The following is a 60,948-nucleotide window of genomic DNA, read 5'->3' on the forward strand; positions in this document are numbered from 1 at the left end:
TTTGGGTGAAATGTGCAGCAAAGAGCTGCACTGCTGTGACATGAGCCACTGGGCACAACACACCAGTTCAGATGCAAGGTACAAGAACATCTTTGTGGCCAGAAGTCACGCTGACTGCTCAGCAGAAAGAGGAGCCCCACTGCAGAAGGACAGGAATGTCCAGGAGGGTGCTTATCAGTTGCCACTGCCATGTAGTTGCCACTTGCAGAGCTTGGTGTCTTCAGCAGCCTTGAGCCTTGCAGATTTGTGATGAACATTTTAATTAGCTCTGGTTTAGAAAACACAAAATTTGTAAATTTGCTTTTATCCAACTTGTTAATCACTAGGTGTTTTTATGTGAAGGCAAGAAAAATCAGAGGTTCAGCCTCAACTAAGGTTTCAGTGAGTTCAGCTCTTCAAAGTTCAAGATGCAACTCAAAATCTGCAACTCAATCTAGCTGTGTTCATCACCTTGCTCAATTACCTGCAAACGTGTAAGTGGAAGAAACAGCACCTGCCTATACAGACTTGGTGACTAAGTGCAGATATTACTTATTCGTGCTTTTCTTTTCTTGGTCTTGCAAGTCTTTGCCCAAAGCATCAAATACCAGAGCCATGATGTGTTAACACCACCTTTCCTGTTGAGCTCTGCTCTACTGTTCCACACTAGGCTTCCAAGAAGTTGTGTGCCTCCGGTAATTTAGCCTGCTAGAGGCACTTGTAAGGCAAAATTGAATGGAAAGTGCTGTATTCCTTTCAAATGAATCCATGCAATTTTTAAATTGATTTTCAGAAATACACCAAATATACCCAGGGAAATAAACAAACAATGTGGAATGCTGCCTGAAATCATTAAACAGACAGCTCAGGGCATTTAGTGTTGTGATGAAAGAAAAGAACATGAAAAAGAGATTAGCAGGCTTCACAGAAATTACATGGTTTAGTAAATCCAGCACTTCCCCTTCCACTACAGAAAGTTTGACATCACCTGGATTTGTAAATATATGTTGGCTTTCCTGATTTGGAAGGCCCTACTGATAAGTTCAATATTATACAGGAAATGTGCCTATAGTAGGGGGCTATTACTACTTTCGCTTAAATACACCTGTGGATCTGTGACATTGTTATTTCACTGCACAGCTTTGTAAACAGTGATCTCACTGCAAATAAGACTACCTTCCATGAAAGTGCAGTACAGAAAGATGATTAAAGTTTTGTTTTGCCAGTGTGTCCGGCTACATCAACTCTTGCTAAGGAACAACACGAAGAGAGGTAATTGACTTCATCATGTCTCAAAGCCATCAAGTTAGGAACTGAACTGTCTAAATACATAGCAAGCCTCAAACACATGACAAGCTTTCTCTTATTTAACTTCAACAGACTTTAAAGGGAACTCAGGCACTAGTTTGATGAAGTCCTAGTTTGTTTTTTTTTCAATATTTCTTTTAAATTAAATATTCATATGATAGTAGTTACACTTAAACAATGTAGTGGAAAGTTTTAGCGTGTGCTCTGAAATAGACTTTCCCTACCTCCAAATAACCTGCAGGATTAGATATCAGAGACATTAGTTCTGACTGTATTGCTCTTCCAACTGAAACTACACCTACAGTATCACAGCATTCCAACAATTTGCACTTCACAGAATCACAGAATCACAGAATCACAAGGTTGGAAAGGACCCATTGGATCATCGAGTCCAACCATTCCTAACACTCCCTAAACCATATCCCTAAGTACTTCATCCACCCGTTCCTTAAACACCTCCAGGGAAGGCGACTCGACCACCTCCCTGGGCAGCCTGTTCCAGTACCCAATGACTCTTACTGTGAAGAATTTTTTTCTGATATCCAACCTGAACCTCCCCTGACGGAGCTTCAGGCCATTCCCTCTAGTCCTGTCCCCTGTCACTCGGGAGAAGAGGCCAGCTCCCTCCTCTCCACAACCTCCTTTCAGGTAGTTGTAGAGAGTAATAAGGTCTCCCCTCAGCCTCCTCTTCTCCAGGCTAAACAACCCCAGCTCTCTCAGCCGCTCCTCATAAGACTTGTTCTCCAGTCCCCTCACCAGCTTTGTTGCTCTTCTCTGGACACGCTCCAGAGCCTCAACATCCTTCTTGTGGTGAGGGGCCCAGAACTGAACACAGTACTCGAGATGCGGTCTCACCAGTGCTGAGTACAGAGGGAGAATAACCTCTCTGGACCTGCTGGTGACCCCATTTCTGATACAAGCCAAGATGCCGTTGGCCTTCTTGGCCACCTGGGCACACTGCTGGCTCATGTTCAGTCGTCTGTCAACCAGCACCCCCAGGTCCTTCTCTTCTATGCAGCTCTCCAGCCATTCTTCCCCCAGTCTGTAGCGCTGCATAGGGTTGTTGTGCCCCAAGTGCAGGACCCGGCATTTGGCCTTGTTAAACCTCATCCCATTGGTCTCGGCCCAGCAGTCCAGCCTGTCAAGATCCCTTTGCAGAGCCTCCCTACCCTCCAGCAGGTCGACACTTCCTCCCAGCTTAGTGTCATCTGCAAACTTGCTAAGGGTGCACTCGATGCCTTCATCCAGGTCATTGATAAAGACATTGAACAGAGCTGGACCTAGTACTGAGCCCTGAGGAACTCCACTTGTGACTGGCCTCCAGCTGGAGTTAACTCCATTGACCACCACTCTCTGGGCCCGGCCATCCAACCAGTTTTCAACCCAGGAGAGTGTGCGCCTGTCCAGGCCAGAGGCTGACAGTTTCTGAAGCAGAATGCTGTGAGAAACTGTGTCAAAGGCTTTACTGAAGTCCAAGAAGACTACATCCACAGCCTTTCCCCCATCCAGTAGATGAGTGATTTTGTCATAGAAGGTGATCAGGTTAGTTTGGCAAGATCTGCCTTTTGTAAACCCATGTTGACTGGGCCTGATCACCCGGTTCTCTTGCGTGTGCTTCATGATAGCACTCAAGATTACCTGTTCCATGACTTTCCCTGGCACTGAGGTCAGACTGACAGGCCTGTAGTTCCCCGGATCCTCTCTGCAACCCTTCTTGTAGATGGGCACAACATCAGCCAGCCTCCAGTCTAGTGGAACTTCCCCAGTCAGCCAGGACCTCTGGAAGATGATGGATAGGGGTTTGGAAAGGACATCCGCCAGTTCCTTCAATACTCTTGGGTGGATCCCATCCGGCCCCATAGACTTGTGGACGTCTAGCTGGACAAGCAAGTCTCTAACCGCCTCCTCTTGGATCACGGGAGCCTCAATCTGCCCCTCTAACTCTTGGATTTGTAAACAGAAGGAACAACTTCCTTTGCTATTAAAGACTGAGGCGAAGAAGGCATTAAGTACCTCAGCCTTGTCCTTATCCCCTGTCACTGTTATTCCTTCTGCATCCACTAGAGACTGGATATTCTCCCTCGTCCTCCTTTTCCTGTTAATGTACTTGTAGAAAGACTTTTTGTTGTCTTTCACAGACTTAGCGAGTTTTAATTCTAGTTGGGCCTTGGCCCTCCTGATTTTTTCCCTGCACGATCTCACTTCGTCCCTGTAGTCCACCCAAGATGCCTGTCCTTTCCTCCAGAGCACATAGAGCTTCTTCTTCTTATTGACGCATCTCGAGATCTCCTTGCATCATCTTTTCCATTATTAAAAACAAACAACACAATTTGACTAGTATTTCTACAAGCAAGTCTTGCTCAACTAAAATTACATATGCAAACATATTTATGCTATGCACTGTCTTGTCATGAAAGTAGTTAATTCCAGGTGATGAGCGTACAGGGGTGTCTGCTCAGGACTCCAAAATCCTGTTTTCAATATATGTCCCAAAGATACTTTCCATAGAGTCAAAGTCAATGGGAAGGAAGCAGGAAAAACTGAACTGTTAAAATTTCACAGAAGGATAAAGAAGTTGTGTACAAGGAAAGATTTTATTTCAATTCTAATCTTGGCAGGATTCAAATTCTTATTTGCTGTATGTTTTATTGTTTTTAAGGCTTGAAATTTCAGAATCCATGAGGGGGACAGAATCACAGAGCAGAAACTACACTGTGAACACTAAACCAATAATAGCTAATCTGGCAAGTCTTCCCCTAGTTAATAAGATGACTGTAAAAGTTTCCTAACAGTCACTTGGTGTGATCTCATCAGTATTTCCTTGGTTTACTACATATCACATCCCAACACGTGAATTTCAACAGAAATATTGGCTGTTTGCGATCCATGTGTCATGGGACCCTCATGCCTAGTTGCACAGCCCCACAAAAAAAGAGCAAAAGAGAAACAAACAATAAAATTAAGAAGGAAAGAGCAAAAGTTGACAGAACAAAACAATGACCTAAGGTGATCTTTACAGTGACCCACATTGTACTCAAATATACTTAATTATGGATATCATTATGATTTTAGTAACACCATCTACTTGCAAAAAGTTTTATAAGGCAGTTCTAATTATACTACAAGACCCATTAACATAAATAATGGCTGCACCATCCCAATAACATTCTGGTGCAGAAACAGCAAGAGCCTTATGAGCAGGACAACAGACATGACAGAGCTATTTGTATATTACAGAAGGGGAAACAGAAGCACTGAAAGTCAAACGTTACCCTGAGCAGCTTTGCCTCAAAACTGAGGCAGCTGAGCAACATGACTACTGCTTTGAATGCTGGTCATTACTCTGCTGTCACCTTTTATTCCCCTTCTTTAAATAATAAGCACTTTGGGTAAGAGATGCATACGATGTTTAACAAAATTGAGTCAAGGCATCTAGGCAGCATCACTACACACACAATAAGAGCGGTAACAGTTCTAAACCTAGCTACAGGATGGGTGGGAAGGGATGTTTGAAAGAGGGATTTTTTATTGTAATAAAACTCATTGCATAGTGATTTGATACTTCTACTTTGCATAAATTAATCACAGCTTCACTGCTCTGAAGCATCTGTGTGATCATCATCATTTTTTTTTCTCCAGGTCAAACAAGGGTATCTATTAGAGATTAAGATATAAACACTAAAAAAGAAGGAATAAAAAAGGAACTATAATCAGAAAAACTCTTTGAAGACAAATACCAAAATAGTAAAGCAGATACTAGAACCAAAGAAACATTTTACTACAGTGAAGAAACACTTCATGATTCTATGCCTCTATATGGAGTGGGTCCACAAAATTGATCAGAGGGCTGGAGCACTTCTGTGAAGACAGTCTGAGAGAGTTTGGGTTGTTTAGCCTAGAGAAGGGAAGGCTCTTGGGAGACCTTATAACAGCCTTCTAGTACAGAAAGGGGCTCCAGGAAATCTAGGGAAGAATTCTTTACCAGAGAATGCAGTGAGAGGAGAGGCAATGGTTTTAAGCAGAAAATGTGTAGATTAGATATTAGGAAGAAGATTTTTACTGTGAAGGTGAGGCACTGGAACAGGCTGTCCAAAGAAGTCATGTATGCTCCATCCCTGGAGGTGTTCGAGGACAGGTTGGATGAGTCTTTGAGCAACCTGATCTAGCGGAAAGCATCCCTGCCTATGGCAGGGAGAACTGGATGATCTGTGAAGTCCTTTCCAACACAAACCATTCTATTCTATATCCTACCAGTATTATCTTTCTGTAACATGAGGCAGAGCCTGATTTTTTACTGTGTTGCTCAACAGAAATGTTTTGAATGGAAGTGTCGTCCTTTTACTCTTAGTTTTTGTAATCTCATCAGGATATCTCTTTACAGGCTTTTTGCTAATTACTTGCTACCAAGCATAACATTAGCTTTTGGTAAAGAAAGCCACATGGAAAATACCATTTTAACCTTGGTGAACTCAAGCAATATAATCACATTGCTTAAAAACAAATGCAGTCATATAACTCAAAAGTGGCTGCCTCCGAGTCACAACACAACTGCCACACTAGTACACAACCTCCTGTCATTTGAGAACCTCATTCAACCTATCAACACTTCTATCTCTTCAGACTGATGAAAGGAGTTTCCAGACAGCGGTAGGCTTTGCTGACCCCTAGCTATAATCTGCTGAATTTGAGAATACCCATCATAGTTGTTTCCCCTCTTCATGCTAATGGGCATGGCACAAAAACCATAGATTCCAACATTTATTTAGAATTAAGATCATCTGTTTGAGAAAAAACATGCAGTTCACAAAGCAATGTAGAGATATTTGTTCTCAGCAGAACTGCAAAACAATAAAACTTCAAATAAGAAAAAAAGTCTGATTTTTTTTTAAAAAAAACACTTTAATTACTGTGTAGTTTGCTCAGTTTTCTTTTGAAGATGCCAAACATATGGTATGATTTACACAACACTGGTAGTGATCTTAAGACAGAAGATTTTAATCAAGCTGCAGGAATATGCAAAATTTAACACCATGCATTGAGATTGTTCTCATCAACTGAGTATGGCCATTTCAGTTTGCATACATAGCTGCTTCCTATTTCTAAATATTCTTTTAATACTAAGAAATGTATTTTTATACTTTCTGATGTATGGCTTGTAGTCGTAGCTGATGACACGAGAGAACCAAAGGAAGGAGAACACTCACTTCCTCAGACAGGTTACTCGTCTCCTTACACTTACACTCCTGGCCCAAATAACCTCAAGGGAAAAAAGGAATTTTATGAATGAGGGAATGACACTTTACAAGATGCTGTCTTCAAACTACACAGCACATAGATTCCAGCTGTACCTCCCTTCCTCCCTGAAGTGCTTGTGCAAGTCCCTTCCAAGGTGCTCCCGGGGCATAGCCCCTCACGGCTGTGCCAGCCAGCACCCATCGCCTCTCCCAAGCAGGATGGGCAAAACCCCTCAACTGTCTGTTTTCTTTCTAGGGCTTCAAGGAAAGAAGTGACAAACCAGGCCATGTACTATTATACAAAATACTACAACCTTCAATAATACCACATCTTTTGGCACCACTCAGTGTGTGACTGCTCTGTGCATTCAAATACAGTGTTATGTTATTTCCTCCCCAGTAAAAGCACTTTAAAAAACAACATATGGCTTGTAAAACAAAGTTAAAAAAAATACCACAAGAGATATTAGCATCAGTTTAACTAAGAATCTCTTGCTCAGTTCTCATGAGTTCAGAGAACTCAGTGGTTTCTGTTCTGACAAAAGATAATGTTAGCGATGTAGGTTATCTGTACCACTGCACCTATTGGAGCAGTACTTCTCACTCTCTGTGTCACAAGTAGGTCAGAAACCTTCATATGGTAGTTTGCAAAACAACTATATACAAAATGAGATTTTTTTTTTGAAAGATAAGCATACATTCCTAAGTACGTAAAAAACCTAAACAAAATCAACGCTGGAAAAATGATAATTATTCAAAAGCTTTGCCTCACTTTCTTTGATTGCAAAAGATAATTAGCAGCACTTCGCAATACCTTTGTGATTTATTATTTCCCCCAAAGAAGTCACAGATGTTTTTTCCAATGAGTTTATGAGGCCATACAAATACAAACCTTGAAAAACTCTGGTCTTGATGGCCTCACCATCAGGGTTCCCTGTATGAAAACCTAAGAGCTGTGGATTCTCACCAGGCTGATGCTGGGAATACTGAACTAAAGGAAAGAAAAGGAAAATTAGGATCAGAGATTTTCACTCATGTTGGTTTTAGCATTGATGATACAAACTGTAGAAAGGGAAACTCTACTCTGTGTTCAGAGTATTGAGAAATGTGAGAAATATGTAACATTAAATATTAGAAATGATAAGTGAGTCAAAGAGCTTCAGAACATAAATTATTAATTGTTTGTATATTAAAAGAGCATCTTCATAGTTTGGCAAAATTTACATTATTAGACACCTAGGACAGAAGAGAAAAAGCACCTGGTTAATTCCTTCTAACCACTGTGACTCTTAACACAGAACTACTCACTGGGATGCTCCCCCAGCACATGAAGGCCTGGCAATGACAGCTGCAGAAATACCTAAGTAGTTCTTCCCCGTGCCTCATCCACCCAGCTTGGCCATGTGCACATCAGAAACACAGCAGTTCATCAATACAAGGTGACATAATAAAGCAAACCTTAACCTCATTTTTAATTAAACACAACATCCTAAATGCACTTAAAATGAAATCAGAGTGGCATTTAGGAGCTGAGCTGAGGAATGCAAGCCTCAGAATTGCTGTCCAGTGTTTTACACGTTTAGAATTTGTGCACCATCAAAGTTGTGCTGCTCACACCTAGGTCTGTTTAACAGCTTGCTGCCTGCTTCAGCCCTAACCCAATTCTGACTCAGGACTCCCGATTTGGCAGGAGCCTTAGCGCCCTCTAACCTCTAGCACAAGCTCAAACAATGCACGACACGCACCATTCTCAGGGAGGAATTCCTGCTGCCAACATGGCTCTTGCGTTCAAATCCATGTACTGTTTTGCAAATAAATCTGTAAGTCAATATTTAAGGCATTCACCAGGACTCAAAGACCTGTTTTAATTCCTTTATCAGACTGAGGGAATCCAGACATCTTTTCCTCTCCAAGCAGACTCGTGCAATCTTGAAACTGCAGGCTGTTTCAGAGTATTACAGAAGGAGGGTGAGGAGTACTTTCTCCCACAGCTGAAGCTGTGCCACTTCCTCTAGACTGAATGAAAGCATTATTAAAATCAACCACAAAAACCTTCAGCTCCTAACTGGGAAGAAGGTTGGGCTTCATTTCCTGCTGCATGTACACCAGATGTCATAACCATTTCATGCGAAGTGCAAAGTCCTTGGACCTAGATACTGGAACACCCGAACAACCAGGCTGCAGTGAATCAGTGCAACCTGTTTCTCCAGGAGCAATAGGAAAACAACCATTCCCACCCAACAGGAGCCTCATGACCAGAGCAGCTTTGGGGACAGCACAAGATGTGAGCTCAAATGACCACAGATTGACAAAACAATTAAGCTTTGGTTTTACCTATGTTCTTTTTTTTCACCACATTCTTTCTCTACTGGCATTTTACTTAATGTTAGCCAGATCTCGAAATCACTTTTTTCTCTTTGTGAAGACAAGAGAGCCACGCAAATTTTGTTTACACCATTAGAACAACTTCCAATGCTAAATTTTCACACACAGTCTTAGTTCTTCATGTTGTCAACCTACACCCACAGACACTCCAATTGCCTCCCAGTGAAAACAAGGTCTTTTTCATTTATGGTATGAACCAATCATACTAAAAATTAATACTGAAAATTTTTGAAACGAACTACAAAAAGCCACTTAAAAAATCAGAAAAAGTAATAATATTCAAATAAATACAGGATCACTGTTGTCACCCATACTGCTCCTTCTGACCCGCTGCCGTGGGAATTGCATGCCAGTTTGCAGCTAATCTTTCTCTCACGAAGGGTTCTTACTTACAGCATGCTAAGGGGCTGAGATCTAGGAAAAAGCAGGTTGGAATACAAAAAATAAAACCCTATCTGACTAAGATTTGTTATAGGAGGCTGGAGAGGAATAGAAGGATCCAAGCAAACACCACTTTTGCACATTCTAGAAGGAAGACAATGAGTCTATAATGGTCAGGGGATTGCCATCCTACTTGTGATATCCAACAATACAATTACGGTCATCTGTACAACTGCTTCAGATTTGTTGCCAACTAATTAGCTAGCCAAGGAAAAATGTGACACTATTTCTGAAGATGTGTGCATTGTTATACAAATAATACAAAAGGATAAGGAATTTCAGAGAGTAATATAAATCAAGTGGTACTTTTGGTACCATCAGAGTTAAAACCCATAACTTTAATATAAAATACTTCAAGTATTATTAAGCAGAGATAATCGGGGTTTGGTTTAATTGCTCCCTTTGTGAAAAGACTTTATTAAATTAATTATCCAAGTTATCTTCTTGGAGCACGATCCATTACTAATTCTAAAATTATTGATCTTTTAATTTGGAAGTCATTGTTTAGCATCAAATTTGGTTTTGCAATTAGCATACACTAGCAAGCTTAATAAAACTCAAGGACTTTTCTAAGGACCTAAGAGACTGCAAAATGAAAATATTCCTAAATATGCTCAGAAATTACCATTATGCATAGTCATCTTGATCCCAGGTAAGGAAGACAGTAAGAACTTAAGTAGTAACTATTGGCAGCACAAATCCCAAGTGAGTTTACTATGAAAAAATTCTCTTTTCTCTTGTCCAGCCAACATTGACTTACATGCTAATCAGGTTGAATCACCGAGTCTCCATTTTGCCCTCCAGGCAGTATCTCACAGGAACATATATACAAAACCAACAGCATTCCCCAGATTAGACTAACTTTGCATTCCTTTCTCACAGTCTGCTTTGGAAATAACTAATCACAAAGTCTTCAGCTTCTGTGCAAATAAAAAATGATCATTAGCAATTGACAGGGAAGCCATTGTATAAAATGAGGAAAAAAGCTTCCTGAGCAGCCACAGACTGCACTGAGTGGAAAAGCTTATTAAAACAGCACTATTAGCATTCCTAACCATCTACATAACTACAAACAAAAAAGGAAATCTGACCCTGAAGTAATTCAGGAAAAGCAAAACTTAAATTTGCATGCTATCATTTAGGAAGTGGAAGGGTTAAGGCAATTATATATATATATCAAGTGATGAAAACTGTTGAAGAAGTAGATACCAGCAGAAGGATACAGAAGGCAAAGCAGATTTGCAGTGATATGCCACATATGTGGTGTTTCATTATCAAAAGGGCATTTTATTTACACTACAAGATAATTAATACAAGGCCCTCAGAGTTCCTCTCCTTCTCCTTGCTCTTCTAAACTACTTTCTTTGCTCTTGCTTCTTTCCATACTTCTACCATTTCTCCACACATGCCCTTTCCATAAACAATAAGAGATTGGCATCCAGGTGAAACTGAGGCCTTTCAGATAGTTTCTCCCTACTTTAATTTTGTCAGTGTGCAAGTTTGCATGGTGACTGTAGGACCCCAAGAGATATTTGCCTTAACTCCTGTGAGAGAGACATACAGATTTCTTTCTCCTTAGAGGAGTATATCCTTAACAGAGAAAACTCACTCAAATATCCAAATATTTCTTCTTGAGAGCCAATAGCTCTGAGTTTTCCCAGGATACACATTAAACCACACAGTGCAAAATCGCAAACATGACATCAAAAGGTAAAACAATAAATAATGTATGCATCGAAGTAACATACCTGTTGTTCACAGATAACAATAAAAGAAGAGAATGCTTGATGTCCCATCTTGACAGAAGAACTTTTTGCTTTGATCATTCTATGAACCAGTGTGGAAGATCCTCTCCCTAGCAGCGGGAATGGGCATGGGCCCTTTACTAGGGCTAAAGAAGTCTGGGTACAGGTACAAGCTGCAGCAAAAAGCCTCAGGAGGGTAATCCTGTACCTACAGGGCACTTATTCTGACCTGTGTTGCTGAGTGGGCCCTTTAGTAGGGCTGAAGAAGTCTGGGTACAGGTACAAGCTGCAGCAAAAAGCCTCAGGAGGGTAATCCTGTACCTACAGGGCACTTATTCTGACCTGTGTTGCTGAGTGGTCCCTCTACCTGCACCTGCCAAAGAAGCAAAACTAGAGACTGCGATATCAAGATACCATACTGCCACAAAAGCAGAGACCTGAACCCAACCCAGTGGCAGACAACTTCATTTTCTGTAATTCCTGATTCTCATTATTGTCTACACAGCTGGTTAATTCTTTTTTTCTAACTGATATAATCTTGAATTTGGGTGAGATATGTATCTTTTATTTCATATGGGACTATACATTTTGCACATAAGGTTCATTCATTACTGGAAGGGTAAAACAGTTTTTCAGCAATTGAAAACAATCAAACAGCCAATCCTCCCTCATCTTCTCTAAGCATAACAATCATTCTTTTAGCTACACAGAAACACAGAGCTAAGAGTTCTTTCCAGTATTCATAAACAGCTTGTTACAACATGTAACGTCAGATAAGATTGCTCTTCCTGTCTTCTCCCCCAAAGAGAGGACAGTAAGGGCTGCTGATATATCCTGTACTGACTAGGCGGAACTACACTTCCAGCAAGACAATTTCTCATGATTACAGTGTTTACTAGTCTCACTGAGACCAGAAGTCCATGTTTTGAATGTAAGAAGAAAAGCTCTGAACAGTTCAGATACAGGACATAATGCATGTATAGCATGTCCAAGTTAAATATCTCCTTTACTCAAAAGATAGATGACAAATATCCTAATTAAAGGTTAGTCAAGGAGTGCAATGACTAGAGGCCAAACATAAGAGATGATAATCATGATTACAGGATAGTCAGAGAGATCAAAGTAATAAATTGGCTCAGTGTTCCTAGAAATAACTCTGTGAACTTTTGATGAGAAGATTACCATCTCCTTAATTCCTTCTACATTACTTGAGACTTTTTCTTCCTTTTAAATAGCCTGCACAATTTAGACACTTGCTTTTAGTCTCCTGCCTTGACCAGTGCTGAAACACTGGTGAAGTGGAATGAAAAGTTACGTAGTGAAGATTAACCTTTACTTGTGGAACTCAACAGTGACTCGAACCTTTCCTGGCTTGTGCCTGTCTGTACTCCCCATGGCTGCAGCCTTTACCCTCACCATACTACCATGACTCAGTGCAGCTGAAGAAACTCCTTCCACTCCAAGGGCTGCCCTAGGCTCTTTAGTTGCTTGCCTCTGATCACCTTAGGTTTTGGGAATGACACCTAACTTAACTTTTTTGCATGATATCTTGAAGCAAGCCTAATAGATTTTTGCATCAGATAACAGGAAGCATAGTGTCACCTTAATAGCATCAACTCCACCATATAGCTTCTTTTCTAAGTTAAGCTGAGAAACAGCAAGCAAAAATGGGATTGGAAACCTGTTACCTGTCTTATTTTATTGGGATGGTATTTCAACCTGTCTTCTTATCATTACAGATAGCAGTTACATAAGGATGCACAGAGAATGAGTACTTCATCTAAAAAGAAAAATACTTACCAATATTTATTTAAAAGCTAAATAAAAAAGTACAGTGCAATAGTTCCCCCTACTGACAGCATAAAATCAAATTACTGTTCAATATTATTTCCTATGTGGTCCTCAAATTACTAATTCAAGGTCCCAACGTGGTACCTACACAAACTGCACAGTAAACCATGTGAAAATCAGCTACCTTAGAAAACTATGAAGATTACCTGAATGGTAGAGAACAAAGCTTGACAAAACTCTGATTAATCCCTAAGATTATTTATCGTGTATAAAAAATGACAGTATGCAGTTCTATGGAAAAATTATATATAGAGTGTGTGTATATATTCTGAACGAAATGCCAGGACATTCATCAGCAAAACCAGAAACACAGGTAAAATGCAGCTGTGCAGCTTCCTATGCTTGCTGAAATCTAAGGGACAGATAGGAGGTCTGAGCAGAGACTTCCCAAACTCTGGCTGTATTTGGGGTCTGACCTCTTTGGACAAAGAGCAAATCTGGCCTCCAGTTCCCAGCAAAAGGCAGTGAAAATATTGTCATTCTCCTATAGTGTCAGCTCTTTTGAGCTAGTGGCAGCTGAGTTAAATCAGAACCAAGAACAGCTGCTTACAGAAGTCAAAATGCAGTCTGAGACTACATGTGTGTCTGGTCATAAAGAGTAACAGAACAATTCTTCTGGCCTTATGCACCTAGCTTTCATTCCTGGGTTGTGAAACTAACATATTTTTTACTCTGGTCATTTAGCAAAATGATAAAAGGTTTGAAGACAATCCTCTAGCACATTACAATCTCATCTCTCTTGAAAAAGGTAATGAACAAATATGAAATGATACAACATAAAAGAATAACAGAAATGGGTAGTCTACTGAAATATGCATTGGACAACTCAATTCTACAAATCAGTATTTTGCAGACTTCTGTTATGATTCTGGCTCTTTATGTACAAATGCACTTGAAAGATTGCTAAACACTACTAAAGATAATGCCAAATCTCATTGCAAGCATTTGTACAGTGAATATGTCATCTAGTCAGCCGATATTCAGATGTGGGTCAGCTGCTGACATGTCTATACAATCTTCTAAAAGTCACCTGTGTATCAAAACTTCTCATCAGCTTCCTCTGCTCTGTCTGGAAAGTATAATTACACATCAGTAGGGACATGCACTTCCCTTTTAACTGTGTCTCCAGCACCTGGCTTTTTCACTTGAACAAGGTTTCGTGTTTCTCTTCACTCAGTCAGCTCTCTGGCAGGTTTCATAAGTATGCCTCTTACTTTACGTTTGCACAGGCTGGGGAGAAAAGCCTTGCTCTTGATTGGGATTTCTGGAAAGACGAAATATGACCAATAAACAACAGTCACTCAGAAGGATCTTCTTTAGGGCAGATTGCAGTTGCTTTGCACCACACCAGAGCTACACACAATCTTGCCACTCAGGCTCTGTGATGAGGTAAGATGGATTTGAAACAGTCATAACTTAGCATTTTTTACTCGCTTTGGTATCAGCAGCATTGCATCTGCTATTACAGACATCCTCTTTCCAATAATGTACTACTTTATGGCAAAAATAGCTTGTCTCTGTTGCTACAACCCTTGCCGTAAGAATACTATTTACAGGTACAATATTGGATCTGTAACTCCTGAGGGCAGGGACCAAGTCTGTTATCTTGGAGAGAAGCTCCTGCATCCCAGGTACACCCAAAACGAGGAACACCAGCAGCTGCTTTACAACACAACACCACATGGTGTTTCCATTTTCTACCACTGAACTCCTCTAAGGAGAACCCTTTGCCTTTTGGTTCATGTTTGTTACAGCAGAAGCTGGATTATGAGTTTGTGCATGGGGAAGCAGGGGGCTCCATGCCTCTCAGCAGAGTACCAATAGCCACTCCATGTCCCACTTTTCACGTGGCCGAGCACTCGTGGACATGCGTCTGGAACCTGCGACCCCTCTCTGGTGGCAGCATCCGTGCTATGTGTTGGGTGGATGACCACACGTCGCTCCCCATGGGCACAATGGTCCTCAGCATGGTGACCCCCACACCTCTGCCCAGGCTTGGGCGCCACCCTATGAACTGGAAACATTTTGATGTTTTTTAAGTCTCCTGAAAGATCTCTCATTCCTCCTCTGAACCAATCCTGGAGAACTGGAGAAAGCTGGAGAGGGACTATTCATAAAGGCTTGTGGTGATAGGATGAAAGGTAGTGGCTATAAAGTGAAGAGGGGCAGTTTTAGACTAGACATTTGGAAGAATTTCTTCATGATGACAGCAGTGAGACACTGGCACAGGTTTGCCCAGGGAAGCTGTGGCTGCCCCATCCCTGGAGGTGTTTAAAGGCCAGGCTGGATGGGGCCCTTGGGCAGTCTAATCTGGAGGGACTTGTCCCTCCTGTCACAACCTGTGACAGGGGGTTGGAATTAGATGCTCTTTGAGGACCCTTCCAACCCAAACCATTTCTATGATTCTGTCACCCCTTCTGCTTCTCCGCCATCACGCAGCACTTGGAACCCGGAACCCATCCGCCCGGAGCCCCCCGTCTGTTAGGGCCCGCTATTGATGCGTGTGAGGTGTTTTCAGCCCCGCGGCAGCACGTAGCCCTCCCCCGGGCCTGACGCACAGGAAAGCGGCTGCGGCGGGGCCGGCGGCACGCGGGCGCATAAAGCGCGGCGCTGGGCGGGTGCCGCGGGGGCAGCGCCGGGAGCGCGGGCAGGTGAGTGAGGAGGGGGCGAGGGAGCGGACGGGGCGGGAGGGGATCCCGGACAGATCCCGGACACCTGCGGACACAGAGTGGGGCACGGAGCGGCCTGCGCTGGCCATAGCGCCCTATCGAGTTGGTTACGAGTGATTGATAGTGCCCTATCGAGTTGATAATTTCTACAACAAAGCTGGAGAGGGGCTATTCTTAAAGGCTTGTGGTGATAGGACAAGGAGGAACTGCTATAAACTGGAGAGGGGCAGATTTAGACTAGACATAAGGAGGAATTTCTTCACACTGAAGATGGTGAGGCACTGGCACAGGTTGCCCAGGGAAGTTGTGGCTGCCCCATCCATGGAGGTGTCAAGGCCAGCTGGATGGGGCCTTGGGCATCCGACACAGTGGGATGTTCCCTTGCCCAAGGCAGGGGATTGGAACTGAATTATCTTTAAGGTCCTCTTCCAACCCAAATTATTCTATGATTCTATGGTATACAAGTGAGCAATATTGCTCTGCTGAGGTTGATACCGAGTGATCAATATCACTCTATTGAGTTGTATCGAATGATCAATATCGCTTTAATTAAATTGGTATTCGTGATGGATATCACTCTATATCGATTTGGTATTGAGTGATTTATATATACTCTATCGAGTTGGTATCGAGTGTCAGTATCACTCTATTGAGTTGAATATCAAGTGATCGATATCTCTCTATCACGATTGGTATTGAGTAATCAATATCGCTCTAATCAAGTTCAGATCGGGTGATTGATATCACTCGATCGAGTTGGTATGGAGTGATATATGCTCTATCGAGTTGGTATCGATTGATTGATACTGCTCTGATTGAGTTATTAATCGAGTAATTGATATTGCTCTAATCAAGTTGTATTGAGTGATCAAGAATTCCTCCTTATGTCTAGTCTAAATCTGCCCCTCCCCAGTTTATAGCATTTCCTCCTTGTCCTATCACCATAAGCCTTTAAGAATAGCCTCCTCTCCAGCTTTGGTTGTTAGAATGGAACCTGCCAGTGAGCTGACCGAGCGGTATTGAACTCTGTGTGATCACTTGGTATCAACTTGATAGATCAGTATTGATTGCTCGATACCAACTCGATAGAGTGATATCAGTCATCGGTGATATTGATCACTCAATACTAACTTGATAGAATGATATCAATCACTCAGTATCAACTCAGTGATGATAATCACTCAATACCAACTCAATAGAGTGATATCAAATCACTTGATACCATTTCTGTAGAGTGATCTGATCATTTGGTATCAACTTGATAGAGTTTGCTTGGTTTGCACAGCCCTGGGGTAGAACAAGCCTAGCTCATAACTGGGGATTCTGGTAAGACAAAGTGTGACCAATAAAACAGAAGTCACTCAAAAGGGACTTTCTTTAGGGCAAATTTGCAGCTGCTTTGCATCACACCAGAGCTGCACACAGTCCTGTCACTCGGGCTCTGTGCCGAGGTAAGGTATATTTGAAACAGTCATAGCTTAGTGTTTGCCAGTTCTTTTGGTTTCAGCAGCATTGCACCTGGTATGACAACATCCTCTTTCCAATAATTGTACTACTTTATGGCAAAAATATTGAGTGATCAATATCAACTGACTGCATCTTAGTGCTTGCTGTTGCATGTTACCCACCTCTGCTGCCATCAGGGGTGAGCCAGAACAAACCACAACTGCCCGAGTTTTTTAACGTTCGACTCCTTTTGTGCAACAGGGAAAACATACACTGTGATGCCCTGTACTGTCACAAAAATCCCACCTACCCAACCACGGACACATGTCTCATGAGCATTTATCTGTGTGAGCATTCCTGCACACTGTGTAGAAGGCCTGCGGGGTTGTAGCCAGGAAATCTTGCAGTTTTTGTGGGTTCTTTTGTTGTTTTTTTTTAGTTTAGATAATAATATTACATTTTCTCACTAATCTTTTTAGGATGTCATAATTACTAGAATTCCAGAAATTGCAATAAGAAGTCCCCTGAGAGTGAGTGGAGCTTACAAATTTTAATTATTTTTTTCGAGCATGTGTTACTAATGCATCATATTCCTGGTATGTGTCACAAGACCGAAGGTCTATGTTCTCTGTTGCTATACTGATAGTTACAAAGACAGAGAAAACATTCCTGTGCATTACTCCTCCTCAGCAATTTCAAGAAACAAAGTAAATGCTCAGGCAGTATTTTTCCTTCTTGAATGAAAGTGATAGACAAGAGGGAAATGTCATTGGGCACATATCCACTGACATTATACAGTGTCCTTCGTACACACCCACAGAATCATCCCATCCATCCTTTGTTAAGGAGAAACTAAACCTTTCACTCTTACTTTTGCATGAGTTAGGACTTTGTTACACCTTGAGATAACTTCGTCTTCTTATTTTTTTCCCCCCTCTAGCTTAAGGAAATGCAAAATGAAAGACCAACAGCATTAAAAATATGATGCACTCTCTACTTCAGACTGTTGGCATTCTGAAACTATGATTCACAATGTGAAAACACAAAAGCTGTTTATAAAAGGTCAACTTTCTTTTAAAAAGTCAGTATTGATGAAATCTTATCCTTTTTTGCCAGGGCAAATTTCTATCAAAAAATGTTCAAACAGAGATAATGTTGACTTGCTGCAGTGCAACTTGTAGTTTATGAGTGGATTTTGTTTAGTGTGTTAGCATGAACAAACATCATGACAAAAAGGAAGATGACCCCTGGTATAGGATCATGGTGTAGGCAGAGCACACTCAAGGACCAAGATCCCAGGGCTCAGGCGCTAGGGCAATCCCTATTTTCTACTTATCCATGATGATCTGTTCTCACCCCTATTGCTGACATTTTATCTGCAAGCTGTAATCTAAGAATCACAGCCTGGGGTAGCCTGCCCTGAGGCACATGTTTTGTCTTTAGTGTTTCTTTCACTGCAAAAATTCACAATAAAAGTGTTCCTCTTCATGAGAGAATGCTCTGTAAATCTCCCTGCTTTATAAGCACCCATACAAGTACCCGAAACATTTACATTAAGGAAAGAAATTCGCAGAGGTGCCCATCACAATGTGTAAGAGCTAGAACTTCTTTCAATGATCTTGCTCTCTTTTTTCATCTCTTCTCTTGCTACTCACTAACTTTAGTCAAGTAGCCATCTGTTTTGAAGGACAGAATAGAAATGAACATTAGTATATTATAAGAATTACAATTAAATAAGCAATTTGTGCATTTTAGATTATTAATTCATATTCACCTTTTAATGGCAAAAATGTTTAATCTTTTATGTTTTTAGTATGTCCCAATGGAAGTCAAGTTCAACAAACTGGAAATAAAGTTTTTGGAGCAGGTAGAACCAGTTCTATGATGATAACTTCCCCATGGAAATCCGGCATCTACTTGCACAATGGATAGAAAAGCCAAGACTGGTAAGATTAAATTTATGCTATCTATTTAGATTCCAGTACGTGAATGATTCTTTCAATTATCTGGCAGATTGGAGAGTGTTCATTTGTGAACTGTGCAGCCACCTGCACTCCAAAAATAGCATTCCACCAGTCATGGATTTAGCCTGTTGAACTCTCAAACTCTGAATTTGAGTAGTGCTTGGATGTGAGGTTTCATTTTAACTTATTCCTAAGCAAAAATCCAATAGAAATTGTCTAGAAAATTAATGGTTATTACAATTTTTCATGAAAAGATAATACAAATTAGTTTTCAAAGGAAAAGTTATATATTTATCTCTTGCAGCATGAATTTATTCATTTTTCCAAAATTGCCCTTGAAGCTGGATATATAATTTTTGGGGAACGAGTCACCTATTTGCAGAAACTGTTCTCCAGAAGGTGAATTTATGGAAAGATTTGAACTGAATGCCTGGATAGTTATCTTAAGAAAATTCAGAGCTAAAATGCCAAAAAAGTTTATATTAGTTGTACCAGAAAGAGGCATCTTAATTTTTCAAGCTAAATACGCAAGACTGTTGAAAAAAAACTGCAAGAAATACAATCTTTCTTATAATTTACAGCCCAGTGTTTAATGGACTGTAAGTTACAGGAACATGGGAAAACAATAAATCTTCATTTTGCAAGATTTACCAGATGTATCTCAAACAGATATTTTCCATTGGAGGGCAAGGAGAGGGAATGTCCCAAAGAAAGAATGCATGCAATCCAAAGTCTAACTTCTATTTTGCTTGCTAATTTTATTGCCCTCCATGTACCAAGCTGTCCCCATAAGCAGCAGAACCAGTAAAGCATGTCTTGTGTGTGTTGTGTGTTCTTTGTCCCCTACATACCCTTCACCAGTAGCTTCAGAATCTTCCTGTATCCCTAAACTAGTTTGGCCTTCATCTGGTGCCTGGTGTGAAGATATGTATCTGCTGAACTGGCCATCTGGCTCTTGCTTCCTGGAGGCAAGTCATTACTGCCATTTTCCTCACTGAAGGCACTAATTTGGATCCCTTTCCTCCACAAACCGGCCAGTTTTCTGTGCAATTTGTAAAAAAACACACTATCCTTTTGGACTTGAGGCCAGTGTCAATTTTGGCTGAAACTGGGCAGCAAATTCTATCTCTGTGACTGACAAAGCGAGAGGGATATCATGCATAAACCCATTTCCTCTGAGAAGTAGGCTAAAATATTTCAATATTCCCTGGACCAGAGACTAGCAAAACCTGTTTTGTCTCTCCTCTGGCTGAATTCCACAGCCTGTGTCAATAACATCCTCACCCTGTCTTTATGAGCTGCATGTCTCCATGAATATAAGTAACAAGGATCATAAAAAGTACATTATTCACACAAACACTCCAACTATATGCAAAATCAACCATATATTTAAAAAACCTTTTTTTTGCTGCCCTAGACTTCTGAATGGATTATAATTTTCTGTACTGATAGAGTTGACATTTCTTACAGCATTTTAAAATTGTATGGTTCCCATTCATTGATTCTTTAGGGAGGCTGCGTCTAACAATGAAGCAATGGCAACCATCCTTTTACAGAATTTGCTAATACAAGTGGCATGGACAGCTGGGACCGGGTTACACAGGAGAAGAATCTTCCTCTTAATACACAACCTGAAAAGAATCAGAAAGCTGCTGCAGGTAGGTTGTTCAGATGACTAATTGCATACTCTTACTGCTTCTAAAGGTAGTGCCCAACCCCTTTTGAATGCTGTTTTTTCCTATGCCTCAGAGCTGTTCTGATAGATATAGGATGCTAGGCAACTATGGGAAGACCAAGCCAGTCAACAAGATAATTCAACATAATAAATCCACTGTCTGTTATTTTGTGGAACAATAACTCATATTTTAATACACTGTGCTCAGATACAACAATGCTGTAACTTCTTAGCTCTTGGTATGTCTGTGCCTCACTCAGCTCTTAAAAATAAAGACTCTATAGTACCAATGGATGTTGATGTTCATTTACAAATGTAGTTACCATGTTCCAAGCGCATACAGATATTTAATTATGATTAACTGTTAAGTATTTACCAATCAAATGTTATTAGATTCCTATCTTAGGAATAAAAAAGCATATTTAGGGCTTAAAGCAGCACCCTGAAAAAGGAACTCTGGTAAATAGCATATTTGCTATTTTATACTTAGCTGGGATTATTTATCATGAATGGCTTAAAACATTTTCCATTAGGCTTCTGCAAAATTATACTTATTTTGAGTGGCGTAATGTTTCTTTAATAATTGTTTATCTAAGGCAAGGATTCTCAGAGTTCCGCCTTCATTAGTCACCTACTTCCCTGAGATCTATCTGTCTTCTCAATAAAACAGATATGCATCTGAGTTTATGAAAGTTTGGGGTTTTTTCTCCTCTTTAATGGTGTTTTCCATGAGTGCTTAAATAACAATTATATTGCTTGCAAAACATTTTCTTTATTTGAGAGGTATATATATACACACTGGTCTGGAAAATCTTAGCATGTCCTTGCCAATTATTTTGTTCTCTTTATGGCTGTGTGTCTTTTATTCTTTATCTCTAAAGGTGCCCTCTTAAAAATGTGACAATATTTCCATTTATATCACTTTTTCTTCCGGTGTTATGCAAGCAGTCTCATGTAACTTAAACTAAAGTTGCTTTTTGTTTCTTTTCTGGTTTGTGTAGCAGCACTACTCATAATTTCAGTACTGCTCAAACAGAAAATTTACCTAATTGCTGTTGGGGTTAGCTGTAAAAAGGTTAATTCTGTTCTTTCTGCCATGGTCTTCGCACATTGTGCCACAACAGGGCTGAGACAGGGCTTTATCACCCTAGTAAAGGTATTTTTGCATTGTAGCATATGCATGGAAAGAGCAGAAACCTTTTTTTTTTTTGCAGAAACTGATAGTGGCAGCTCTTTATGCTCTGTGAAATTTGGTGTACGAGGCCTTGGGCGCACACGCGGAGTTTACATAATAGCAAGTATGAAAATGGCCAGAATGAAAACCATTCCTTTAAGTCCTGGCATGCTTGGAAACTAGATGTGCTTTCCCGAAGAGCACAGAGTAAAGGAGGCTTATTCCAGAAAAATAAGAGAAGTGGAGTTCTGAGTGATTTCTGATTAAGTGGTCTCCTCAAGTGATGAGGGTCTGAATCACAATTCCAGAACAAGCCAAAACGCTCAGGCATCCCCATTACAACTGTACAGCCAGATTAGCATCACCATCTACCAGTTACAGCAGCAGCTAGCACCGGCACCAGGGCTGGCCTTTCCTTTTTCTATAGAAAACAGCAGTAAAAGTCCATATAGGGTAGCCGTACCCGTCATTCACTTAATTGCTGCCTCTGAAAAGAAACAAGTTGTGGCATGCACCAACTAGTTTTCCTTATCACCCTGCAGTATTGTGAGGTCCTGAACTTCACACACTTTCTCAAGCGGAAATGGTCTCTCTGCTCCCTTGGTTTGCATAGGTCTCTAGACTTGGAGTCTAAAGCATTATGAACCTGTTGAAAGGACATCTGTGACACTGGAATTACACCTCTTATTGATAAGAATCTAAGTCTTAAGCTTTGCAGTAAAATACTTCCAGCAGAGCAGAAAAATTACAACAGATCCCTCCATCACCACTAATGCTGGCCTATCTCCATTACATCAAGACAGCAGATGATAGTCTGTACTCAGATAAAAAGCTACTCATTCCGTTTCAAAATACATATGCGAACCATCAGACACTGAATGGCACTTTCTCTATTAGAGCTTTTCCTGATTTCTTATGACCTTTAGCACTATCACCCACAGTCTATTCTGATTTCCAAAATAATTTCTGTGGGCTAGAATATAACCGGACTCTTGCAATGGAGTGGTTGTTGTTACTGTCATGGATAAGGCAAATAACTTAAACCCATGTCTTAAGAAACCTGTGACGCGAGTATTTTGGATTTTTGTGTAAAAATATAATGTTACAGCGTCTAATTTTTAAAACATAGGAGATAAAGCATTTTCAGCCAAAGTATGGACTACATGTTCTATAGAGGTGGCACAGGCAGGCTCCTGAGCTTCACCTGTTAAAATTATTACTTTATTGGTAGGTAAGTACGTCAGGAAAAATATGCTATACTAGTTGTAACCAGCAACTTATCCTTGTTATTAACAAGGATATCCTTGTTATATAACAAGTCAAGCATTATTAATGAGCTACAAACTGTGCATGACATATAGTATAGACAGGATCTGCTATAATGTCCTTAAATTAGAGTATGCAAATTATGTAATCATAGGTCTGATTTTTTTTAATGGATCTCTAACTGTATTTATTGGTGAATGTACGAGAAGTTTGGAAGTGGGCATTTGACCTCCCCACCCACAGCTGGATACATGTGCAGATACCTAACTCTTGCAATGAAGAGTTTCATGAGGCAACACCAGAAGAAGGTGACTGATGTACACAGTACAGTGCCATGGCCCCTTTTGCCCCAGCATACCACCTAGCGAAAGGGAGGCTGGAACGGTATGCTGTAAAACTAGCAAGTTTTTTTCACCAACACTGATGGAGCAAAGACTGGACTTCTAAATAGGAGAGAGAGAGCTGCATTTGCAAACATCTTTCTCACTTCTGGTGACTCTGCGAACAATGTTGGTTTGATTTTCTCTGAAGGATAGCCCACCTTTATCTCTGCTTTGCTCTCTAGCGCAAGTACTTTGAAATTTCACAGTTCACTCCTCTTCCTTCCCCTCTATACCACACACACAGAGGTACAGCCACATGTATAGCATGCATTCACACACAGCGCTGTTCAACCTCAACACATGAGCTGAGTGCAGTGTTTGTTGATTATGTTGAGGCGAATTTGTTACAATATTAATTTGTATTTACAATACTTGTCAAACTAGATAATGCTGGAAAACGGCATTTATCACTGAGTATTTTGAGCCAAGGTATAGGTTCCTAAATACTATGACAACAGCAATAACAATTAAAATTAGAGAACACAAAAAAGCCATTCAAGAGCAACCTGTAGTTCTTGACAAAAGGCAAAATGATGGACTAATATTTAACTGGAAATACAACTACAGCTTAAATGAAGAGCAGGCTTAGAAGAGGCAACGATGCACACTTGTGCGGTGGTTTGCTAGACAACAAAGAATTTGTTAGGGTGAAGTTGCTGTTACTGGATCTAGAGAGAATTTATGTCCACAAGTTACCAGAACCACAGCCAAGCATCCTCTATCTGAAAGATCTCCCTGGGATTCAATTTTTGTTATAAAATGAGAAATATTCTATTCTGAGCTCCACCTGAAACATCTTTAAGTAAGCATCTGTTACTCCATGAAATTAGGAATGGGAATTAGTGAAGAAGTGAGAACTTGCCTGCCTTATACTTGCAGTACAAAGGTTTGGGCAATCTTGGGCACTGCGAAGAGTGAAAGTCTTTGCAGGAAGACAGGTCTGCCTGGTACCCTTACTTTTAGGCCACAAATATCATCCCTAATCTCTCACCATTCAAGAAATACATATGGAACGAGATTTTTCTGCTCAGACTGCTGACATTTTCAAAATTATCTTGAGGCAAAAAAGAAATGTTGACCAGGAAATGTGCCATTTGACAAAACTATAAGCACTTGAAAAAGCGTGTGCAACTCAGCTAAGCAGCTGAGGTTACTGCTATTTTTCAGTAATTTGCTTTTCTATCCTTTTCTTGCTTTCACTGAAACTTCAGTTCTTGAACATTAATCAGGTATAAATGCACATATTATATTAAAAATCAGGATCAGAGTTTTAAGTTAAAATCCTTCATATCTGCCTTTTACATTATTATTGCTTCTCTAGTCAGTAATCGGATTTTCATAGCAGAGCAGCCTTTTGTTGCTGTGCTCCTCCAGGGAGACAGTACAGCACAATTATTGCTAGGTTAAACTCTCCGTCCATCTTTGTACAGAACTCTCGCTCCCCCCAGCAGAGTTCTGGAAAGGGATACGGAGAAAAATATTTAGAGGCAGTCGGGGAGAAAAGGGAGGGAAATATGTCTGTGGTTCTTCCTCCTGCTTAAAAATCTAGGTGGAGAAAAGCAAAGCAGATTAGTCACAAGGAGACGCTTGTGCTGTTGCCATGACAACAAAACATAAAGGGCCAGATGTTAACCTCAGAAGAGCTGCCTAGCACTTCTAGGAACCAAATTTCAGATGCAGGAGTCTACACGACCTTAGCTGGTGAACAATTATATCTTAGATTCAGAAGAATGTCTTTAAATGACGACCGTACTCATCCCTGATGTAAGCTGCTGTGCAACAGGTGAGAAGATGTAGTAGACAAAAACGGTTGGTGAAATATAGAGACATTCATGTAAGTCAGACACTGTTCATGTTCTTGACTCGAGTGCCAAAATATTTGTTTGAGGAACGGCAGTTGACTGCAGTGCAGCAGGAGAGCCAAGAAAGGGGGTTTGGAGTAGCCTGGGAATCAGAGATGGCCACCGCACCCCAGCATCCCACTGTTCTGTTTAGGAATACTACTGGCAGGTTGATGTCTGACACAGACATCACTGAGTAATCCAGTGATGTTCACCTCAGAGATGTTCTTCCCCCCTCAACTCCAAGATGGCAACATGGAGCACTCTGCAGACATCTGCCAGATGAGGTGCATCTCCATGGGATGCAGCCTGTCCCTTGTGTAGGCTCCAGGGAGCTCTCAGGGACTGAAAAGCTGCTGGCTGTGTTGCACACTGCAATGGGTGTTTTGCAACTACATTGAGGTAAAAGCAGAAATGCCCAGAATCGTCTTAGTCATAAATAAAGGCCTCTTATGCTCTAGACTCAAGATAGCTTTTGAAGGTAATCCCTTCCTATTAATGGCAGCATGCATCTGGGTCACATCGTTGTTTACAGTATTTCGGGAAAATCTGATATGTAAATCTTCCTTAATAAAAGTGGAATAACATATTTCAGGAATAGGAAGGGCTACTCTGCTCATTTACCACTGAAGCCCGAGTTAATGAGTGCTCTGTGTGCTCTGGGGAACATTTTGCTGTCAATGATGTATATTCATGATATTAATTTAATTCTCAGAGCGAATTCAAAGGTATTGGTGAACTTTAGCCACTGACCAGTCCTGTTATAGCCTAGGAAGAGTGCAGGGCAGGCAGTGGGGATTCTGCCTGAACAAGCAGTTCTTTGTGCACAGTATGGATATCTTGGGGTGTGCTTATAAAGGACATGTTAGGCAGAATCACCAGTTTTGCCAAATTCACACCAATTATATAAAAATGAGCTTTTGGAACCACTATGGCTATACCGTGAAGTTGAGAAATAATACTTCATTTGTACTTTTTCCTCCTACATAGCCCTACTTCCTTGTGAAAGGATCTGGAATAGCATCTGAAAGTATCTTCTGTCAGCCTAAGTGTGGTGCATTACCATTAGGACACTTTGTTTCATATAAAAATCACCCTGTTTCCAAGTAGTGCAAACAAATAGCATCTTACTTTACACAATACTACTTAGAACAGTAACACGGAAGTGCATTCCTGATTCTGTTTCAGGTTTTCAGTTATAATGCACAGCCTGTTTCCGTCTGTAACAAGAACTGAACATCCTTGTGCTTCTCCAGATAGAGCTAAAGTGAACATACAAAAGTTTTTATTTCAGTTCAAGTGACTGTTTAGGCAACTCACTACTCCAGAAAGATACGTGCATGAGGGATCCTAAGATTATGTATTTGAGTGCATCAGAGAAAGTGGAGAAAATAGCATTAGATCTGAAATGGGACATTCCAGTCGGTATTTTAAAAGTATTTTTAATAAGCAGGGTATTGAGAAACAGTTGTGAGGAATAGAAACACAGCTATTGATGTTGAAGTTGCAATTTCCTGTTAAAACTTACAACACGGTAAGAATGGAACAAAACTGAGAAAGTTTCTAATACACCACAGAAGATGCATTTTTAAATGTTATTTACATGTATTTTGTGTTCATGTGACCTGCCAGATCAACAAAGCAACAAATTATAGTAGGAAATGTTTTTCAAGCCAATGTGTCCTGCTGTGCAATACAATTCAGATTGGTTTTTCCTATTAGCATCTTGCCCCCAGTGAGTTTCCCAGTTCAACCATTAAAGCTGTTTGCAAAAAAACTTGGCTTACAAATGGAGAACTCTGTGCAGAAGTCTGTAGTCCAAAGCAGCTCACTCTCTGCTGTTAGTGATCACTGGCTGGTAATTGCACATCAGCTAATAAAGATTTTTAAAAAATGCTTGACCCAGGACTGAAAAAAGGTTACTTATTAGCGGTAAAAAATTTTTGAATTCCGTTATTTGAAGAATTTAACTAGCAATTTAGAAACATTTCCGGTCTGTTTCATAGAAGGAGTGAAAGAGTTAGCTTACAAACAGAAGTAAAAAACAAGCAAAGAAACTAAACAACCTCCCACTGGCTTTGTTCATTCTGAAGCATTAAGGGCCCAGCTGCAGTCAAACATCTGCCTCAGAGATTAGTTAATAAAGCTCAAGTCTTTGTGTCCAGAAGATGTTTTACCCTTTTCTTTAAATCCTGAAAGAAATTTCATTTAAATGAGAAGCACCACTACATTATTCACTTCCTGTAGCAGCACTACTTAAAAATCTGCTGTTTCTGTACACCACTCCTTGACTAGTTTTATTGTCTATTGTGAGGCAGTGGAATCTGGGGGCTAACTGGGGGATGGAAAAAAAAGATCCCTGTTTTCACAGCTTGTTCACTGTGCTTTTAGGGCTTTGGCTATTGCAAATTGGTTGCACATGCCCTGAAAGAAATGTACCATCCTTTGTAAGTTGTGCATTATATGACACAAGAAAAGCAAAACTACAACATTGCAGACTTATGTCTTAGGAGTTCCCACGCATTATAAGAGTTGTCTAAAGCAGTGAGGTTGCCTTTAAGTTCTCTTGTGTATTTTGAGAGCGGGAAGGGGAAATCTAAAAATAAAAGTCTAACAAGAGCAGTCTAAATAGATAGTGTCACAGATACTTCCTCTTAAAGACCTAGATAAACAGAGCCATCTTTCTATTAGAAAAAGATCTTTTAGTAAGAATATCACCTGTTTACATACAGACTTCCAAAAAACCTGCCAAACATTTTACCCATATTAGAGTGCCACAAGGACCAACTCTTTCTTTGCATTCTAGTACTGTCTTCTTTAGGCTTTCTGTCTGAATGCATAAACAAAGGTAGAAAACAAATTAAGGCAAAATGTTGTTTGTCACATTTGAAGGTGAAAATGGGAAATGAGTGTGTATGGTTACACCTTACTGCCCCTGCATTTCATTGAAGTACGTAACTTGTCCAAAGGTTTTTTCTTTCAAAAATAAAATGATAGACACAAGTTTTTTCTCCTTGTTTTTTAATTACATGAAAGATGAGATACTTGCTTACCTAGAAAGAGTGTCTGGTATCAGACTTTAGTAAAACAAGCACATCACAAGCAAGGAAGGAAATGTATTTTTGCTTGACTTTGTAATCCCATTTCCTGTTTCTCCGTGTCCCATCTCCATTCCATCAGCTTCTTTACTTATTCATTCAACTTCAACAAATACCTCAACAGTCACACCAGTTAATGGTTTCATGCCTCCAGTAAAGCTCTCATTGTGTAAAATTTAAAGGCTCAAGAAGGTTTTCTTCAGCAAAACCCAGAAAAAATACAGCTGATGTTTTTGATAGCTTTAAACGAAAACAGGGGGGAAAAAAAGAAAAGAGAGAGAAAAGAAGGCAAAAACCCAACAAAATTCTGATGGACTTTCTCAGGATTAGAAAGCACTAAAACCTACTCAAGTCCTTTTCAGGTCTTGAGGAAAGGAGGAAACCAGGTCACCCTTGATGGGCTTTGTAAAAGTTGCACCGCATATCATTCTACATTACAAGTAAAGATGAACAGTCATTAATACCTAATCTTCTACTTTAATCACTGAAAACAGACTCAGGATACTCAAGTCATGCAGATACAGTATTCATTTATAGGTGTGTGCAATGCAGAGACACCTTTGATATGTGAAAACAAAACTGGCCAATATTACTGTGGTTGGGAGCAATCCACCTTGTGATGGAGCTGCCCACAGGAAAAGAAGCTAAACTTCAGAAAACTAAAAACATGGGAAGAAAAGAAAAGTAAGATGTGTCTGTGGTCTAGGTCTAGGTCTTCATTTGGATCAGAAAAAGCTGTAAATTTCCAGTACTAAAAGACAGTTGTTTCATGTTCTTTTTAAAAATGTGTTTTTAAAGTGTCATGTTATGCATTTTCAAGTTTCTCCGTGATCTTGCAACTTACAGAGTCAAATTTCCTCAGCCACTTTTTCATGCATCGTAACATATCACAAATAGTTCAAGCTGGTTTAAAATTTGGTTAAAGCATATAAAATCTGCACACTATAATGTATATATTGTATTTGCAGAAATTCCTCTTTCTTTTTCTTCATGATCTGGTGAAAGACTATAACAACAGATGTCTCTGGAGTAGAGACAGTGTGTGCTGGGTGGCATTAGGAAGATTTTCTCTTGAGGAAACGCCATCAGCATTCAGAGAAAATTTTCACCTTTTTAGAATGAAAGTTTAGTTTCCCCCATTTGCTTAAATTTAGTGTCATGCTGGTAGTCCAAATGAGGTCATTTGTTGTTTGTTGAAAATGATGATGTGGAAGATCTCATCAAAACAGAAGAGAGGAGAGAAAAATTCCAACACTAACAGAATTACAGGAACATTAGCAGATTAGACTAATGTTTCCATTTGAAATTTCAGACAAAAGTACTCTGCACTGGTGAGGCTGCACCTCAAATACGGTGTTCAGTTTTGGTCCCCTCACTATAAGAAAGACATTAAGGTCCTGGAGCATGTCCACAGAAGAGCAACAAAACTGGTGAAGGGGCTGGAGAACAAGTCTTACGAGGAGCAGCTGAGGGAAGTGGGGTTGTTTAGCCTGGAGAAGAGGAGGCTGAGGGGAGACCTTATTGCTGTCTACAACTACCTAAAAGGAGGTTGCAGAGAGGTGGGTGTTGGTCTCTTCTCCCAAGTGATAGGTGATAGGACAAGAGGGAATGGTGTCAAGCTTGAGGGGAAGTTTAGATTGGACATTAGGAAAAATTTCTTCACAGAAAGGGTTATCAAGCACTGGAATGGGCTGCCCAGGGAGGTGGTTGAGTCACCATCCCTGGAGGTGTTTAAAAAGCAGGTAGATGAGGTGCATGGCGACATCGTTTAGTAGTAGACAGGTTCAGTTGGAGTTGATGATCTGTAAGGTCTTTTCCAACCTAATGATTCTATGATTCTTTGCTGGTATTTATTAAAAGAAAATTATAACTTTTATCTATAAATATCTAAACTTAATAACACAGTTTTGCATAACAACAAACCCCTTCCTCCCTTCCCAGCTGCCAATGCTCATGTCACACTAAGTTAGGATTCCCTCATTTCAAGCATTTTTTCAGTTAAACTTCCTTTATTTTCCGACTTATACTACTCTTTGAATGACAGGAAATAATTTTGAAGTAGTTACTCAGAAGCCAAGGTCATCTTGAGCAAATTCTGCTGCCAACTGAAGACAAAGTGGAAGTGCAGAACAGCAAGAATTGGCAGGAGATGGATAATATGGGAACAGAGTGGCACATTCTGAAGTGTAATTACCTCTGAGAAGTATAAAACATGGGGAGAAAAAATTGAATATCATTCTTTTGATGAAGTCAAATACATTGGTTATTGTGACCTTTAGTAATTATTGTGATTTAGTAAGTTACAATTATTTAGATATTTATTATCGCAACTTATTTCTTATTTATCAATTTATTATTGCTGAGTTGCAATGCATCTGGTAGATTTGTGCAAAAGAGTCTATTGATATAGCATATATTGACAAATATAGCCATTCTAAGAGAGAGAGTTCAAGACTGATAGAAGAGAATGCCTGCTCAAGGTGTGGCACGCAGCTCAGCTCTGTGCCAGCTGACCAGCATTCAGAGCATCTGTCTATCAGAAGGGCAAGGTGGTTCCTAGCCTTTGATCACGGCATTCATACTTTAGATCCACTATTAAGCCAGCCTTTGACTGAGGGCCTGCTGTTCCAGGAGGGCAGGTGGGAGTTCTCTGACACCTGCTTGGTGTCTGAACAAACCACAAACCACATGCACCAGACAGGCACTAGTATGGGAATTGCTACAGGCACAGGTTATTGCTAGAGCTTTATGGATTAGAGAAGAAAGGGGGGAAAAAAAGTGTATTTCTTCTTCATCTCCTGATTCTGATGGTTTTCACTTAGTGAAACAAAGAAAAAGAGAGAGAGAGAATTTTTAAGTGTTTTGCATATGAATAATATCTAGTAATGTTAAGGAAGTCCCTAATACCTGGCAATTTTTGGGGGGGATTTTAAAACATCCCACTGTCAGAAGATTTTTTTTGATGTGACTCTTCGACAGGAATTAACCGAGGAGTCAATATGCACATCAGTGGATTTACACCCATCAGAGGTTTCTCACCACAGCTTTCAAACCAAGCCTTGCTAAAAACTGGACTTCTTTCCTCTCTAATCAAGGTGCAGACAGATGAGCCAGGCTTAGTGACACAACTGACTGCCTCTGAAACAAGCCAGTCCTGTTCTTCCCTCTCCTAGTTAACCTCTCCTGATTTCACATGCACTGGTCCTTAGCAACAAACTTGTCCTTTGATGAGCAGTTTTGGTCCACTGAGGAGAAGACAGCCCACTCAGCACAAAAGTGTGAGTGGTTTCTGTCCCAGCTAGCAATCTGGATTGGCACACTGAGGAGACAGGCAGGCACTGGACTGGCACGAGACAGGGCTCCAGTTGTTGCTGTTGGACCCTACCATTACCTTACTTCTTCATGAAGTTCCACTTCACTCTTCATCTCTTACAGCAAGATCATAGCCACTCTCCACATTCCTGTATCCCCTTCTGAAAGTTACGTCCTGATGCTATGCAGTGACAGCTTGGGAATATGCCCAATAAAGGGGACTACAGATATATTCCTGGACCTGATGTTCAGTTGTGCTGAAGGAAATGTACAGTGAGAACATGGTGACCACCCTTGTAGCCAAGAAGCTGGCAGGGAGAAGCAAGTAGGCATATCTTTGGCACTATTGTTTGACATGGAGATCACCAGAGCACTCCTAGTGTTAAATCCCCCATCACTGTCCAGCAAGAAGCAGGCAGGGAGGGAGTGCTTAGCGCTCCATCTGAGACATAGTGTGCCCTGAGTACTACTACTCACTGCTTCTTTTTTGTTTTTCCAGAAAAACTTCTAAAAACACAGTCTAGTTCATAACTCCTGTTCCTCAGGATAACTGGTACAGATGATCACTGAAATCCACCAGCTGGCACCACCCTTAACTGCTTTTAAAGAGATCAGAGGAGGCACAGTGCTGGGACTGCTTTGAGTGTGCGCTGACTGCATATGTGCTTTATTTATCGTGAGAAGACATCAGAAACCCTAGAAACATTAGAAAGCTTAGTTTCATTGCCAACATGTCATGGCAGTCAAAGCTTCTCTAGAAGGGAACACTGTGTCAATCAGTTTTAAGAGTCTCGTCTCTTTCACCTTAGTCTCTACCTGGGACCACAGTATGAGCAACAGCATGGTATTTATTACCAAGCCACTCAAATGAAGTCTATATTATTAAAATTACTGGGTTTTATATCATATTTCTTTACCTTATAATGGACGTAAAAACATTCTGGAAAAAAAATCTTTCAGATTATTTAGTTTTCATGCAGAAGCACCCAGGAAATTATTCAGTTTTGACTGTCTAGTAGAGGTGTTAGATATGTATGTTCACTGTTATAGAAACAGTTGGAATATAGAAGCAGTGTATTCACATATCTTTCAGATCTGTTCACAACTTTGTTTCTAATGCAACAATTTGTATGAGATATCAAAGGAAAATACAGCATCAATTTAAGTGTATAAACTTATTGTGCCACATTCAGAGAAAGCAAGAATAAATGAAGTTCTGAGTGGCAGCAAAATATGATGAGACTAAAAACTAATCAGAAAGAGGGGAAAACAGAACAAGTCCAAAAGTGGAAAACGTATGGGAAAAGAAATGAACTAGATTTGTTCTAATGAATGGCTGAAAACTGTATGAGCGCTGAATAAAGGGCATCTGAATGAATGAGACATGAATACTGAATAAAAGACATGAAGGATATTGAAAAACACTGAGCAAATATATCACCATGAAAGATGCTGCTTGGGAGTACTCAATCATTCCAATCTGATAAATACAGCACAAACCAATATTTGTTCAAATTGTGCCCAGTCCTCAGTCACGCATCAGCAATTCTGCACCTTATTTATGGTGATGTAAAAATAGAGACATTTTTCACTCTTTGGCTTGGAGAAAGAGTTGCTTCTTCCTTCATCTTAGGCACATTATTTGTTGAAGGACGACAATTGTTCATAGACATTAAAATTTAAGTCTTCTGCTTTTTGCTGAGGAGGCTTTTTTACTTGCATTATTACCGTATTGATACGCTTACAAATTTTTGTTGGCAGAAGAGCTAACAGCAGCATCCTATTGAAAATGGAAGACATGATAAAATCATGCACAGAATAGGCTGACAGGAAAGCCCTTTCAAAACAGCTGTGTTAGCAGTGGAGCAATTTGATCTTTGAATGATGTACATCTCGGAGTTGTGTCTTTATAATCTCTGTAGAACGTTGGTAAGAATATTTTATGACAATGGCACTAACTGATGCTGCATTGCACAGCTCAACCAGTGCTAACAAAGGTTGAGGGCAGTAGGAGAATCTTTTCCACCCTCACCAAGCTGTAAGTCATAAACACTGAAACACATTGCTTGTGATTTCCAGAGAGACATCCTGAATTCTGAATTTCTAAAAGTTGTATTTGCTTGTGCTTTCAGGGCAAATATCATGGTAATCCCATGCATATAGCAGTAATCATCTCAAACTGTTTGAGAGAAGAAAGAAGAATATTGGCTGCAGCTAGCATGCCTGTACAGGTAATGAATTACATTTCATTAATCTGCTCCATGTTAATCTGCTCACATGCTTTTAGGACCAAATCCTGTCCTCTCATTCCACTAGAGAGATTTGTCCACACATTGTCAAATGTTGCCCTTTAAACTCATGTTTGTACTTCATTAGTGGCTCTGCTGCTGCAAATATTGCTATAAGTGACCTCTATGTTGCAGCCAGTCTTCAAAGACTTTAATCTGTAGGAAAGGCTTCAAAGAGATTATTCCTTGCAAAACAGATGTGTATATTTTAAAGTATGCAATGCATTAATTTATATTAATTATGCAATGCAAAAGATATTCCGAGACATTGCAAAGGCTTTCAAAGTTTTTATGTTGTTTGAAGAAAGAAACTTTAAAATTACATATAAATCTTAGTTTGGGGAAATTGTTACATGGTTAAAACACAGACAGAATTTTGAAGTCAAATGTGTTCTTTTTAATCACCTGTAAATGTAATACATATCCTTATATGAATACATATAAGATATGTATTACATATCATATGTACATATCATATGTATGTATTACATATGATATGTATTGTGACATGGGTCTTTTTCAGAAATCTAATAATCTATGTTTCAGTTTCTTTAATTTACTGAAAGTTTAATGTTTGGTGTATATCCACACCCTTTCACCTTTGGGATTTCAAAGTTAAAGCAGCACATTTTTCAAATCTGTAGAACTGAATGGATTTGCCTGTTACACCAGTCCCAGCTGATTGAAGACCAGCTTCTGAATTCCCTCTCTGTGCTGGAACTTGCAATACAGGTACTATCACTCGTCATTATTACTCATCCACCTATTTTCTGTTCATTGTGTTCCAGGGACCTCTGGAAAAGTCTCTGCAGAGCTCCATAGTTTCAGAGCGGCAGCGAAATGTAGAACACAAGGTGTCAGCCATCAAGAACAGTGCTCAGGTATTTTTTGTCTGTTTGCTGCTTACACAGACGTGATTTTCATACAGACATAACTGAACTATCTTTAAGCTGGGTAGCACAAATACTTTTGCTAACCAGCTGCACCAACCATTTTGTATTATTCTGAGAACCTCAGCCCAGACTGACTACTCAAGACATACCTGGATCCTCAGGTATTTACAGCTACTCTAGGTTCAATGTGAGAACTCCCTATTTTACAGCTATCACAGTCATCCCTATGTAAGTGGCAGGCAAACCACTTGGTGCAGTAAGAACATACCAACTGTGTCAAAAATAGATGTGAGATTCAGTAAATGTATTTCTGCAACTTCACCTCTTTTAGTTGGGTCAGCAGTTTAGCCTTCGTGACCTCTGAGTCACATACCAAGATCCTTATAAAGCTGAAGGCTACACGACATAATTACGTGTTTTGCTGACCTGAGGGGAGAAGAACATTGGGAGCTGATGGTAGCAGTTCTCCAGGAGTTTCTCATACCATGTCAGGGCAGAGCCGGCCCAAGCCAAACCTGTAGCTAGGTCCCATAGAGATCTTGAAGGTCCAATTAGTTCAGTTCAGTTCAATTCAGTTCAAAGGAGGAAAAAGATTCAGATTACTCGTCCCCTTTTTGCTATCCTAGCCCCACTTTCAGCTTTGCAGCAGTCTCAATGCAGATGTTATGCTTGAAATACCTGTTTATATTCTGCTCAAGTGCAACTCTCAGTATAGTGGAAAGAGGTCCTAGCAGCATTCTCTCATCACTGTGCCCCTACATGGGAAAGAAGGGTTAGAGAGAGGAAGCCCTTAAAAGGATAAAGCTAGCTTTAAAAGAATGTGATACTAGATCTCTATCTATGTATAAAGTTATACGATAAGAGTTGCAGAGCAAGAGCAGAAAAAGCAGCCTACCATGCTGCTTCTTCTGCCTGTGTTGGGGATGTGCAGCCATCCCTGAAACACCAGTGAAATGAAAACAATTTCTAGATACAGGAGTGGTTTTGTAGATAGTTAAGTTGAACACAGAAATCAGGCAGCTCCTTGTGTATGTAATTTCATACCTTACACATATAATTTAAAAGTTTAGTCTCAAAAATAAAGAGGAAACCAAAATGGATAATTCTGCTTGCCCTCATTTAGCAAACAAGTTTTATATTTTCACAGACACTTAATGTGCATATCTCAGGGAATCAAAACGGGCTGTTTATGAGTTGTTGGCAGAATCAATCTTCCTATAAACAGGACAGAAAGTAAAACAGATCATCTCCTACAGTTTTATTTTCCTTCTTTTGATGTGTCTTTTTTTGAATTATCATTGTTTGCTTACTAGAAAACACCTTCTAAACTTTTTGCAGTGTATGCGAAAACAAACCCTTGCTAAAAGCCAAGGGAGTAAAAATGTTTCATTTCTTCCAAATTTTTCTTCAAGTATTTCTCTAAATAAAGTCTCTGAGCTTTGCTCCTGTCTTTGGTTCCCCCTCTCTTGGCATTACACACCCCATCCCAATTTCCATTGAAGTCAATGCAAAATTATCCATTTGCCCTGCTTTAAAATTCCAAGAAGTGTGTTATTTTATTGGCAGAATAATTTCAGTTTAGCTCAGGCTTTCACTCTTGCTGCTACTTCATTGAACTAGCAAATTAAACCACGAGAAGTGGTTAAGCTCTATCAACTGCTATTTGACTGTGGCAGAGAGGATAACAGTTGGCTTTCTGAATGAGTATAATAAATCTGTAGTTATAAATGTGCATTTATAATTCAATTATCTTTTTTAAAGTTTGCAAGTTAGTAAACCAGAGTTCCCATGACTGCTTAGGGGTTTTCAAATTATAGGAAAGGAAAATACTACATTATGCATTTGTCCATTACAAAATAAACTTCTTTTTATGTCACTATGAACACTCAAATAACCTTACTTTCTTTTCCCTGGGAAAGATGACTGACCAAGATGTCAAATACTTGGAAGACTTGCAAGAGGAATTTGACTTCAGGTACAAAACAATACAAAGTTTAGGTAAGGTTTTTATAATATTTTTTAGATTCACTAGGAAATGGCTAATTCTTCAGCTAGACCCAAATATCAGGGGGTGTTGTGCATTACGCAGGTAATATATGTAAACATAAAAAAATGGATTTTTAGTTTACATAAAGTTATACTCTTGGAACATAATGACTCTTTCAGGATTAAGAGAGTAAACAGGATCTCATCAAGCAAGTGTATTTATTTTCTATAGAGAAGCTGCATAATGGCACAGAAAGCAGTAATTTTATGAATTTAAATAACCTATTTCAGTTTCCTCACCTCTGACATGGCCTTTCCTTTGCATGATGGGGAAGAGCCTCTTGTTTTCCACAGTGGAGTTGTGCAAAACTTATTTTTTATTCTCTGACTCGGCTTTCTGTTCTTTTTTGACCACAGTGGTGATAAACAGCTGGTAAGGACTCTGAATGCATGTTTGACCAGCGTATGATAGTTGAGATACGCACACAGCAACAATCCTTGCATAATCTCTTTCAGAAAAGAAACTGAGGTCCACTTGTGTCTGCTCAAATGTCTTCACATTACCTTTCTTTGAACATGGAAAGACATTGTGCTTGAAATGTCCAGGTTCCTAAAGATTTCAGTCCTACATGTTTAAGGCTGCATATGGCCAGCCAATCGGAAAAGATCAAGTTGCATGAGTTAATGAGTTGATAGTGATCAGGCCAATCATAATTATTGACCACACAGATGATTGAAACCTGCACCACTTGCAAAATAAAACATGCTTACATAAATGACTTTCAAGGCTTAAAATTTCCATGTCAGCAAATGCTCTACACTAGCACAGCCAGCTTGCAGTACCTTACAATGAACGTGAGTGATGGCTGTGGCTGAGCTGAAAATCTGTTCCTTGTCCATCTCTCCTGAAACATCCAGGCTAATGTAATGAGTTAGTCCAGAGCTTAGCAGAGACACAGTTGGCACCAATTTCTTTTTGAAGGTAGCATGAAAGATGCAATAAGAGCAAAAAGTAGAAGGAGAGAGCAGGGGGAAGAGCTGCATATGAAAGAGCATGAAGCAAGCTTGGAGAAACTTGAAACTAATGCATGATCAGAAACAAAAAAAGTTATGGAGAGAGGGGAATACCCAGTGATCAGTACTGCTGGCTGCAGAAATCCCCACAGCAATGAATACTCTTGTCTCTGTTTCAAATGCCTAACCTCTGTTTTCTCAGCCAGACGTGTAATTCCCATCAAGTCCAAAGAGCTTTAGTCTAACTGCTGATGCCATGAGCATATTTAAGTAGTGTACATAGTACACAAGTATGCACATGACTAAGAAATTTGTAGATTCTAAGTACCATCCATATGTTTTCTACCTTCTTTCGTTTCATACACGCATCTGAAGAGTAGAGTCATAAAACCTTGTACTAACATTAGTCCATTCAAACGAAACACACTATTATGTAATAGTGATGTCTGCAGTTTATTCATTCACTAGTTCATGCTGTAGTCTGGTAGTGGGATTTTTCCCTCCTCTCCTTATAGACACACACACGTTTATACTGACTTTTTCATCCCCCTACAGAGCAGAGCGACAAAAACAGCGCCCTCATTAAACAGGAAATGTTGGCGTTGCAGGCAATGCTCAATACTTTAGACTACAAGAGAAAGGTGGGTGACATGTTCTGTCAGGAGTTACAAATCTACTAAAGGTTTGGGGTCAGTGGAGGTGATTTTGACTAGCAGTTGAGAAATTGGCAGTTAAGTAACTGCTCAGTCAAGGATATGGCTCTGCACACCTCAGGAAGGAGGTGAAGGCATTACTTCACAGGACCTTTTATGTACTGTGCTGAGCAGATTATTTAGTTGGCAATATATACCTTTTACAGTAAGCAGAAAGTATACAAAATAAATGGAATCTAGTAAACCCCCCCCAAGAAACAACAAAAAAAACAGAAAAAGAAACTAAAAACCCAAATAATAAGAAAAACTAATTTAAAAAAACATTAAAAATCAAAAAAGGACAAAAAAAGACAAGAAAAAAAAACAAGCAAAAAAGGCCCAACAACCCACCAATGGCATCTTGCTCTGTTCAGTTACCAAGACTTGCAAATATGACAAAGTTACAAATTTGGTGATATGACCACTTCTTTACTGGACAGGAAAGAATACATTTAGGCAATTTGTTTGAGTTCACATGCCTTTTATGGATAAAAACAAGAAAGCAAAAACCCCAGTGCACTGGATATGATGCAAAACAAAAGAAGGACTTTTTGACCTTGACAGTACTTGTAAATGTCAACTCCTTATGCCCACAAAGAATGCAACAATCCTCCTTCTCACCCTTCCAAAAAAGAAGAAGTTACACTGAGGAAGAGTTCATGGAGATTCAGGATAAATTTCAAGTACAGTGGGTGATGAATCCAGTCACTTATTAAGTACAGAGACTAAAGCTGTAGGGGCTAAATATGGTTATTTTCGAAGATATTGAAAGAAATGTTATCAGCACTTTTATGATAATTGCTGAATTTTGTGGCTGTTCCTTGTGGTGGGTTTGTGACACCTTTACTATTTTACAGGAAGTACTCAGTAAAATAGGGCGTGTGATTCATGAAATCGATATTCTCATGAGCAATATGCTGACTGAAGAGCTGCTAGACTGGAAGAGACGACAGCAGATTGCCTGTATTGGCGGTCCTCTCCACGGTGGGCTTGATCAGCTCCAGAACTGGTAAACTTGCCTCGAGCTTCTGTTTCCACTGAAAACCACAGGAAGTCTGCTGCATGTGAAATGATCTTTCCTTTAGATCAGTTACCTTGCAGCAGCAGCAAATTCATTGGCAGTTAAGCAAGTGAATAACTAAAAATACAATTTGTTTTGGTGGGCAACATCTGCTGTTCAGGATTAACAACATTACAGTGAACTGCTGAGCCTGAGCCGCAGCAGTTGCTCATTTTTCGTTTTGACAGTTGTTCCAGATACATGATACATACCCTCTTGGGAGTTTTGCTTGAGTAAGAACTGTGCTGACTGAGTTTGTCGTGGAGGACAGTGGGAGTTTTGTCTAGGCAGGAGCTGGGTAGACACTTTATGCTTTGACTCACTGGGTACGTCACTCCTCCAGACTTCAAACTACAGAGGAATTGAATGGCAGTAGTCTCTGTGCTGGCAGGTCTAAGGGTGATTGCAAACAAAAAGAAAATAGCATCAAGTTTAGAAAGATAATGCAGCCGGAGAATGTCAATGTCCTGGTTATTTCTTTCCCATCATACTTCTCCTCTGGAAAAGGTGAAGTAAATGTAAAAAGAAAAAAGGAAGGAAAACAACCAAGAACATTTTATGTTTAAAGAAAAAAAGCTTTTTTTCCCTTTTTTGTGGTTTTCAGGTTTTTTTTCCACTAAAGCTTTTTTTTTCCAATGAAGATGTTAAAAATAGCTTTAAAAGAAGTGATTTTGTATGCATGTACCCTGTTAAACTGGTTTTGGATTTTATTTTCCTTATTTTTTTTACACTGCCTTAGTCTGAGTAACTTGCTCATTATATATAAATATTATCCTTTTAAAGAGTACATTTTGCAAAACTACTGAGTTGTAGGAAAAAAATTAAATTGGCACAAGTGTCCTGCAGGTAAAACATCAGGACATGTATCTCGCGAATTATCGCAGACAGTGTTGCATTGCACTTGATGAGGTGTGTTGTGTAAATATCTGTCTTTGAAAATGAAGTAGGTAATTTGCCTGATATATTTATATATTCCCTTAAACAAAAGATAAATGGATGTGAGGTTGGATAAAGTTAGAAAGCATCATTTGGTACCAATTCTGATTTCCCTAAACAATAACTTTAGAGCAATTTTATGTTCTAAGAAATGGTTTACATGAAAGATTGCAAACTTATTTTGTCTTGCTGTAGTTTTACACTGTTGGCAGAGAGTCTCTTTCAAGTTAGAAGGCAACTAGAAAAACTGGATGAACTGTTGACCCGACTGACTTATGATGGTGACCCTATCCCGGTGCAAAGGCCTCAGCTGCTGGAAAAAGTCAACTTTCTGCTTTACAATCTTTTCCGAAAGTGCGTAAGCAACTACCAATGTACATAACTTTAACTGAACTGATACAAATTTATTGGCAACAATGAGACCATCTCATAAAGAAGAAAAAGAAATGAGTATCCGAGGATTTTAAAGACAGAGTTTCCAATATAAAAAGTATGTACAGGTGTCATCAAAACTCCTAGAAGGTCAAGGTGTGTAGCAGTTAAGGGTTTATGATTAAGTTCTGACTTGAGGTGAATACACAAAATCCGCTTATTTTGACAGGAATCAAGTACACACTGCTGAGAAAAGTTGTGGTGGGTTTTATTTAATTTTTTTTTTTTTAAGTAACAGTGCGAATTTGTTCCTTCTCTTCCCCACAAAGACATTCTTTCATCCCACCACAGTTCATCCTTCTATTAATATATGAAATATTATCCTAATTGCTCTTGCCTTCTGTACCAGCCATACTAGAGATACACCACAAGTGACTATCTCAAAGCTAAACATGGTCAATTGTTATTTAAAAAAAAAAAATGAAAAGATAAAATGATTGTTTAGTTTCATTGGAGCAAGGCTTAGTGAATTTTCATGCTCTCTTTTATGGTTCTGATTAAAGTCTTTGTCTTCCTTCTGTCAGCCTAGTATTTTAGAACTATGAAATCTGTATTGTATTGATTTTTAATGTATTCCAAATATCTGTTGCTTATGGGAACAATTCAGCTGGTTCATTTTGAGAACTGAGAGTTGGAATTCTCCCACTTCAGCATCTGTAGAGAAATCAGTCTCTAAGATACCAGCGCTTTTTCCCCTCTGATACAGTTGTTTGTTTATGCATGTTCCTAACAATCTCTTTGTTTCACTTCTTTTCACACAGTTCATTTGTGGTTGAAAGGCAGCCCTGCATGCCCACACATCCCCAGAGGCCAATGGTTCTTAAAACGTTAATACAGTTCACTGTTAAATTAAGGTAAGGAAAGGAAAACTGACATAAAATCCTTCATTTGTGTACTGCATTTTATCCTTGGAGAATCCAGAAAATAAAGCAGACCAACTTGTGTTAGAGATCCTTCTGACTCCAGGGAGGGATAGAAAGGCCACAGAATCTGTCACTTGTATAAGTGGCAATAAAGCATAAATCAGTGTGAAGAAGGAAGGCAGATTGTGGCCAGCAGTTGGCACCTTCATGTATGCATGGAATTCTTCTTTAATGACTTTGTAAACCAATTAAATAATGATCCACATCATACAAACCAACATCAGAATACTCAGAGCCACTTTTGCAGGTAGGAAAGAGAAAAGTCTGTATTTTGGGCGGTTCTAGTGAATCAATGACAAGTTCTTTCTCTCCCACAAGTTCCTTGCCTGACTTTGTGAAAAGGATGTAGACTGGAAAGGAACTCACCTCTCATTTCCACCTTGCAGCAAAAAGAATGCAAGGAGGGCTGGGGTGTGTGGAAGGAGTGCATGAAAGAAAGGACATGTACACCTACAATGCAGTCACTGATTACACAAATCCATCTCTTAATTATTACTTCTTTGCTGTCTCTCCATCCATTCCCTCAAACACATACTAATTCTCCACATACTTGTAGGAAGGGTGGAACACCTCCACTGGACCGCTGGGCTCCATTTTCTGAGTATACAGCCCTATAAATTGTGATATAATCCTAGGTGCTTAATCTGTTTTCAGATTACAACCATTTCAGATACTTTAGTGTGGAGCTAATGGTCTCTAACATTTTCTGGTGAGAAATTTATTCTGTTAATATTGACTTTTACATTTTCTATTTTGAAGGTTGCTAATTAAATTGTCAGAGCTGAATTACCAGATCAGAGTGAAAGCAACTATTGACAAGTAAGAAACTTTAAAGTGAAGATATTCTCTCTCTCCCTACAGAGATAACACAGGCTTCTCAATTGCTACTCTGTCTGCTTTAGAAGTTGCTCTAAAAGGCAGAACAAACAAACCAACCAAAAAAAAAAAAAAAAAGTTAAAACTACTTCAGAGTAATGCTTTCCTTTTTTTAATGTGGAAGATTTCTTTGTCTTTTTAAGAAAAAGTTGCCATGCCTAACTGATATTTTCAAATTGGAGGCAAGATTTCCATATAAGATTTGTGTCAAGACTTACATAAAAATCATCAGTCTGAAACACTAGCATCACTCAAAAACTTTAAATGGTATTTATAGAATAGTTAGTTTTGAAATACCACTTACCTCTGCTTGGGTTAGTAGGTCCAGTACCTTCAGTGCAGCTGCTGCAAGTGGTACATGAGCTCATGCTTAAAAAACTAGTGTTGCAATTAGTAAATATGGCAAGTCACAGACTTTTACCCTGGCCCAAAACTACGACTGCTACATAAACTCCTCCTTTTAGAGCCTCTCTCTATACTGTGATTGTGAAAACATTGTTAATGCTGTCTGGAGTATTTCTGTTTGAGGTGACGTATCTTCTCTCAGCAAAGTACGTTATTTTGAGGAACACCCAGTACTGTAGAGCAAGCTTGATTACAGATAGATCAGAACACCCTGACATGATGAAAGATAGGGCAGAAGACTTGATGTCAAGGTATGATTTCAAAGTAAGCAAAGATGATCCGAGTCCTCACCACCCACCATCCTCAGGTACCAGCTATCTCCCTTTTCTGGCTGTTGTGCTTCTGCAGGCCCCTAAAAACCACCTTGAGTGCACAAACATTGGGGCTGGCCCAAAAGAGGGAAGGAAAACACACGGTGAGGAAGAAGCAGGAGAGAAGCCAGGACTGTTTCTCTCAAAAGCTATGTACTGTCCAATTCACTGCTGTGCATGTTCCCCCAGTATACCATGAGCTGTCTCCACAGGCTTTTACTGTACCAAAACACAGGCAGGCAGGCAATTAGATAGTACTGCAGCTTTGAATACCTGCATATCATTCCAATAGCAGGAAAGAAACTACATAAACATATACTACTTTCATCTGGCCAGGCGCAGAAGTCTAATTGGACAGCACAAATTTCAGTTCTTTAGTTCAAAAATTGCAGTTATATTGGCAATACAAATTAACTTTGACAAGGCAAAAGCTGCTGTCTTAAGATACATTTCTCAGTACAATTTATGGCTTACAATTTTACTGATTCACAACCTGTTCCTTCCCTCTGCCCCTCTTCTGTTTTAGGAATGTTTCAACTGTAAGGTAAGAAAACAAAATATCAGATTTCTTAAATTATCCAGTATGATATTATTTGAGTACATAAGTGTGATGTCCTCCATAGTAATCGTAGATTCGTTCTGTGTGGAACGCATGTGAAGGCAATGAACATGGATGAATCTGCAAATGGAAGCCTGTCAGTAGAATTTCGACATTTGGTAAGTTTGACTGCTTTTCTCCTGTCATCCTCCTCTGGTAAAGAAATAAAGGATTCTCTAAAAACTATGCAGTGAGAACTGCATTACTACACTCCTTTTGTATTTCTTTATACATAAAGTTTAGTCTAAGAACGTCTTTATCACCTTCCATAGTTTATCCATTCCATAAAATAAGACTATATATGATGAAGCAAATCCTAATTAACACCAGAAAAATAAAAGACTAATGATACTAAATTATACAGCTTCTCAGAAACTGCATCTTGTTAAAAAACCACACAAACGAAGCAAAAAACCACACAAACGAAGCAAAAAACCCAAAATCAAGCCACACCACCATTGTCTAGGGTAAACATAAAATCGAATGCTTTAGATCAGCTGAAATTAATGCCTATGATAACTGTCTTCTGAGAGACTATAGTACTGCTTCTGTAACTTCTCTAATATCCCAGTGAGTTGTGCTTTCTGACCAGACTCCCTTACCTATGGGATTTTTTTTGCTTAACCATAGATGCAGTGCATCAGTGTAGTTGCGCAAAATGAGATGGAGATCGATGGTCTTTCATTCTTTTTTGTATTATACATTTAGAAAGAACCCTCATTGATGATTTGTTACATTAATATAGTTTCTTTAAAAATTATTTAAAAATACCGAAAGACTATTCACTGAATAGACTTTCCAAGGCATAGTGTCAGAGCCTTCATTACAGCCTATTTGTATACTTCAAATAAAACCTTGTTATACTAAGAACATCATAATTGCAGATTATGTTCTTTATGTGTACTTCTGTCTATAGTTTCCTTAGCACATAAATATTGTTTTGCTTTATACAGCAACCCAAGGAAATGAAATCAAGTGCTGGAAGCAAAGGAAATGAGGTTTGTGCATTTATTTTACATGTTACTTCTGATTACTTTCTCACAAGTATTTCAGACTGGATTTTATTACAATCAAAGAGTAACCATACGTTGCTAGATTTTGAAATAGATGTTATCCTTATAACAAGTACGGGGCCCAGTTATTATATGATAGTGTAAGTATAATGAGAAATTTTCAGAACTACTCATAGAAATTTTAATTACATGCCTTAAATTTGTATATTGAAAAAGTTATGATAGGAAGTAATAATCTGAATGTATGCATTCCTCTTGAATGCCCATCTATTTGGTCATTCACATTTTGATAAAAATAAGCTTTTTAAGTTTTTGGTGGAACAATTTTTCCTATAGGAATGGTTCTTTAAATATATTTTCTGTTGGCCAAGTTTGCAGCTGAAGTAAGGGTATAAGAAAAAGCATGCTTAGTTTAACAATATTCATCTGAATCTGGTGGTAGGTTCCCCTCCTGTGGTGATACTGTACTATGAGGACTTACCCCTAACAAACCAGCAGGTATGTGGCAGCACCTAGATTTCAGAGACAAGCCCATACCACCTGTCATGTAAGGTGAACAGGTACTGCAAGTGCTTGCTTCCTAGAGAAGAGATTAAAATCCACACGTTCTTGCTTTGTGGAGAACAGAAATCAGTAGTATTAACATTGGCGCTAATCCACACCTAGAACTCCTTGCCCCTACCTCCACCTCCTCCACAGAGTGCTCCCTCCATTCCTGTGTTACCCTCCAGCACCCCTCACATCCCAACCACTACTCTGTGTTTCTTCCCTTGCCCAGCTCATCACCACCCACACAGGTCCACCCTGCACCCCGCTTCTCTGCTCTGGCTTCCTACAAACTGTGATTCCCTCAAGTGCTTTCACTATCACAGACAAAATCAGAATTCACGGGCAAGAAGGCTGCTGCCTCCATCCGTTCACCCTCTGCACCACTGGCAGGAGGGGAAGGTAGATCTGCCGCAGCAGGGGAGAAGGCAGGATGGCCTCATCCCACAACTAAAGGCAGGAAGCAGAGAGGGGAAGATTGCAAGCACACACAAATTCTAGGCTGGCCATGGGCCATCACCGTAAATTTAGCATTGCTATTTAGCAGATAAATCTCTGACTGAATCAAGAGCCAGAAGCTTGCAGCCAATGGCACAGCCCGTGCCAGTGCTACCAGAACAATTAGTGGCTCCTAAGGTAGCTGAAATCGTAAGATGCTTCTATGAATGCTTCTGCTTGACTAGGAAGTGAGATTGCCTCTAACAGTTTAAAGATATCTCAACTTCAGAGTAACTTTTTCTGCACAGTAGAAGTGCTGAGGGTAAAGTTGTATTAGCAAGTTTCGAAAGAAATTTAACATAATTTAAAAAATCACCTCTATCACAGTCCAAATAGGTGTAGTTATACACATATAGAAGTTTTTACAAGCAGTCTTTTAGTACAAAGCGAAGGTGGGATCAGCATGGATAGTTTTGACCAAAAACCTGAAGCAGAAGGTACTTGTGTGTGCTTCACACTGTTTCTGAACGGAATAACTTGCAACCTGATTAGCAATACTGAAACTCCAGCCTCACCTCCCAGTTACTTTGCTACTTATAACATCATTTGCATGAAGACAAGAAAATGCAAAACTGTAGGTGTAAAATTATTGTTGCTCTACTTTTTGGTAGCATTTTACTCCCACTTTCACACATTATGCCTTTATAACTATATAAAACATATAAAGGGCTGTGGAGAATTAAGACAGCTAAGATGTGACATGGTTCACTGCTAACTGATTTCCTCAACCAGAGCTTTCCTTGTTGATATCACAGCCTGTGAAATAATTATTAGCATGAACAAGCTTTTTTTTTTTTTTTTTATTAACAGTGAATATAAAAACTTGGTTTGTTTACAGGATGTTTAGTAAGCCAAGAGTGCAGTTGTTAATTATGACTTGCCTCGTAAAAAAAAGTAAAAGCTCTCTATATTTGAGATTTGTCCTTTCATGCAGATAGGCCTTTTTGCCTGGATGATTTATCCATAATAAAAAATCAAGTTTTTTCAAACTCATGACAGAGAGGAGAGGGAAGGGGAGTTTCATCAATCCTTTTCAGCTTTGTGTGAACAATACAGGTTGAGCTAGATCAATTCTACCTATATTAAAATATTTGAGCTCATTTGATAGTTGAGTATTTCACATAAAAGCCTTCACTTCCAAGCAGGGTTTTCCCTTTGCAAGGCAGGTTTATTATTCAGATACCTGAGGATCTCCTGTGGTGTCAACCTCTCATTTATATAGTATCTTTTGTTGCAGTGTCCTGTATGAGGCACTTCCCCACGGAATAATTTTATTTTACATTGACTGAAAACAGAGTATTTCAGTAAATGAAAACATTTTGATTGGGATTTTTTCTCTTGTAAAAAATCTGACAAAACAGATATGTGATGGAAGGAAAAACCCAAACAAAACAGGAAAGTGACAAATAGATTTTTATACTTTGAATTTTGGGGATGGAAACATGTTTCAAAAGATGTTTTCCAAGTGGGAGAGATTCTGATCTTTACCAAGCTATGCTGGTTTGTAACAAACCAAAACACTTGTAGTACAAACTTTAGTCAACTATCACAAGCAAATTTTCCTTTTTTTCTATCCAAGAAGAACTTGGATTTTTTAACATGAGATTTACTTTGGATTAATGATTTTGGTTTCTGCTCCTTCAACTACTTGAAGTTAGTTAGTACTTTCTAACTACGCTTACAACAAATGTTGTAAGATGAGGGCCCACTTGTCATTAAAGCTGTGGATTTTTGTTTTGTTTCTAGTTTGCTTATTGATGTTTAACACCTCTATTTAAATTGGAACTGTCAATGCATAAATAAATTTTAGGAAAAGTTGGAGACAGTCTTTACCAGAGACAAAGAATAATCCATTAAGTTCTTGTGTGTGGGCACTGTTTAAAAGCAACATTTTAAACACACTGGAAGCAAATGCTAAAATTTAAAAGTGTTGCTTTAACACTTGTCAAGGCTTTTTTCAGATTCATCAGGGAAACACACTGGTTCCGGACTAATTTAATGTCAGTATTTTACAAACAGGTTTTCTCCTTCACCTGTGTGTTCACAGTTTTCTAACTTGCTCACTTCCCCAGGGCCCTCACATGGTGACCGAGGAACTGCACTCTATCAGCTTTGAAACACAGGTCTGCCTGTATGGACTGACTATCAATTTGGAAGTGAGTATTGCAGCCAGATTTTCTGGGGCAAGAATAAAAAGTATTTGCTAGGAGACAACATGAGAACAACCATGTGGGACCAGACCAGAAGTCCACCTATCCTAGATTTTGTCTTCAGCAGTAACTGTAAACAGACACAAGATTCCCAGAATTTCTGGACAGAAAGAAGTACACACAGGTTTACAGTAACATTTTTAGCCCTCCTCTTCAGAAGTTCAAATACTGGCCCTCACAGTAATTCTTTTACTCTGTGCAAAGATAATGCCTCTTACTAAGCAAAGACTGTAGGATTCATTGAAGTCCGTGGCAAAATCCATTCACAAAATCCATATTCACTGGCAGGCACATCCCTCCATTATGTATTATAAATTAACACACTACAGGAAGTCTATGCGAGCCTTAAGCTAAAGACATCCCTATGTGCTTAAAATGGACATTTAGAACCTCTTCTAGTGATAAGGACTGCTGCAAATCACTCTTCTAGCTGCAGGCTGCCATGCCTATACAGTTGTTGTGCAGCTACAGCTAGGCTTTCTGTCTCAGTCCAGCTAACCTGAGTCCTTAACGCCCTCTGAGGCACCACTTCTCTCTTAAAATGTAAGCTAGACACCAGTTGCCAACAGCTGGTCCTGCTCCACGGGCTAAAGAACAGCGTTTTGAGGGGTGGAAGGATGAAGGAGAAAGGAAGAGGGAGCTAGAAGAAAACAAAGCATAACACAGCACTAATGCTTTCCTTAGCAGCATTTACACACTGCATTCATTCTGTCCACCAGACCAGCTCTTTGCCTGTGGTGATGATCTCCAATGTCAGCCAACTACCCAACGCGTGGGCTTCTATTATTTGGTACAATCTATCAACCAATGATCCTCAGGTAGGTCTTCAGTATGCAAGTACTGACTTTATGTATTTTAACATTTCTAATATTTGGTTACCAAATATATTCATTATGAGAAGGATGTGTTTCCCTCATTAACTGGCCTTATTTTTCTCATGTACACTGTCATCAACACCGTACTTTAATGTTGTTTGCTTTACCTTTTGTTCCCTACCCAGATATAAACTCATATGCACACTTAGTCTTCCTTTTTTGTAGTAGTTTTTAAACTAAGGAAACATGGTAGCCATTCTCCACAGCTGTTTTAGTTTGAATTTGTCTTTTTGGATGCAGGTTTATTACTGGTACTATTCAAAACTGTCAAAGTAGGTGTATAGATGGGTCTGTACTGTACTTAAGTGCTGCTTTCCCTCATGCATTTTACAGGAGCTAGTGCTTTCTATGGAGAAGATCATAACTGTTAGGTAGCACCTTCTAGTGGCTCTAACTATGAGCAAAAGCAGAATCTTTCATTTTCGGGCTCCTGCCAGCTCAGTGCATATTTTACATTAAGTCACTTGTTACTGTATTTGCAGACTGTAGAATGGTGCTGCCAATAACTCTCAGGCTTTCAGTCAGGGATTAGTGGAAGTCATGTAGATGTTTGGGGGAGAGAAAGGGTAAGATTGTTTACCATAGAGTGTGCACAGCAGGCTAGCTGACTGGCAGCCTGGATTTCATTATCACTCTGTGATACTCCAAAGAGTCTTCTGCACAGTCTTCAGTATGTTAATCACATGTACAGTCCAGAAATCAAACTAAAAAATTAAAAACTAAGATGAGCCAAATAATTCAACAATATATTGTTATACGAGTACATAATGGTTTGGTAATTTCATGCACCAAACATTACAGGGAGAGCATCTAGATTTACTGGATAGGCTTTAGGCATATTTTCACTGTCTTAACTTATGATACTATGAGAATCTTAGCAAGGTGTTTTATCATCCAAGATGCACATAGATTCTCACTCTCTCTAGGAGTGCCCTCTCTTCCCTCCCCTTGCAGCTCTGCCCAGGCACCCAAGTGGACCTTGCTGGGTGGCTGCAGTGTGGGGGGGACCAGCAATTATTAACACCAATGTGTTCTCCCCATATCCCTCTCTTCTAACACTACTGGATTCTGTTTGAGTAATTGCAGCCTTCTTTGACAGCCTGTAGAATATTTCATGGGTGCTAACTGTCTAAGCAAAGCACTAATTCTATTACAGAATTTGTCTTTCTTCAACAATCCCCCTGCTGCCACTTTAAGTCAGCTCTTAGAAGTACTGAGCTGGCAATTTTCATCGTATGTTGGACGTGGACTCAATTCTGAGCAGCTCAGCATGCTGGCAGAGAAACTTACGGGTAAGATTGTAGAAATATACACATTTTATTTGCTTTTGGGCTCTTATATTTGCTGGTCAGAAGTAATGACCTTAAGCATGACCTCCACTTCCAGGGCTGGCTTCAAAAATGCCACAATGACATTTTTTGCCTTTAAAGAAAAGCACATATCAGCTTATTCTTACCACGAAGTGATTCAACTTCTAAACTTCCAGGCTGCTAAACTGAAGAAAGAGGGCATCAGAGAAATGTGATGTTATTTTGTTTTTGTAGCAAGTAATTATCTCATGCATCTGAAATCAAAAGGAAGTCTTCTTGCTTGCTTATGGGGTTTAGTTTGGGTTTTGTTTCATTTTAAATACCCATCCTTGTGGATATGTTTAACTCTGGGACCCATTCTTCCCTAGTGACAGCACAACAAAGAGGCCCTGTAACATCAATGAGGTGAACTATTGAACACTTACATGTCAATGTACCCTAGAGGGGAGAGGCCTTAGGGAAAGCTGGCAGAAGAAAAGAAATTCTTACCTGTTTCTGGAGAAGAAAAAATTATAAAATGTATTGTGAGCTGAAACTCCAAGCTGAGGGTGAAACAATACCTCTACTGTTGGGCAAGAACAAAGGCATTTGTGAAAGACAGAGGAATCTTTACTTTTATTGCTTTCAAAGCTGGGAAGGGAAGACTGGTTTCTGTGGATAGCAGTCACTTTTTCTGATGGTTTCTTGGAGATATCTTGCGTAGTGGAGATAGTGGAGCTGAGAGGCACCATTGTAAATCAGCAAGAATCATTGAAAGAAAAAATAAATTGTCTTACAAAATGGAAGCTCAAGTGTGAGTGAAGGTCAAGAGAAGTAACACTTGGGCTAAAAACTGAAACTGAGCACACAGTGTTGCAAAAACAAAGTCTCAGACTACTTTAGGTAAATATTCCCAAAACTGCAATTATCAGCTGCTTCAAAAGGATACAGAAAAAATGATCTACTGCCCCTTAGCATGACCCTCTCAATCCCACTCCAAGTCTGGGTGTACTGTTCTCCTCCCAGCAATTATACAGTTATCAACCTATATCTATTGTAAAGCTTCAGAATTACTTTTTTCCCCTTTCAGGACAACAGGTCAGTTACAGTGATTATCAGCTATCCTGGGCAAAGTTCTGCAAGGTATGGTCCCGAAAGTAAAACTAGACTCTTCATTCTCTTAACGCTCGTGTACGTGCCTAACTGTTTCTTTGATGGTACTAGATGAGGTTACTACTTGCAATATACAGGACTTGTACTCCAGCACAATCACATTCATTGTAAAAATTTAAACAGAAAAATCGTATTTCCAAAGGTTTAAAGCTTGGGCTAGGAGATGTACTTAATTACATTGCTACAGAGATCAGAACTGTCATTGCAGTGTGCTTTATATATTGCTGTAACTGATCGATAGATTGCACTATCAAAGCATACAATACATTTTCATAAAGCATAGAGTAAATTTTCATACCTGTGATCTGAATTATTTTAAGTCAGTCAATATATCCAGTAGCTTTGATGAGAAATGGAAAAGTTATTGAGAAAGACAGATAAACTAATTTTATTCATATTACCTATATTATTTAAATATGTATAGAACGTAGAAGGAAGTTCAACCTTCTCATCACCAATTCTCTCAAAATATAATTTTATAACCAGGAAGAGATAACAAATATGATTATTTCTTTCCTTGAAAAATGAGGTGCTTCCATTGCATATCTTAACAATCAATTGTTCCTATGGCAGGCTGAGAGAGAGAGATCACTCAAAACAACAGTTCAGATTTGTCATTCTCACTTGAACAAACTAAATTATTCTTAAGCAACTAAGATGATCATGTTGTGGATACTGGGTAACAATATTCTCACAATTTTCTTCTTCTGTGTTTTGATATTTTTTGTGTTTTGAGTATTTTCTTTTTTTTTAACGATTAGGAACATTTGCCTGGAAAGTCTTTTACCTTTTGGGTTTGGCTTGAAGCAATCCTGGACTTAATTAAGAAACACATTCTTCCTCTTTGGATTGATGGGTGAGCAACAATGAAACAGCTGTATTTTGATATCTCTCTGCTTTGTCTTTTTTTTCTTTACTAATCTCAGTTTTAGCTATGCAGAAGAGATTTTGAAATAAGTTTAAGACTTCTGTCTCCCTCTTCCCATTTATAACTCTCCAAAATTTTTGCCAACAGGGAACACCACTGAATCTCTTAGAAATGCAGGTTTAGATCTGTTTATCAGCTCTGTCAGTGTACAGTCAAGTAGTGTAAGAAATGCTATCGTGCCATAGTACTTTGTGCTTAATGCCATTTTCCACATGTAACTCCCGTGAAGCTTTTGTCGTAGTTTCAAGGCCTTATAAAGCTTTTGTAACCGGGCTTTGAACAGCTATATAAAGTTTGGCCAGATGCATTGCACAGATTGAACTCTATTTTTTTTTCCAAAAGCAAACCCATGATTTCCTATTACACTTCAGGTATGTGATGGGATTTGTAAGCAAAGAGAAGGAACGAATTTTGCTCAAAGACAAGACACCAGGAACATTTTTATTAAGGTTTAGTGAAAGCAATCTGGGTGGAATTACCTTCACTTGGGTGGATCAGTTAGAAAATGGTGAGTATAAATTCTTAAAAAATAACATATACCTCAAATTCTGCAATACATCTGTAATACAGGAGCCATGATATCTTAGTATGGTTTTGGGCAAGACACAAATATCACATTTACTGAAACACAAACCAAAACTCTGAACGTCTACCTCTCAGTTCTTTATATTAACTATACAAGTTCATTAGGAGGTGCACCTGCTTAGTGCAGGCTTTAAATTTTTTTGCATGTCTGCAGAAAGTATAACTTGAAAGATACTATAACAACATTGGTACCAACAGGTAAAACCCATGCCAATGTAAATGGCAAAAGAAAGACAAAAAAGCATTCCAACTGCAGATGCTGATCTACCAGTTCTCAGTGGTTATGGTACCTTTATATTTTTACAGGAGACGTAACATTTCATTCAGTGGAACCCTATAACAAAGGTCGCTTATCTGCACTCCCTTTTGCTGACATACTGCGCGACTACAAAGTTATTATGGCAGATAATGTTCCTGAAAACCCTCTGAAGTATCTGTATCCAGACATTCCCAAAGATAAGGCCTTTGGCAGACACTACAGCTGTCAGCCAAACGAAGGTGGGGCCCCATTTCTGTGTGTACCCTTTCTGCAAAGCAGCTGCAAAGTCAAGAGGCAATTTGAGGAAGGGGGTGGGAAGAGGAAGAAACAGATTAAGATGCCTCCTTTAACTGGCATCTTCAAAAGAACTGTTTTAATATGTGTCTGTCATTTAGACAGCTTCATTTTGTGAATACATCCTTGATATTAGAGGTTACATTAGAGGTGATGACAACGGTATTTAAAAGAAGCTAAGAAATATATCTCAGGGTAGAAAGAGTCAAAAACAAGGGGTTTTTTCCTGGTTGATGCATTACAAAATTCAGTGCTCAAGTGTTCAAAGGAGATGAAACTGAAAAGTCATCCTGCTTATGGGTTTCATAATAGTGTTACTCTCTAGCATGCTGTCTCTTTAATTTCAAGTAAAGTTTGTATTTTCCAGACAGCTTGGAAGATCTGCTTTATTCCAGCAGTATAACCCCTGGCAACTGCACTGGAAAATACAAAGTAGCTAGATGAGATTGGCTCCGAATACATTCAGGCCTCTGCTCTTTTTTGTCCAAGCTACGAGTCAGGCCACTTTTCAATCAAACTGTCCCCCTCTCTCTCAAAAAAAAGCCCTTAAATTTTGATTATCTTTAGAGATAATACACTCTCTTCTGGACTTTCAAATTCCTACACTACTTGAAACTATTTGGAGGCCAGAAATGTTTTTCCTCCTCATTTTAATTCAGTGGACTTTTCTTAATGCTCCAATCCTCTAAAAATTAATTTATTTGCTTAATTTCATGCAAAAGACATTTCTGAAGCTGTATCTGTAGAGACAGAGCTCCACACGACCATTTGCAGAACTGAAATCTAAAGGCTCAGATGTACCAAGCTTGTAGAGTTATGTTATATTTGCTTTTGAAGCCCTAACGAGATCTCTTTCATTGGTTACTGTTCTGAGATATTCTTATCAAGGGAGGACAGTCAATTACATGACTAAGACCTGAATTCAAAAGACTAATCTCAGGAATTCCCCTCATTTTTATGGCTGCTTATTTAAACATAAGCAGGTCTGCAGCACTTAACGCAGATAATCAACTTCAAATAAATAATAAAATTACTAGGCAATATTTAATTTCTCTAATATTTACTTCTAGTCTCAAAGCCCTCAGATGGAGGAGGCAAAGGTTATGTTCCTTCCGTATTTATCCCAGTTTCCAAAATGTAAGTAGCCTTACAGATGTCTTATACTTCAAATGTTATTTTTATTAAATTTACATACTGTTTCAAAGTTTTCCCTGCCTCCCTTCTCCAATTCAAATAGTTGAGAGAGAGAGCAGCATATTGTGTGCTTTCATTTGGCCAAGGACTGCTAAAGACAAGAAAGAGAAGTAAAGAACTTCACTTCTACAGTGCATTCCCCATTCATGTGGCAAAACATTTGTAAAAGTTGAATGCAGACTTTACAATACTCCAATATCTTTTACTGCCTCCTGATATTACAGTCAGGTTTATCCTCTCTTCCCTTGGTCCTATCTCCTACATTTTTAAATGTATACCAGGTTGTTGGCACATGCTTACAAAGCCAGTAGCCAGCCCAAGTACAGGCTTACCTTTCTTAATAAGCATTCACCATACTCCTCTGCTATGCATCAAGTAGGAGGGATTTAGGTTGCTTTCAAGATTATTTTTCTGGTTTTTATTTTTGTGTTTTTTTTAAGCTTAAATGATTCTACAGATCCACATTCTCCATCAGATCTTCTTCCAATGTCTCCAAGCGTTTATGCTGTGCTGAGAGAACACCTGAGTCCCACGGTGATCGAAACTGCCGTATGTTATAAACTTCTCAATTAATAAGTTAATACTAAGCAAATGGGACATGTACAACAGATGCAGGTTATAAAAAGGCTGCTTGTATGATTAGGAAAATATGATAGCTCATTCTTGCTGTATAACATTCTGAAACGACGGTGCAGACGTTTCCTATTCTAAATTGGAGGAGATGCTGCCAGCATACTCCAAAGCACTCTGTTATGTGAAATTGTCTGGCACACTGGCCAGTGAACCATGAATGTCATAATTGAAAGATCTGAGCCCTTGCACGCATGAAGCCAATACAATGACAAATACATAACAATTACACTAATTCTGAAGATAGTAGAAAGGACTTGGCTCATTCAGGGAAGCTGCACAAGGTACATGACACTTTCCAGTTTAGCAGACTTGCACAACTTTTTAGTGCTGCAAGTTTCTACATGGGGTAATGAAGGAAGAAATTAAATTCAACTAAAACATGTTTTAGCAAATAAAACTAATATTCACTAACTATAAAGAAAGATTGGGAAAATACTGTACTAATGTCCTATTAAATATACTTTCCTCTTTTAATGACTTGAAATTGTGTTTTGAATCATTGTGGCTTTGAGTACTTAAAGCACTGAAGTATACCTCTGGGGATTTGTCCAGCAGACTTCTGTCAAACCAAACACAGCAGTCGTTTGGTTTTAACAGCTCTAAAAGAAAACTTCCTTTTTAATACTAGCTCTTAGTTTTCTGTATGTTCAATTACTTATGATCTTAAAATGGCTGTTTAAATGCCTGTCAGCTCTCCATCAAATCCCTCTTTGTAAACACTCCTCCTCACCCACAAACAGAACAAAACTAAACCAGAATCCTTACTGTCAATGACTGGAAGCACGGTTAGACTTTCTATACAAACAGAAGATTTCTTTAATATACCTCAAGCTGAAAATCTTTTCAAGAGCAAAATATCTTTTTTGCTTCTTCTTTTTCTCTGATAGTGCTTATGATAAACTAGTTCTTCACCTAAAATTAAAATACCAGCCTAAAAGAAAATTCTGCATTAAAATCTACTACACCCAATCAGAGATGCATCCTCACTAATTTGTTGTTTGGTTTATACATATGAAAACAGTTATGAACCTCTGAGCTGTGTTTGTGAGCTACATATGCAGTTCCCAGAGTTTCAGCAATGAGAAGGATAAATGGCTTTGCTTTTGTTTATTATCAGGCTCCACACCATTTTTTAGTTACTTTTAGCATGCACAGTAATTTTCAAACCAGCTCTGTCCAGAGCTTCCAAAACAGCTGTGATCATTGCAGTCTTTTGGGTTTGTAACTGCACAGAAAAATAAATGTGCTTGGTAATGAATTGGGAAGGTCAAATACAATCATTCTGCAGTTTTGAATGGTACTAGAGAAGTGGTTCAGTGCTGCTACATGGTAGGTGGATTTCTGGAGGCTCTAGCTAGAAATGTTTTCAAGTTGTGCTAAAAATTAGGAGGGAAAACAGTTTTGGAAGATTTTTAAAGAATTCCTTCCTTCCTTTCCCATTCATGGTAAATGGGAATGAGGAAATCAGAGAGGATTGATTTTTCTTTATTATCCCAGATTCACACAATATAATCTACTCTGCAGAAGAGCTGGCTAAGTACAGCAAGCAGACAGTCTGCACTTTTCCTCCATGAGATGCCAATAAAAAACCCTGTGTAAGATGCAGAGAAGAGTGAAATCTGCAGCAGGAAAAACAATCCTACAATTCAGTAACTCAATCTTAGCAAGGTGTACTTTCTGCAGCCTTGCTAAATTCCCTTCTGTTTGCCCTCCTCCAGACTTCCCTAACCATCGCAAAAACAAAGATGCTAGGAAGAACTTGGCTATATATATCTGTAGCCTCCAAGAACCACAGGAATTCATATATCAATACATATAATTTTTCTTGCAACTGTTTCCCACACAGTATTTTCTAATGAACATTCCTGTATTTTGTACAGAACTAGAAAAAGAACCTTCATATCTGTACCAGTTTGCATTACATTGTCAAAATGACACTGCAGTTACCTTGAGCCAGAGGAGGCTTCATCTGCAGTTATTTCTGAATGAACAGTAGTAACTGCCATGAGACTAATCTTTTACTTCTTTTCTTCTAGCTGAGTTCTCCTTACTCAACTGACTGAAGTTCACATACTGGACAAGTTTGTAATCGTGTGCACACTGGATGGGTCAAAGATGCAGTGAATGGGTTTTTTCATCATCTTTGTAAATCAGCATTTCCTGTAAACCATTCTGATGTTATCCTTGGGTCTCTTCCTGTTATCAGTACTATGTAGAGCAGGAATCTTCTCCCTAGGGATTGCAAATAGCCTCCTGCATGTCAAAATCACTGTCCTCACTGATAAAAGGCTTGGAGGTTATTTGACTTCAGAGGGTCCAGCAGAAATAAATTTTACTTGCAGAATTATCATCCATAGAATTGCTGTAATACAAAAGTATAAGTAAATGCTTTGATTCTGAGAATAGCATATAAAGATAACTAAAGATATTTTGATTTTTGGGAAATTAGGATTTATGTTTAAAAGTTTCTGTTTAATCACCATCTTGTATGTGATTGGTCTAGCTTATCTTTTAAAGTGAAGATCTGTTTTAAAGTGAAGATCCGTCTGTTCAAATGCACCATAGGTGTCCAGAGTTTGCTTGTTTTCCAAAGACTAACTACCTTCAGCATAGATCTTTATCTGCCACCACAGCAAAAGTTATGGAAGGCAGGCAGGCAAGCCTGGGAAGAGAAGGGAGTTCCAGAAAGGAAACAGACATAAAACTTGTGTCAAGAAGCTTGTCTGCATTTTGCCACTGGAAGAGACGGCAAGTAAAACTTACCCCTCTCAAAAATAGTTGCAGAAGTAAATCCATTTGTGCATGGAGTACTCAGATACAACAGCAAGTACTAGCAGAAAATCTAAAAAGAAAAAATCCTGATCTGACTGAGCTTGGATACTATCTGGTAAACGCAGAATGGAAAGCTGTTTTAAAAACAGTTGCTGAAGAGCTGGGTCATTTGTGCTACATGACAGGATATTATATGCCTCTCAGAGACTCATTTACTAGCAGAATGAATACTTTTCCTGTAAGTGGTAAATAGCCTTCTTAACTTTTCTTCTTTCTTTCTTTCAGGCACTGTTTACTGTTGGGTTTGGGTTGTTTGGTTTTGTTGGCTTTTTGTCCTCCAACATTATCCCTAAAAACTCTGTTAATAGTATAACAAAGTATGTTAATAGTATAACAAACAGGCAGTTCCAAGGCTACTGCATTTCATGTATGCAGACTCTTTGAAAATTTAATTCTTGTCTGCAGAATATTTGGTTACAGTATGCAAAGTTCTTAAAATAAACATTTGGCTATTTGTACCTCATGCTCTTCTTGAGTCAGTACAAATTAGACATCTGGGATGAAAACATAACCTGCCCAAATCACCAAGACCTGAATTTTACTTTCATTTCTCCCTTCTTACTTACTCTCACATGTTAGTTGAAAGCAAATGAATGGAAAGAGAGTAATGAGATACTTCTGTGATACCTGGAAGTAGATTTTAAATGACTGAACATGTCTCTGTTTACTAATCTGAGTGATTCAAAGCAAGCTGCGGATCATAATTTTCTGTCAGAAAGCATCATATATAAACAGTTTTCCAGAGGAACAAAAGCAATGCTGTATATAGTTTGGTAACATCTGTAATTTATATGATCAGTATAAATAAAATTGGATTTTGTCTTAAAGCTGAATACCTGAACTTTTGTGAATTTTTTTCCAAGCTACAACAAAAATAGATCTTGCCACCTTTTTGTTGATCTCAAGTCTGAACTACAAGCAGTAACACAGACTTCTAAAGCAGCAAACCTAACTTCACCTTGTATCAACAACTGCATCATTTTTCATTCTAACCCGTTCTCACAATCTTAATACAAACAAAAAGAGGGGTGCTTTATTTTTTTTTACCATCTAAACCTCAGGAGAAGTACTGTAAAAAAAGGTCAGACAAGGCACATGAATCAATCTTCTTTCTCCCTCCTCCCTGCTCCCCATGCAATGAAACTTCTCAAGACTCTGAATTCTTGAATTGAACAAAATATACTTCTTGCTACTGAATAGGATTGTGGATCATGTTTTGCCATTGCAGTTTCTACTGCTGTTTTAAAACAGATTTTGCAAAGGGTATGACTTCAAATCAGTTTTCTCCTTTAAAGGAACATTGGAGCAATTGTCTGTAAGGTAAACGTATACAGCCCAAGTCTCCTTCCATGAAGTGAGATGTCTTTCTGCCACTATCAGCAAGAATAACATTGTCTAATAAAATGGTGTGGGGAGAGAAAAATGTGTTGAAAAGGGTACTTTTACTAACTGTGCTTGTGCTTTCACTGTGTTTGCATCATCGAAGTAAAAAATAACGGGTGGGGAGGAAATGTGTACTTGTTCTGTGCTCTGTGCCTTGACACATGGCCGAAATTATTTTAATTAAACAAATGTAGAAACTGTTAGTTACTTTCTACTATAGCTTCTATTTATAGCCACATTCATGTCCGCTACTCAGTAGAATTTTGTGCCATGTTATTTACCAAACAGACCTTCCGTGTATTTGTTTCTTCCATGGACTGAAGCTTGTCTCCTCCATCTGAAGAGACAGTGGGATACAAATGATAGGGAAAAGGATCTAAGTAGAGACCTTTAGCAGGACACCTGCACCAAAGCCTGAACTTCAATTCTTCTGGTCCTTGTTGACACTTTGCATGTGAGAACAAACAGGACTGCACATGTCCAAACAGTAGTAAATGTCCTACCAAATAAACCTGTGGAAAGAAACATGAGATGAAAGACAAGGAAACTGCTTTATCAAAGGACATTCAACGGGAAAAAAAATCTCAACTGACAGAATGCCAGGAATGGTTAAAATGCCCAGCTGCCTCCTGTTTATAAGCATCCCTAGAGTTCCTGCACGTTCAGTGGAGCTGTGGGCTACAGCTCACAAGCCGACAGTGGCCAGAGCCTGCTACTGTTACAAAAAAAGTGGAATATTTTGATTTAAGGTAAAGTAGAATTAATCTATTCATCCAAGTAACTGTATTTTTTGGAAGTTAGGCAGAATGTCCCTCTGATAGCATGGGTTTTTTATAGCATGGTTTTTCAAATACTGTTTTTCCAGACACACATGATCTATACTGAACAGAGCTGTCTTCTGTGATCCCCTCTGTTTGTAGTGTCTCCCCATCTCAAATGCAAAGTCATGATACGTAGTTACTATTACAAAAAGTAGAATATTTTGATTTAAGCTAAAGCAGAGTTAAGCATCACCTATGCAATTGTCATTTTTGAAAGTCAAACAGAATGT

General features: G+C 39.1%; 1 protein-coding gene across 1 annotated transcript; it reads left to right on the forward strand.

Annotated features, from left to right (window-relative positions):
* Positions 1 to 18,270: 18,270 nt before the first annotated feature.
* On the forward strand, positions 18,271 to 59,358 carry STAT4 (signal transducer and activator of transcription 4). The gene is made up of 23 exons (XM_054070560.1): positions 18,271 to 18,308; positions 20,533 to 20,680; positions 33,904 to 34,002; positions 34,848 to 34,940; positions 36,872 to 36,950; positions 38,508 to 38,593; positions 39,502 to 39,653; positions 40,836 to 40,994; positions 41,834 to 41,926; positions 42,755 to 42,814; positions 44,114 to 44,131; positions 44,211 to 44,304; positions 45,139 to 45,183; positions 48,315 to 48,398; positions 49,172 to 49,270; positions 50,484 to 50,619; positions 51,707 to 51,759; positions 52,551 to 52,645; positions 53,089 to 53,225; positions 53,609 to 53,800; positions 54,926 to 54,992; positions 55,490 to 55,598; positions 57,719 to 59,358. The coding sequence occupies exons 1-23, from the start codon at positions 18,271 to 18,273 to the stop codon at positions 57,743 to 57,745; spliced, it is 2,163 nt and encodes a 720-aa protein (XP_053926535.1). The 3' UTR covers positions 57,746 to 59,358.
* Positions 59,359 to 60,948: the final 1,590 nt, after the last annotated feature.

The sequence above is a fragment of the Cuculus canorus genome, chromosome 6 (genome assembly GCF_017976375.1).
Source record: "Cuculus canorus isolate bCucCan1 chromosome 6, bCucCan1.pri, whole genome shotgun sequence".
Lineage (NCBI taxonomy): Eukaryota > Metazoa > Chordata > Aves > Cuculiformes > Cuculidae > Cuculus > Cuculus canorus.

Bases quoted from the DNA above. Each gene is read 5' to 3' on its own strand.
- STAT4 (XM_054070560.1), top strand. From the start codon at position 18,271: ATGAACAAACATCATGACAAAAAGGAAGATGACCCCTG. The intron at 44,305-45,138 runs GTAAGTTTGACT...TGCTTTATACAG, and splicing joins CAGTAGAATTTCGACATTTG to CAACCCAAGGAAATGAAATC. The intron at 53,226-53,608 runs GTGAGTATAAAT...ATATTTTTACAG, and splicing joins GGTGGATCAGTTAGAAAATG to GAGACGTAACATTTCATTCA.